Source organism: Ascaphus truei, unplaced genomic scaffold (genome assembly GCF_040206685.1).
Source record: "Ascaphus truei isolate aAscTru1 unplaced genomic scaffold, aAscTru1.hap1 HAP1_SCAFFOLD_1610, whole genome shotgun sequence".
Taxonomy (NCBI): domain Eukaryota; kingdom Metazoa; phylum Chordata; class Amphibia; order Anura; family Ascaphidae; genus Ascaphus; species Ascaphus truei.
In genome coordinates, this window is record NW_027454501.1 from 1 (window position 1) to 72,089 (window position 72,089).

Below are 72,089 nucleotides of genomic sequence, written 5' to 3' on the forward strand. Positions count from 1 at the left end.
GTTGGGGAAATGGTTTCAAGCTGGCAGAGATGTGGAAGTTGCATCCCCTAGACCCAGGATACGCTTGCCCAGATCAACTGGATCTCCAGCTTCCCAAATGGACCCAGCTCATCTTCCCTTCCAGCAAGTGTCCCATGTGTGCAGCTTGACAAGTGTGTCAGATGTACACTTCCTCCCCACAACATCCCCCCCCTCCCCCTTTCTCCTATCACTCCACCAGTCCTCCTGTTATTGTTGTTGTGGGGGGGGGATTGCTGTGTTAATGTGTGGGTTTTATTTTCAGAACTCTGGAGTTCCCCCAGTGGATTCAGTCAGAGATCCCAGAATGGGTCGGATATGGACCAAAACTAAAGAACTGGATTTACTTGTCCCTAAACTCAAGGTATTTCATAGCAGCTGCTACCTTGTATGTGTATTAACCCCTTTAACCGAGCACCTGCTGATCCATAGACATGGGAATACCTTCTGTGATGTATCAACATCCGGATCCCCTGATATTCCCAAGTATTACTAACTTCCCTGTCTCCAAGTGTCCCTGCACCCACATGCTGCATGTATGCTGTCGGCCGGTTACTGCTACTTCAGCTGAGAGTAATACTGTCACGTTATAGTGGGTTTTTTATGAGTTTCTTTTTGTTTCACTAATTAAAACACGTGGTTCCTATTTTTTATTTGCTAAAAGACCGTCTATTAACTACATGTTAAATATACTTTATAATCGAGGTGGATTAAATGCAACATGCAGATTTCCATGGCTAGTTGGTGACCCCCGTTGGAATAAATGGTGTTGTGAAGCTTGCCCCGTTGTGTTTATTCTCAGATCGATGAGTTTTACGTGGGGCCAGTGCCCCCCAAGCAGGTGACTTTCGCCAAACTGAACGATAACATCCGGGAAAACTTCCTGGGCGACATGTGCAAGAAGTACGGGGAGGTGGAGGAGGTGGAGATCCTTTACAACCCCAAAAACAAGAAGCACCTGGGAATTGCCAAAGTCCTTTTTGCGACCGTGAAAGGCGCCAGGGACGCGGTGCACAACCTGCACAGCACTTCCGTGATGGGAAACATCATCCACGTGGAGCTGGACACGAAAGGTTTGTCTGGGGGTCACATGGGAACTCGGTGTCGCAGGCTCGGTCCCCCCTCCCTCCCCAAACTGATCGGATCGTTGTAGAACCCTCTGATCGGTTTGAAAAAAAACCAACCCACAGCCCGTGTGCCTGGCCCCCGCGAGTCACGTGTGGGAAGTGTGTGTTCTGTTGCTAGGAAACTGCTGGCCTGTATTTTGCTAAAACTTTTGCTGTTCTGTCACTTTCTCTTGTGTTTAATTTGATTATTTTTTTTGCATATTCTGGAGACCAACGTTGTTCTTTGTTATTTTGCAGCTTTAGATCAGTTGTTGTGCAAGTATTATTTGTTTGTTTTTGTTTGTTTTTTTTCAATGGTTATTTTTTTGCATGGATCTGTCATGGAGAAAATAATTTGACACTTGCTAAAAATAAGATTTATTGTGTATTTAATGTAATGCAAAATGACAGTTTGCTGAAACATACATAGGGTAGTAAAGTGTGTGTGTGTGTGTGTGTGTGTGTGTGTGTGTGTGTTTGTCAGTTTCTTAAATAGACAGTAGTTTTTCATGCTTTTAAGAAATAAGGGATTAGTGCTGTATTATACTATACTGACAGTGAAAAATGAATATTTTCGGGCTGACAGATTTGTCAGACTTTTAGGGCTTGTTTGTATCAGTTGATCTGTACATTTATTTATTTTATACTACAGCACTATTATGCTATGTACACTGTAGCTTCGTACTTTGCGACACTAACCTCATTGTACACATCTATATTGCTGCTGCTGGTCTTATGCGCTTCCAATTTAATTCGCACTGGTCCATGTATAGTTATGTCATTTTTTAAATTTCCTATTCAGTGACAAATGTATCTTTACGCCTGCTGGGTTTATTCGTCAACTAGGCAAACAACAATACTACAATATTGTGTTTGACATCTACTTTAATAACGTAACACCTCCAAAGGGGCTAACTTTATCCCCACCGTGTACCATAAACAAATGCAAAAATGATACAATTAGTATTGCCATTCCTTGTTTAGATTTATAAATGGCACAAACTTCATAAGGAGAAAGAACCCAACACTGGGGTTCGAACCTGGGTGTTTCCACATCAAAGGCAGTGACATTACCAGTGTACTACTCACGTACTGTGTGTCACATCATGTGATGTTGTGTTATATCTAGTAGTAATGAGCGGAAATAGTTATGGACCCTCATTCCTTAATGTTTTTATTATTGTGTTTTCTGGAGATAGAACTTTCCAACATTTTCAAACCCACGTTACAGAACAAAGTGAGAGAATGTGTGGCAGAGCTGCAGCTTTTTGCTTTATGGAAATGACAGTGGGATTGCACCTTGAAAACAAACCAGTTGCTATAGACTCACTGACAGGGACTCCAAAGTGAAACCAAAACTGAGCATGCAGCGTACATCACTGCAACAGCCTTCTAATTCATTCTGCAATACCCGTAATATACTGCACACATTGCAGATACTGTATACATCTGTTTCATTTAGTCACATTGCAGGGCACAGTCATGATGTGTTTTTTAAGGTTTATAGACAGGTACGGGGGAATAAAGCACCCAAATCTAAATTTCAAGAAAGGATGGACACTAGTCTCTATCAAAAAAGTATTTGTATTTCAGTGTACATACCCAGATAGTGACAATTGCAATAGATTAAATAGACAGGCTGTATACAGAATAGAGAGAACTTACATGGCTGACACACTCTCCTGAAGAGACTCGACATTTCGAGCTATGTCCCTTTGTCAAGAGCCTCTCTGAAGAAAGTTTCCACAAGGGGAGTTGTCACAGTATAGTAACGGGGGGGGGGGGGGGGCTGCAATGACAGAAACCTTCTTTGCTGTCAGTTGGTGTTTCCTTGTTTGCTATCACGCGTTTAGCAGCTTTCCAAACCCACTGACAGAACTTAAAGGTAGTATTTGGAAATAAGACCAGTTCCCATTTTATTAAAATAGGTCATTGCTTGACTACCTCTGTTATTTTATTGAATTGATCATCTACTGGTCTTTATTCAATAATAGTCTGCCTGACGTATGTATGTCTTTATATCGTGCCATTAATGTACATAGCGCTTCACAGCAGTACAGAAGTGCTGTAATGTTAGGGTTGGCTTGGCTGTAAGATTAATGCCTTTTGGCAATCCCAGTGTCTGTTCTTTTTGTGACTTCTGGCAAGTCACTTTATTTCCCTGTGTCCCAGGCATCAAAGATCAGATTGTCAGTTCTTCCGTTGTAGAGACGTCGGCACATTTTCTGTGTGCAGTGGGTACATTGCCAGCTCTTTGCAAAAGCAAATATGACAATAATAATTTTTTAAGTAATAAGGGCCCATATTTACGAAGCGGTGCTATTCCATGAGACTCCGTGCAGATTATTCAGGTGAATGGGCTGTTGTGGGTATTTTGGAATAGAACTGTTTTGGGCCATGTTGTCCAAGTATACAAATCTTTGTGGGTTTGGCAATGTGCCATCAATCCATGGAAACAAATAGAAGGGGCTGGAGTTACCTACGGGGGTAATACTTTTGTACTTGGATTTGTTACCGACATGACAGATTTGGACAGAAACGGGGGAGGGATGTGGGAATAAGATTAACATGCCCAGGTGCCAACTCTCAAAGCGGGTCTTTTCAGTCTCCCATCACTGCACACGCACAGGGGCCTTCTATTATACCCGTGTCAAATGCTTAACTGTGGAAGTTTAATGGTTAAAGTAGACGTTTTTGTGAAATCGCCGCTGCAAAGTCTAATTATACAGAGTATCCGCATAAACGAAATGGACTTCCAATTAAAGTGAGCCAAGTTGTGTGCAATTACCCATGCCCAGCAAGAAGAGAATACTTCTCCACTGAGTATTTATCCCTAGAGTTAGTCTAGTGCAGGGCTCCAGTCCTCAAGGGCCACCAACAGGTCAGGTTTTCAGGATATGCCTGCTTCAGCACAGGTAGCTCATTCTTGGATTTTGACTGAGCCACTTGTGCTGAAGCAGGGATATCCTGAAAACCTGACCCCTTGGTGGCCGTTGAGGTCTGGCTTTGGCCACCCCTGGTCTAGTAAGAGGCAATATGGTATTACTTAGCATTGCTTTATATTCCATCATGTTCATTTTCAGCTTGGCCCCTCAATAAATATCACTGCTTCAATTCTGCATGCATGAACTTGCTGCTCTGCGTTTAATCTCAGAGTAATGGTAATACATCTCCTCCATAGAGGGGGTAAGATTACCCGCATTCAGAAATGGCCAAGATATGTGCATTTTATGCGAACATGCAGGATTCCCATCCATTCGCAAATAAGTCATCTGGCATTTTGGCCTGATATAGATAAATACTCCACCATACTCCGATGAAATAGACACAGCCCTGCAAGGCTGAATATCACAATGTGATCTTTATCATCCAGAAACCAATGTTTCTGTCTCTGCGACCTTCCTCAGGATGGTGTGTGCCTCGGAAAGACCGAAACGTTGGCTTCTGTACTTTGGACGATAAAGATCACAAAGACAGACAGTGCTGCAAGGCTGAATATCAATTTAAAGCAGCAGTTCAAGCTGCCGTTTAAATTTTTATATATATATATTGTATTGTATGTCTTTATTTATATAGCGCCATTAGTGTACATAGCGCTTCACAGTAGTAATACACGTGGTAATCAAATAAATAACAGATAATATAACAGATCATGGGAATAAGTGCTTTAGACATAAAAGTAACATTAAGGAAGAGGAGTCCCTGCCCCGAGGAGCTTACAGTGTAATATTCCCTCCATTCAATATGTGCATCAATACAATCTGCACACTGACACATGATTAGCTAAACTGCAGATCAATCCGTTCTCTTGTAATCGATCACTTGCTCAGAGCTATCTAATTCAGTTCTTGCACAGCATTGTGGGCAATGTAGTCCAGCATTATGTGACCTGGAAGTTACTAGATACAATTGGTGCACTGCTAGAGAGAGGGCGGGGCTCAAGAGCCAGAGCCTGTCAGAAGGGGAAGGGGCTGTCACTTTGGAAATGCTTCCTACAATAGAAACATAAAAAAATGTCGTTTTTTTTTAATGCTACAAGTATTTTCTCATAGTACAGAACTGATTTATTTTTAAAAAAAAAACACGTGTAGGGTATTGCTTGGACTGCTGCTTTAATCGGGATTTGGTGGAGCATTTCTTTATCTTTTGATTTGCTGTTTGCCGCGTGTGTGTTAATAAGTTTTCTTTGTGTGTGTGTGTGTGTGTGTGTGTGTGTGTGTGTGTGTGTGTGTGTGTGTGTGTGTGTGTGTGTGTGTGTGTGTGTGTGTGTGTGTGTGTGTGTGTGTGTGTGTGTGTGTGTGTGTGTGTGTATATGTATATGTGTATATGTATATATATATATATATATATATATATATATATATATATATATATATATATTCCTTCTGTGAGGGTCCCTTAGGGGTGCATGACATTTTCTGTGGGGGGAGGGGACGCGGTGCTTACAGAGGCCCCTCGCTCTTCACCACAACTTTTAAATGAAGTGCCGGGGAAGTGCACGAGGCCTCGGTGTATCCCTTACCTTGTCTCCGGCGGCTTCTGGTGATGCGGAGTCAAATGGCAACGCAACGTCGCATGACGCCGGAGAAAAGGTATGGGGGAGGGGGCGCAAGCAGGGGGGGCGCAGACAAAAAAGTTTGTGCCCCCCTGCCTTAGGGGACTAAAACGTCAGGTTACCTGTGGTGTGTGCATCGTTAAAATCACAATTTTCTTTTTTTAAACTACTCTGGTGCCGGTATTCATTTATTTATATATATATATATATATATATATATATATATATATATATATATATATATATATATATATAAATATCTGTTTATCATCTTCAGGTACAGATGTGTGAACAACAAATGAACTATGGTAGCTTTACATGCAGCATCCAGCCTGCTAGAGACTCGGTTATTGTATTAACCAGCTATCAGATACACACGCTGCACGGTATCATCCACCATTTCTCTCCTCAACTCAAACACGACCTCAAGCCACACGATGGATATCCCCGTTACATCGAATTCACCATTCTACACTTACGTAAACTTAACAAAACAAAGAAATGTTTATACCTTTACAAATAAACGGAGAACTCTTATACTGATTCTGTGCCGGCTCTGTCTGATTTAATAAATAATAAAAACGTGAACCACTCTCCTTGCAGAGGGACTGGCATAGAGCGATATGTTCATCCTCTGGCAGTGACAGGGTTAACGCATTACTACTATTATCCGATTGTGTGCTGGCCAACACATTCTGCTGTGGGAAGCGGGACGATAACATTGTATAACAGAGTGTGTATATATGCGCTGACAAACAGAGATAATAGGCAGGTGCTGCTCCAAGGAGCTCACAGTCTAAAAATGTAGGTGAGGCAGGAGGGGATTGTGCATAGGAAACGTGGGAAGACGTTGCGGTTCTGTGGTGATCATTGCTCCTTTTTATTGGCGGCATAACCTCAGAATTTTTAAAGAATCATAGCACCGTTTGCTCACCACTCCGCCCCTACAGAGGTCGGGCATCGTCACATTCATTGAGAAGTGGCAAGTGATTCAGGAGAAATGGCCTACTCTGACTTTTATCTGCCTGTGGAATATCAAAGGAATAGGGATTTGAAACTGGGTAATTTTATTTAATTTTCTGAAAAATGTAGCACTAAAAAGGCAACGCAGAACAGAAACTGTGGGTTTGTCAGCAGAGCGGGAATGAGCCCGGGATATTTGAATGTCAGTTTTCAGGCATAAACCACAGGAGTTTGGTCACCATTATATATATATATATATATATATATATATATATATATATATATATATATATATATATATATATATATATATATATATATATATATATATATATATATATATATATATATAGTGCCCCTAAAAAAACATGTTTCCAAGTGGCATTACCTGTCGGCTGCATTCCATTAAAAGGTTTAATACATTTAAGAATAAAGGGACAGTTGTTCAATGTCCGGAGTTCTAACGCGTTTCATTTACTCTTCCTCTTGTAGGTGAAACGCGCATGCGGTTCTATGAACTGTTAGTTAATGGTCTCTACACCCCTCAGACTCTTCCGACTGGCGGGGAATTGGATGCCTCGCCCACAGTGAATGAAACTCCACAGGTACGTTCAGAATCCTAAGCAGCTAAAATGGAACTGCCAGTCTCCGTGGTATGTGCGCCGTTTTAGTCTTTTGAAATAGGCGCCGTTCTCCGGCCGTATCCCCCATTCTCCTTGGAGAGTTGTGTGCAGCTACATTCAAATCCCAATGCTGCTTTCATAATTTTAGTGACCAGATGGTGTCAGTGTGGACCTCAGCGATTGTCACAGAGATACCAATATGGAGGAGTTTGTAGAATGGTGCAAAATAAAAGCTTCCACAAAGGATTCAGCCGTGGAAGTGAAAGACTTGGCAGCTCTGCGTTTGCAGGTTTTTAAATTATTCACATTGTCTGGTGTCATTTACCAGACTAACGTAGACATACTCCGCGAGTTGTGGGGCGGCTTCCACGCGCTGGGGAAGAGATTTGGCTCTAATTGAATCAATGGGATTAATTCTTCTCCCACGCTTGGAAGAGGCTTCATAGCAGATTGTAGGGGTGGCCAACTCCAGTCCTCAGGGGCCGCCACCAGGCCAGGTTTTATGCATATGCCTGCTTGAGCACAGGTGACGAAATCAGTAGTTTAGTCATTGACTGAGGCACCCGTGCTGAAGCAGGGGTAACCTTAAATCCTGACCTGTTGGTTGCCCTTGACCACTGGTGTAGGAGAATAAGGGGCTGATTGTTGTCTTGCTGCTGTAAGGTTGTAGTGTTTTTTGTTGATTTTTGTCCTGACATCTCGTCATTGGAAAAATGAGCCAGTGGTTGGGGAAATAATATCTAAGCATATTTGTGATGGGGTTTAACAAAGTTATTGACAATTGTATATATTGACGTGTTCTTTCCCAGTTTGGGACAGCCGTATATCATTGAATGTCCCCTGATGTGTGCACTTGCCATCTTCCCAGTTAGTCTTGTGGATCTTACTTTGCAAAGCTATTGTTACAACTTACAAAACTAAATGAAGTTGTTCAGCCGGCATTGATGTGCACCTGTACAGCTGTTGTGTTTTGTTTTTTTTTGTGTGTGTAAAGGGATTCCTCAAAGCTCAGTCGTCGGCTGTCGTTAAAAAAAAATATATATATAGCAACTGTAAATATTACTGTATGTTCATTTGCATGTCTTAGACAGGTCTGCAACCCTATCTTTCCCCATTATCGCCCAGCACACAGCGCTTCCACAGCAGCAAGGGATTCTGGGAAATGACATGCAAATGAGCACACAGTGCCACCTTTTGTCTCAAGCTCGTATTGCACAAGCAACTCCTCAAGCCAATGCATGCTGTTTTAAACACAGCTTTAAGGCTAAGGCCCCGCTCTCTCCGTCAGCGCTCCCGCACTGCAGACAGGTGGGGCGCTGACAGACACAGACCGCGATATGCGGTCTGTAGGGAGCGGGAGGTGGGTGGGAGTGGGAGGTTTGAGCGGGAGGGGGGGGCGTGGCTTGAGCGGAGGGACCCGCTACTCTCCCCTCCACGGGCTCGGGCTGGCACTCATACACACACGCAGACACACACACACACTCAGGCACACACAGACAGACAGACAGACAGAGGCAGGCACTCACGCACTCAGACACACACATACACACACACGCAGGCACTCTCTCTCACACACACACACGCACGCAGGCAGGCACTCATACACATACACACACACACACACACACACACACAGAGGCAGGCACTCACGCACTCAGGCACACACACACACACAGACAGGCACTCACGCTGCTTTCCCTCCACACTCCTCCCCGCTCCCCGAAGCCTCTCCTCCTCCCGAAGCCTCCCCTCCTCATTGGCTCACAGCCACACCACGTGACGCGTCAACGCTAGGGATCACCATTCTCTTGTATCCCGTAGCGGCTGACGCGTCACAGCGTGTAGTGAGCTGTGCAGCCAGGGGGGACCGGGACTGGCTCAGTAGGATTCCCCTGCTGGTGGGGAACTCGCGTGTGGCCGCCGGGCGCACCGGGTCCCAGGCCTTAGACAGAGGCTTGGATGAGATGCAAAGTCAGTAAACCCACTCACAGACATGTTTCAACCTTGATGGGTATCATCAGTGTGAGGTTGGTTGTAATGGCTAAGCTGTTTTGAGACTAGACTAGGTATTCACCACAATTATTAAGGTTATGGTGGGTAAAAAAAGTGACAAAAAAGCTGTGTGTGCTGTGCACGCGCATAGTAAGTGAAACTTCTTTGACTTTTGTCACAGAAATTGTATTTGTGTTGGTGATGTTTTAATTAAAAATCAAAATACAATTTCAGTGACAAAACGCAAATAAATTTGACTTATAATGCGCGTGCTCGGCACACATCCCCTGTATTAGCTATTTGCACTAAGTGTGAATTCCTTGTGTGTGTGTGTGTGTGTGTGTGTATGTGTATGTCAGTCAGTGTGTGTGTGTATGTGTGTCAGTCAGTGTGTGTGTGTGTGTGTGTGTGTGTGTGTCAGTCAGTCAGTGTGTATGTGTATCTGAGTCAGTGTGTGTGTGTGTGTGTGTGTGTGTCAGTCAGTGTGTGTGTGTGTGTGTGTCAGTCAGTGTGTGTGTGTGTGTATGTGTATTTGTGTCAGTCAGTGTGTGTGTGTGTGTGTATGTGTGTCAGTCAGTCAGTGTGTGTGTGTGTGTGTATGTGTGTCAGTCAGTCAGTGTGTATGTGTATCTGTGTCAGTCAGTGTGTGTGTGTGTGTGTGTGTGTGTGTGTGTGTGTGTGTGTGTGTGTGTGTGTGTGTGTGTGTGTGTGTGTGTGTGTGTGTGTGTGTGTGTATTTGTGTCAGTCAGTGTGTGTGTCAGTCAGTGTGTGGGTGGGTGGGTCAGTCAGTGTGTGGGGAGGTGTGGGTGGGTGGGTCAGTCAGTGTGTGGGGAGGTGTGGGTGGGTGGGTCAGTCAGTGTGTGGGGAGGTGTGGGTGGGTGGGTCAGTCAGTGTGTGGGTGGGTCAGTCAGTGTGTGGGTGGGTCAGTCAGTGTGTGGGTGGGTCAGTCAGTGTGTGGGGAGGTGTGGGTGGGTCAGTCAGTGTGTGGGGAAGTGTGGGGGGGGGGCAGTCAGTGTGTGTGTGTGTCCTGCTGCAGCCAGGGGCGGGGTGTAAAATTGCGCACCACTTCTCCCCCTCCCCTTCTGCGCCCCCCCCTTCACAAATCCTGCGCACCCCACCCCCCCCCCCCCCCCGCCACAAATTGTGCGCACCCTTTTTTTTCCCCCCCTCCCGCGGGGTACATGCGCATGCGTGTGGGGGGAACGACGCCGCTGCCAGCCGCTTCTGCGCATGTGTGGCGTCCGTCAGCGGCGCCATCACAACTGCGCATGCGCGGCATGGCAGCGGCCGTTAGGAGCGGCGGCGATGTCACGGTGTGTGTGGGGCTCGGGGGGGGGCTGGGGGGGGTGCGGCGGCGATATGACAGGGGCATGTGACAGGGGCGGTGTGAGCGGAGTGGCGTCTATTACGTGACGTCACTTCCGTTTCACATTTCGCCCCACATCATCCAGTTTTATCCCATCAGAGGTGCCACTAAAGAAGTTTCACTTCAAAAACCCTCCATAGTAAAGCATAAAGCAACTGTAAATATTACTGTATGTTCATTTGCATGTCTTAGACCGATCTGCAACCCTGTCTTTCCCCATTATCGCCCAGCACACAGCGTTTCCACTGGGCGATAATGGGGAAAGATAGGGTTGCAGACCTGTCTAAGACATGCAAATGAACATACAGTAATATTTACAGTTGCTTTATGCTTTACTATGGAGGGTTTTTGTCACTTTTTTTACCCACCATAACACATATATATATATATATATATATATATATATATATATATATATATATATATATATATATATATATATATATATATATATAATTATTTTTTTTAATTTTTTTCATTCAATATGTGCATCAATACAATATACACACTGACAAGTGATTAGCTAAGTTGCTGATTGATCTGTTCTCCCGTAATCGATCGCTGAAGATTTGTCTTTGGGTTCACTAAATGCATCTTGGGTAATCTTCAAAAGATCATGTGACCAGACAGGCACTAGATTCAATTGGTTCACTTCTAGAGAGGGCAGGGCTCAAAAAGGTGATGCTGTTTCAGAAGGGGAAGGGGATGTGACTTTGTATATGGTTGCTATCGGAATAAAAATGTTTGTTACATTAGAATACATTTAAAAATGTCTTTAAAATTGTGGGGTTTTTTTAAATGCTAAAAGTATTTTCTCATAGTACAGAACTGATTTATTTAAAAAAAAAACACATGTAGGATATTGCTTGAACTGCAGCTTTGTCATTCTTGTATAAACCCAAATGAGTGCTGGATCTGCCACTTCCTTGTGAATAGTAGCAGTGGTGACGCAGGTCTGCGGTGCAAGCCGGAGGAGATTTTCTGCGTTATTGAGCTCGTACCCGATGAAAACGCCATAAAAAGATACAGGGAAATTTTTGTATCATTGCAAGCAGATAAGGTTATAGAAAGATATGTCCATAGAGTTCAGCTTATGTTAAATTTAGTCTCATCCTATATTTGTATTGATCCAGATGAAGGCAAACAACCCCCCTCACCCCCCCCCCCCCCCCCCAGGGAAACATTAGCCAATGATGTCTCATAAGGGGATAACATAAATCCCTTCTGGACTCCAGTAATGGCAATCCAGTTTCTCCCTGGATTAATATCCTTCCCATGTTTACTTATTTGGTATATCCAGGTAAATCTTTCCTTTCTAAAAAAGAGGCCAGACTTTTTTCTTACAATAGATTTATTTATCGGCCATCAGTTCTAAATTGCACATGTTATCTGCCCTTACTATAAGGATTCCTTTCCTTTGCTGCCTGCGGGACGTGGGTGGCTCATGTTATTGTAAGATGAATAGTGGTTATTGAGACCGTTTACAGATGCTGTTAGCATGGGGGAGCTGTACAGGCTGATATGTGCGTGCCTTGCCATGGCACTTGTTTGAATGAAATAAGAGGATCTGTAACACTGCATTAACGGCTTCAACTGAGCCTTCTGATTTTGGTATATCTCAATCCAGACCCTGATCTGATCTTGTTTGCTGAAAATGATATTTTGGAGCCTGGCTTTTCATTCGTTTCACAGCGGCCTAAAGGAACCATTCTGTGTTTACCTTTTACTGTTCTTGCATTTCCGTGCTTCTCCCCGAGCACAAAACTGTTCCTGTAAAGCTTAGTTGCTGTCACTTATCTGATAGCAGTTGCTTTTGGTTTAGAACTGAACCCTTTAGAGCTGGGGCGCTCAACTCCAGGCCTAAAGCCTCCTCCCCCCCCTCCCTCCCCCGTGCCCCCTCCCCCGTGCCCCCTCCCCCGTGCCCCCTCCCCCCCTTACAGGTCAGATTTTCAGACTATCCCAGCTTCAGCACAGATGGCTCGATTAGTGATTCAGTCAAAGATTGAGCCTCCTGGGCCACCTGTGCTGAAGCAGGGACTGATTTGAGCCACCCGTGGGGGGGCTCGAGGACTGCAGTCGTGCACCTCTGCCTTGGAAAGAAACATTAAACGTAACTTGGATGTATGATGTTATCAGCTTTTTGGCTTTCAGAACTGGAATAACACGTTATGATTTGGAACAGCTTTAATTCAATCAAATAAAACAATTGATGCTGTTTGGGCCCTTTTGACCTCATGGTGGATTTTTGGCTGAAAACGGCCTGAACTGCCACTCCTATGGATATAGAATTACCCCCTCAGTGTGCACTTCTTCCCCCCCTTTTTTTAATTTTTTTTAATACCGTAGTTGCCTCTAAACAATGAAGCAGAAATAGTTTTATTATCAAAACCTTTTTTTTTTTTTTTTTCAATAACGATCCTGTTTTGAAAATCTGTTTTTTGTTTTTTTTCTTTATCAATCACTGCTTTTTGTATTTTTGTTGTTCTTTTAAAAGTGGATTAAAACAGTATTCCTTTGCAAAACACAAGGAAAAGATGGATTGTGGGCGCAGTAATATGCACATGCTGATGTATATGAGGTCTCTCTTGAGTTTGCTGTGAAGGAACTTCCCCTGCTGGAGAGGATTTTAGTTTGAATAATTTCAATTGAGCTGGCCTCCTCCAGCACAGAGCACACTACTGTACAGTTTATTGAATAGGGACCAAAGAGTAGAGAGATTTGCAATCAACTTAGTATTGCATGACGGTGTCAGGAATCCATGTCAAGATTCAAGTTGTGATTGTGTGTTTAGCACACAAACTCCTGCTACAGTATGTTAGCGTAGTACAATTCAGTTATTTTGTATTTTGGTTAAATATATGAATACAAAGGTAAAGGAAATTAATTGTACATGTACAGTAATGTGCGTAAACAATTGAATATTGATTGAGATTACGTGACCGTAACACAGGGCTGAAAAAAGACAAATATGATTGCCCATGCACGGGGGTGTTTAATCGTAGGACAAATTAAGATTCCAGACTGTTAAATATTGTTGGCCATATCAAGAATATGCCATAACATTTATATATGGTGAACCAAGCTAATTTTTTTTCTTCTTCTTTTTTTCACTTTAACCAGGTAAATGAAACCGTGAAACGGACAAAAGAGACTAATGTGGGAGCATCAGTCACCCCAAATAGCAGTACGCCGTTTTCTCACGATACAGCCTATTCAAGCTGTCGACAGGACACCCCAAACTCTTACCAGTATACCCCCCAATCGCAAGGCACCCCGCACACCCCCCGCCTGGGGACTCCTTACTCACAAGACTCCAACTATTCCAGTCGGCAGGGGACACCAGCTTACCATTATGGACAGGAGCCTGGGTTCAAACCGAGGAGACAAGAAACTAAATTTACAGACGCGTACAACCGAAGACCAGGGCACCACTACGTCCACAACTCCGGCGGGTATCGGGGTAATGAGCACGGCTTCAACACGCCCAAATCCCAGGAGTCAGCGCAGTTTTCACAAACACCACCCCTGAGCCATTCTGGTTTGAACTACAAATCGGCTTTTTCTCCCTACCAAGCATACCCGCAGTCTGATGAGAATCCGTTCCCTCCGGCGTCACGAGAAGCGGAGTACAGGAGGCCAGCGCCTCCACCTTCAGAGCCCTTTGTAGATGGCGGCTGCAGTTCTGCCACTATCGACTTTATACCAGTGAAAGAGAAGCCAGAGGAGCCACCTCCAGAGCCTGAATGTCCAGTGGAGCAAAAAGAGCCCTCTCTCGCTCGGACGCCGGAAAGGTGCGAGACGCCCGGAACGCCAACCCTGGAGTCGGAAATGCAGCACAACAGTCTAGACTCCAGGATCGAGATGATATTAAAAGAGCAGAGAACCAGCCTACCTTTCCTTAACGAACATAACTCGGACAATGAGGTCAGGATGGAGGGAAGCCCCATCTCATCCTCCTCCTCCCAGCTCTCACCCATCCCCCCTTACATTTCTAACGCCCAGTACCGAAGTGTCTCCCCCTCCTCGCGGCCCTCCAGCACTGGGTTGGAGGATATCAGCCCGACCCCGTTACCAGACTCCGACGATGACGAGTCAATCCCTGGCACGGCTTCTCTCTGCCAGAACTCGAGGTCATCGTCTCCCACTGACCAGTCAAGTCAGCCAGGGCGGACGTTGAAAGCCGAGAGCTCGGACATGAAAGAGCTGGCAGCTGGAGATGAGACGCCAACATCTGAGAAAATGGACGAGGTGAGTGACGATGTGTATAAGAAAGAAGGGTAGTTCGGTTTTTGGGTTTGGTGGCCACCTGACTAGTTGCACACCTGTTGGCCCTTTTAACCAGTTTAACATTTAGGAGACTACGGGGAAATTCGATGTGAGCCGAGACAGCCGTTCAATGGGGATTTGTCGTCTTCCGCATCGGCATATGTAGAATTACCTGTGGACTCAGCTGTCCCTAGGTTATGTGCCGCTTTTTGGCAAGAATTAAGGCCACCCCGTAGTCCAGCTTTTTTGTTTAACAGGATTTAAGCAGGGGCTCCTGAGTTGAACTGCGTTCGTTTCAGTTTCGGGGACCCCTGCTTTCAGAGATACTTCCGTCTGGGGTGTCGTTATCTCTGCAGGCAGCAGCTCTGACGGGGCTGTCAAAATGGGCGAGTTTAAATTCGGGAGACTGATACATACGGGGTAATTAGGCTCGTCCCCAGGAAGCAAGCAGGGAAGACTAGGCCTGAGGGAGGCATGTCTCAGGGGGCAGCAAAAGCAGCAGAAGTTCTCACCTCCGCCCCCCCACACACACACCTCAAGGTGTGTAACTCTGGAAGCGGGGGCCCTCAGAGCTGTAACTAAGGGGTTCAGCTCTGAGGACCAGCTCCCCACCTAGGGGATATTAGTTTTTTGGGGTGGAGTGGAAACATCTGCTGCTTTTGCTGTCCCCTGAGACATCCTGCCCTCAGGCCTTGTATTCCCTGCTTACTACCTGGGGACGAGCCGGATTACCCCGTATGTATCAGTCTCCCAAATGCAGCGCTGAAGCAGGAAGCATTGTATTCTTTTACTATGGCAAATCTGGTGTTTTCCGGCCCCAGGTTTGCAGGCGACAGGCTTGGATACAAAGCACCCTTAGTTTTTGGAGTTTGAATATTTTGGTCCATATTTACCAAATGGTGCACCTCTGGCGCTGGGAGACACCTTGGGGCCCATTCAAGTCTTGTGCAATAGCACCACTTGGTAAACATGGGCCTTTATCTTTTCTGTAGATGTGTGCAGGGAACTATTCTGTGACGCCCAGATTTACTAGCTGCTCGAAAACTATAGCACACGTTGGAGGCCAACTCTGTGTTACAGGTACTACATACATACATACATACATACATACCAACACTGTGTTACAGGTACTACATACATACATACATACCAACACTGTGTTACAGGTACTACATACATACATACATACATACCAACACACCAACACTGTTACAGGTACTGCATGCATACCAACACTGTGTTACAGGTACTACATACATACATACATACATACATATATACATACCAACACTGTGTTACAGGTACTACATACATACATACCAACACACCAACACTGTTACAGGTACTGCATGCATACCAACACTGTGTTACAGGTACTACATACATACATACATATATACATACCAATACTGTGTTACAGGTACTACATACATACATACCAACACTGTGTTACAGGTACTACATACATACATACATACATACCAACACTGTGTTACAGGTACTACATACATACATACATACATACATACATACATACATACCAACACACCAACACTGTTACAGGTACTGCATGCATACCAACACTGTGTTACAGGTACTACATACATACATACATACATACATATATACATACCAACACTGTGTTACAGGTACTACATACATACATACCAACACTGTGTTACAGGTACTACATACATACATACATACATACCAACACTGTGTTACAGGTACTACATACATACATACATACATACATACATACCAACACACCAACACTGTTACAGGTACTGCATGCATACCAACACTGTGTTACAGGTACTACATACATACATACATATATACATACCAACACTGTGTTACAGGTACTACATACATACATACCAACACACCAACACTGTTACAGGTACTGCATGCATACCAACACTGTGTTACAGGTACTACATACATACTTACATACATACCAACACTGTGTTACAGGTACTACATACATACATACCAACACTGTGTTACAGGTACTACATGCATACATACATGCATACATACATACATACATACCAACACTGTGTTACAGGTACTACATGGATACATACATACATACCAACACTGTGTTACAGGTACGGCATGCATGCATACATACATACATACATACATACCAACACTGTTACAGGTACTGCATGCATACCAACACGGTGTTACAGGTACTACATACATACATACATACATACATACCACCACTGTGTTACAGGTACTGCATGCATACATACGTACCAACAGTCTGGTACAGGTACTACATACATACATACATACATACATACATACCAACAGTGTGTTACAGGTACTACATACATACATGCATACATACATACATACATACCAACACTGTGTTACAGGTACGGCATGCATTCATACATTCATACATACATACCAACACTGTGTTACAGGTACTACATGCATACATACCAACACTGTGTTACAGGTACTGCATGCGTACATACATACCAACACTGTGTTACAGGTACTACATGCATACATACCAACACTGTGTTACAGGTACTGCATGCGTACATACATACCAACACTGTGTTACAGGTACTACATACTTACATACATACCAACACTGTGTTACGGGTACTGCATGCGTACATGCATACATACATACATACATACCAACACTGTGTTACGGGTACTGCATGCGTACATGCATACATACATACATACATACCAACTCTGTGTTACGGGTACTGCATGCGTACATACATACATACATACATACATACATACATACCAACACTGTGTTACGGGTACTGCATGCGTACATGCATACTGTACATCTTATCAATGTCACTGGCTTTCTTTCGTAAAATCCATTCTCTAGCTGGTTTTCTGCATAAAATGATCATATTTCTGTCCTGATCTCGACTGTAATCGTTTTCATTGAAGTCTGGCCTAACGACGGCCGTTAAATTAGTTTACACAAAGCAACAAAAGAAAAAACTGTTCTTAATTTGCCTGTATATGCCGCTATTACAAATGGTCTTATTACAAAAGCAATTAGGTAAGGATCGTAAAAACGCTCCAAAGATGGAAAACAAAACATTCATTTTTACTCAGGGATGGAATCGTTACAAACATAATGCCCTTTCTCTGTGAGGGGGATTTGGAAGTTTCTGAGGGTGCTGGGTACACGGAGGTTACGCCCTGGCTGCTGTTTGAAGCTGCCCGATTACTAATGTGCTTAATGGCCACAGGTTCTCAGCTCCTGTCCTCAAGAGCCCCCCCCAACAGGTTTTCAGGATATCCCTGCTTCAGCACAGGTGGCTCAGTCTTTGTGTGCTGAAGCAGGGATATCCTGAAGACCCCCCCTATCACCAACATGTCAGTTTTCAGGATATCCCTGCTTCAGCACAGGTGGTGCAGTCAAAGACTGTGCCACCTGTGCTGAAGCAGGGATATCCTGAAAACCTTTTGGGGGCTCTTGAGGACTGGAGCTGAGAACCCCTGCTTTTTAACCCCTTTAGTGCTGAAGGGGCCGGCGGACCTATGAAGGGTAACATTGAAATGGGCGCACAGATGATACCCCGGTGTCCTCAGTGTGTCTGCACTTGAATAATAAAACTGTCTGCCCGTTTGCGTATATTGTCGGCTTGCTGCCTTTTTAATGGAGCGTTTTCTAACGATTGGACATAATGGTCTGGCTGCCGGCCAATAGCGAGTAACGGAGATTGCGCTGCAGTTGTGTTTTATCTTCCTTTGCTGGGATGGAGCACACGCTTTCCTTTTGCCAGCACACATCAGCCGATGCAGACATGTTTTGGGGGGGTTTAAAGCCCCAATCCTGCCTGGGAATTATTTCACATTTTTATGACTCCACATAATTGGAACCAGGAGTTTTCTGTAACGGAACTTTTCTATTGTGTGTGCCGGAGATAATTACCAGTGCACTCATCAGTACCACCGGCTTGCCGTGCGCCCCCAGGAGGGACCCAATATAGCAGCCACACTTCCAGTAGGAAGCCGCCGCGTCCCTAGTTGCAGCTTCCTGGTGGTCGGTGCCGGCAGCCGTGTTGGATTTCCCATGAGGAGCTTCGGTGCCTTCAGTGGTAATCATCTTGGGAGCGTGGGGGGTCCCCTGGGAGCGTGGGGGGCGCGGTCCCTGGTGATCGGTGGCTCACTCGGCGGGGGGTGTTTGGCGTGTGTGTGTGTGTGTGTGTGTGTGTGTGTGTGTGTGTGTGTGTGTGTGTGTGTGGTTGTGTGGTTGTGGTTGTGTGTGTGGTTGTGTGTGTGGTTGTGTGTGTTATTTTTAAGAAAAAGTTGCCAGAATCCTATGAAAAGAAAAATCAATATATCTATAGGGCAGCTTTTAAAAAGGTTTATTTTTTCATTAAAATAGTAAAGTTTCTACAATCCCAATGTCTTTAGGACTCCTAAAGATGACTGGCCACGCACAAGCCTTGGGATATACTTTGTGGCCCTTTTATGAGTGCTTCTTGTGTTCCACTCTTCTATTCAGTGTGTATAGTATTGTGCATGGATGTGAGGTTTCTATATTTCTAATCTCTAGCCATTAAAGCAGAAGCTTGGGGAATATGCTGCAGTAATTACAGTTAAGTGTGCCATTCTGTATGTATGTGGAAGGGATAGACTTGTTAATTAAAATCCACAAGGGTGGGGGTGGGGGAAAGACAGGGCTATCTTGCGTCCCATAAGAGAGCGGTCATTAAGTTTCCCTTGCTAAATGTAATGGGAAGCATCATTATCACAGATTCTTGCTCCTGATATATACAATTCTTAGTACCCTTTTCTGGGATGAACATGTTTGTATAGGGGTAAAAGGGATGTTTCCTAAAGAGGTATTACCTTGAGCAGTGCAGGGCGAGTGGTGGACGTGTAACCAGCCTTGTGTTATAATGACACAAGCCAGTGTATTGGGAGCCTGGCTTACAGCTGCAGTTCAGGCAATATCCTGCATGTGTGGGTTTTTTTTTAATAAATCTGTTCTGTAGCAAGAAAAAATACTTTTAGCATTTTCTGTTTTTAAAAATACAACTTTGAAAGACCAATTTTCTTGTATTCTATTTTAACAAGCATGCTTGTTCCTATAGCAACGATTTACATTCCCCATATTTAAAGATGTCGCCAAACTTTGCCGATCAATAGACGGAGAACGAATTGACCGGCAGCTATGCAGATTTTTAGGTAATTAGAGATTGCCCACATGAAACTATTAAAGTAAAAAAAAAAATTAAAAGACTGAACTGCAGCTTTAAGAACCTGTTCTTTCTACATCTTGACTTTCTGCAAGTCACTTCATCATCCTGTTCCTCCGCAACTTAAGTGTCCCTTTTAGGCGTGAGTTTATTGTGCCTGTTGTTTTACTATACATACCGTGCAGGATTCACTCTATAAACAGAAAGGACTTCCAAAGCAGTCTGTGACCCCCAAAATCAGAAATAAAGTCTCCCCCGGCACTCCTTTACATTATCTAAAATCTTTACGTTTGCCGGTGCTCCAACACAAAAAAGTGTTCCTTCCTCTTCATCTTCATCTTACCCCCAAATCCAGACCAATTCTTTTTCATAACAGACAAATATCTCATTGATGTACTAGGTACGGTACGTCCACATGGTCTCGCACATTTATTCGTTGTCTTGTGGAAGCAGGGGTCCAGATGACAGGGACCCACTGACCTTCACATTACAAAGGTCACCTCTTTGTCTAGTGCTGCAGGGGTAGCAGCATTGCTCTCGCAGGGTCCGCTGCACCCGATGTAACCCGGTGGTAAAGACATTGGAATCCCAGACTGGGCCAGTGGCCTTGCTTCCTGGTGTCATCCAAAGTAAGTTCTGGCAGACCAGGGACACGTTGAAGCTGTAAATTAAGTGCACGGGCTGTATTCCTTCTCCAGCTTATCCATTCCCAAACAATTGATCACCCCCTGTAATTTAGCATGGCAGGTGGCTTTGGTGTTTGTTGAGACCGCCTCCTGGTTTTTTCATGGCTGTGACGGTGTAATAAGAAATTAAAGGCGAGACTAGAGCACTGGCAATTAAAGGGAAAAACCCGCACTGGAATTCCCTTACTCGGTTAGTAATCTGGGAGGATAATAGTAGCCCCCGTAGTTACTAACTTTGCAAATCCCTTTTGTTTTCTTGCACGTCAATTCTACAAAGCCCCACAATGTTATTGAGATGTGCCGCGGCCACTTAACCATGTGGGGAGGGAGTTTTACTCCTAGAGCCGGCAGTATAAGTTCAATGGCACCGACGATAAAAGTAAACAAACTAATCATTCTTATCCATGCACCTTGCAACAGGCCCAGCATACGCTATAGAGACCGATCAAACTTGCAATGGTTCTGGTCCGTTTCAGGCAGGGACCCTTACTGCGGCGTAGTACGATTTGAATCTCCAGACTAGATCTGCTCTTTGCGAGGTGGTAGAAATCCTATTCTTGTGCGTGTTTCCGATTACACATTGATTAGAGATGCACAGTGTCTGTATAGTGCTACAAATCTAATGATGCCTTTTAGTCCTTATCTTACTTTGTCCACCTTTAAGTAATGCAATGCACCCGTCACCCCAGCCTGCTCATGTCCCACACTTACTTGGTATCAGAATGTAGAAGTAAAGTAGAAACATTAAAACCCTGCTCTACCATCTGGTATTTAGCCACCTGCAGGCTCGTGTGTTCCCTTGCAGGCTCGTGTGTTCCCTTGCAGGCTCGTGTGTTCCCTTGCAGGCTCGTGTGCTCACTTGCAGGCTCGTGTGTTCCCCTGCAGGCTCGTGTGTTCCCCTGCAGGCTCGTGTGTTCCCCTGCAGGCTCGTGTGTTCACTTGCAGGCTCGTGTGTTCACTTGCAGGCTCGTGTGTTCACTTGCAGGCTCGTGTGTTCACTTGCAGACTCGTGTGTTCCCTTGCAGGCTCGTGTGTTCCCTTGCAGCCTCGTGTGTTCCCTTGCAGGTTCGTGTGTTCCCTTGCAGCCTCGTGTGTTCCCTTGCGGGCTCGTGTGTTCCCTTGCGGGCTCGTGTGTTCCCTTGCGGGCTCGTGTGTTCCCTTGCGGGCTCGTGTGTTCCCTTGCGGGCTCGTGTGTTCCCTTGCGGGCTCGTGTGTTCCCTTGCGGGCTCGTGTGTTCCCTTGCGGGCTCGTGTGTTCACTTGCGGGCTCGTGTGTTCACTTGCGGGCTCGTGTGTTCCCCTGCAGGCTCGTGTGTTCCCCTGCAGGCTCGTGTGTTCACTTGCAGGCTCGTGTGTTCACTTGCAGGCTCGTGTGTTCACTTGCGGGCTCGTGTGTTCACTTGCGGGCTCGTGTGTTCACTTGCAGGCTCGTGTGTTCACTTACGGGCTCGTGTGTTCCCTTGCGGGCTCGTGTGTTCACTTACGGGCTCGTGTGTTCCCTTGCGGGCTCGTGTGTTCCCTTGCGGGCTCGTGTGTTCCCTTGCGGGCTCGTGTGTTCCCTTGCGGGCTCGTGTGTTCCCTTGCGGGCTCGTGTGTTCCCTTGCGGGGGCTCGTGTGTTCCCTTGCGGGCTCGTGTGTTCCCTTGCGGGCTCGTGTGTTCCCTTGCGGGCTCGTGTGTTCCCTTGCAGGCGCCTGTGTTCCCTTGCGGGCTCGTGTGTTCCCTTGCAGGCGCCTGTGTTCCCTTGCGGGCTCGTGTGTTCCCTTGCAGGCGCCTGTGTTCCCTTGCGGGCTCGTGTGTTCCTTTGCGGGCTCGTGTGTTCCCTTGCGGGCTCGTGTGTTCCCTTGCAGCCTCGTGTGTTCCCTTGCAGGCTCGTGTGTTCCCTTGCAGCCTCGTGTGTTCCCTTGCAGGCTCGTGTGTTCCCCTGCAGGCTCGTGTGTTCCCCTGCAGCATTTGCGATGTACCCTTCAGCACCTCCGTGTATGTCTGTCTCTTGGGGTACCAAGCTGTATTTGGGCACTGCTTACATTGATCTATTCTGCACTCTCATGCAGGCAAATGTAATTGTGCTCTTGCTGCTGAAGTATTCTTTGCAGTGTGTTTGCAATTTAAAGGCACGAGGGCCCATGTTTACTAAACGATGCTAAGCTTTAGCTCACATCATGATCTGGCTGTACATGAATGCCTACTTGATTCAATGGTTCTATCCTTTAATGGTTAGAAACATTCGTTGGATAACCTTAGGGCCCTGCAGTGTGACCTTAGGGCCCGGCAGTGTGACCTTAGGGCCCTGCAGTGTGATTCAAAGCCATGTGTTGGAGGCTCAGTAGAAGGACTGGAAAGTACACTGCACATCCGCAGGTTGTAACCCTGTCCCCTTTGTTGTGTGATTTCTAACTGGAACACCGTGGTATTGTCAGACCTTTTGACTGAGCAAAAGAGCAGTTGGTTTCTGGTAACCGCAGAAGGTTTTGGTGCAGCATTCTGTCTCCCAAGACTAAATGACAGGTGATGTAATTAGCCGTCATTTGGTAATGCTGGGGTTGTAACTGCTATTTAAAGTGATTGTTTTTTTTTTTTAATATAAAGGTGAGGGAAGTACAAAGGTATGAATATTTGTGTCGTTTGTTAACCTCAACTGATGCTGGCACATGTGATGCAAAGCTGTCCTTCACTTGTTCAGGGGTATTGCAGCTCAATTGAAATATGTGGAGCTATACTCTTCTCCAGCACTGGGAAGGTGGCTTCACAGCTTATCGAACGGACCATAGAGCGAGAATCCTACCTATCCAGAGAGGCCAAAAGAGCCAGCGGAGATGTCATGGGGACGGGGACACACGGCTAATAACCATCCTCAATATGTCCGGCATTGGTACCAGTAACCCTTCTTGCTATATTGTGTATGTAGGGTTATTCTTCAGACTAAGGTGTTTAATGCAGGGAGTGAAATCGCAGTCTCCTATCTGCCTACGCCAGGCCTGTTACGGACACTCGCTGGCTAAGATGGCCTGGCGGAAGTTTCCCCGATAATGTTAGATTCCGCAGCAGCACCTATCTCCCTCCAGTCTCTGGCACCTTCTCAGAAAGTGCCTCTCCAACTCTTACACGGGCAAATTTGAAGGTGGGGGAGGCGGGGGACTCGGGCAAACTGATGGTGGGCAAATGGGGAGGGGCTAGATGGGACAGTCTAATTGTTTAATTGACGCAAATGTAAAAAATAAAGCAGTGTGTGGCACCAGTATTTGTGAAGGTGTCTGATCACTGCATTATGGAGCATTCGGATGGGTTAGGCCACAACCTTTTCTTTATGATGGTTGTATGGCCTCCACTTCGGGTGTAAACACGAGTGCTTAACCCCTTGCGAGTCCGAGTGGACAGCAAGACATTGCACTCAAGGGGATGAAATGCACACAAGCCTGTTGGTTTTAAAACTGCAGCCCTGACTCGTCTAACTGACTTCTCTCTTTCCACAGGGCCATCCTTCATCAGGAGAAGACATGGAGATCTCTGACGACGAAATGAGCACATCCCCCATCACCAGCACAGAATGTGACCAATCCATTGTGGTGAATTCCGCAGTAACCAGTTCCACAGTCATGGCCTCCGTCATACCGATCCCACCCCCGGGATTCCCCCCTCTCCCGCCCCCTCCTCCGCAGCCGGGGTTCCCCATGCCCCCTCCTCTCCCGCCACCACCCCCTCCCACCCACCCTTCAGTCACAGTACCACCTCCTCCGCTACCTGCCCCGCCTGGGGTACCCCCGCCGCACATAATGCCCCCTCCGTTACCATACCACCAAGGCATGTTCCCCATGATGCAAGGGGAAATGATGAGCGTACTAGGAAATCAGTGGGACGGAATGCCCATGTCCTTCCAAATGCAGACTCAGATGCTGAGCCGAATGATGCAGGGGCAGAGTTCCTACCCGTACCACCACCACTTTGTGGGTAGCTCAATGCCGTTCAGTAACCAGCAGTCCTACCGCCCGTTTGCCGTGTCGGCACATCTCTCCCGCGGCCAGCCCTGGCCGCCCCTCCCCAAGTTCGACCCGTCCGTGCCCCCACCAGGCTACGAGCCCAAAAAGGAGGACCCACACAAGGCCACCGTGGACGGGGTCCTTCAGGTCATTGTCAAAGAACTGAAAGCCATAATGAAAAGGGATTTGAACCGGAAGATGGTGGAAGTTGTGGCTTTCAGGGCGTTTGATGAATGGTGGGACAAGAAAGAGTGTTTGTCCAAGGTAAGGCACGGGTCCCTGACATTACCGCTCATCTTTTCTAACAGAGTCTTTGTTTTGGTGCATTTGCAAAAAGCAAGAAAAGGGATATAGTGACCATCAACAAATGCACCGTGAAATCATATCAAATATAATATCCTACACACCATTTTTTTTTAAAGAGAATAATGATGCAATATTAAGTACAAAGTACTTAAGACCAAAATATATTGTCTCATCATTGCATCTACTTCTGAACCACCCATCGCACCTCGACACCAATGCTCCTCCTGTCCCCCTCGCCCCCCAACATGCAATCTAGAATTAACAGCAGGTTGTGGGCAGAGTCCGGAAGCGCTCCGACTAGCTCCCTCGCTGCTACCTGCCCTTAATACACACAGACTCTTGTTTCCTTCCACATCTTGGTCCAATAACACTCATCGTACCACCTCCCTCCTTTGGAGTTAAAAACCCCGGAGTTAGTCCATTGGCTGTCAGAGGTACCAGCGACCCATTGCAAAGCAAACCAAGGGGTTAATAGACATTTCAGTCTTTACCACTAGGAAATACTTTGGCCCATATTCCCTAAACAGTGCTAAGCTTTAGCACATGCCATTCATTTGAATAGGAGTTGGGGTGTGCTGAAGTGTAGGACCTTTCAGTGAATATGGGCCTTTTTTTATTTTTATATATATATATATATATATATATATATATATATATATATATATATATATATATATATACACGCACACGCACACATAATGCATTTGTTTAACATTATTGTATATAAAAACGGTATTTAAAATAAAATATACATAGAGTGCACGGTACTTTGAAAAGGTTTTAATGCCATATTAATTTTGAGCAGTAAACCCTCAGACCAGTAATAATTTGCAACATAAGTATATGGCCCCGGTTTCACTCTCCTCGTCTTCCCATCAGCAGTCCCTGACTCCAGTGAAATCCGGAGAGACCAAAGATGAGGAGAAACCGAAGCCAAGGGACCAAATAACGTCAAGTCTGCTGGAAAGCTGGAACAAGGGGGAGGGTCTGGGCTACGAAGGCATCGGGCTGGGGATCGGACTGCGGGGAGCAATCAGGCTACCATCATTTAAGGTATGGGTTTATCTGCGGCAGCGCAATGTGCGCAGCAGGCGTCATAGTTATCTCTGGTTCCATCATAACCTAATGCAGGGGCGGCCAACTGCAGTCCTCAAGGGCCGCCAACAGGCCAGGTTTTCTGGATATCCCAGCTTGAGCACAGGTGGTGCTGTGTGCTGAAGCGGGGATATCCTGAAAACCTGACCTGTTGGCGGCCCTTGAGGACTGCCGTTGGCCGCCCCTGCATTAGAGTGTGCACACTTTGCAGCGGGTACCTTTGGGTCTGTGCCCACCTCCTTTCTCTTGTACAAATAAAATAGATTTTGTGGTCAGTCGTGTAAGCGGGCTCTTGAACGCCACCGGCAGTATCTGACCTCTTGCACTGCCAAAGGGTCCAGCAGCACATTGCTCCGCAGTGGATTACTGTCTCCTTTAGCAGTTGAAGGGTTAAATATCATTGTGTATAATTACTGAGTTTTGCACACGGTTACAGCCCGAATTGTCTTTTCACGATTCATTCTTTTTTCTCCTTTTTTTTTTTTGCCAAAACAATCTTGTGTTGCTGATTTCTAGCTTTATTTACGCCCTGATGATGTGTTAAGACCACAAGATGATGCTGTCCACCCTCTGATTTCCACGTTGCTTTGTGTAACAGGATTTTCTCCGTCTGGTTTCACACAGGTGAAGAGAAAAGAACCTCCGGAAGCCGGCCTGGCTGGAGACCAGAAGAGGATTCGCCCGTTGCCTTCTGTAGCTGATGACGAAGGTTTGAGTTTTATTTGGTCTACGCCTTGATTTAGTCTTAGCAAAGACCCGTTGCTAGAGAATAAGGTTCTTGACACGGGAATGCTTACGTCCTTTTTATGCTATTTCATGCCACTAATTCTATATTGTTCGGCGGAACAGAGTCTGAAAGAGACAGAGATGTCTCGGAAACCACGTCCGACTTGTCTAAGAAGGACGCGGACTCGGCGAACCTCCGGAGGAGGCCAGCGAGACCCTTGGACAGTGAGGGGGAGGAGGAGGTGGACAGCGAAGGAGAAGAGGATGAGCCTTCAGAAAAGGAGGAAGAGACGTCGTCTGAGAAGGAGGAAGAACGAGAGGATGGTTCTGCTGGAGCATTGTCCCATAAGGTACGTCCATCCTGTGTCAACCAACATGCGCATGTACCGGGCTTTATGTATGTCTTTATGTATGTCTTTATATAGCGCAATTAATGTATACAGTGCTTCACAGCAGTAATACATGTGACAATCATATACAGTGGTTGACAAATCACCAAAAAATCTACTCGCCACCTAGTACCAAACGTGTGCTGCTTGGGCCAATATTTACTCGCCCGGGGGTTAAATCCACTCGCCCGGGGCGAGCAAATGTATAGATTTGTCGAACACTGATCATATAGATAAGAAATAATATAACACAAAGGGGAGAAGCGCTTCAGACATAAAAGTAACATTTAGAAAAAGGGGTCCCTGCTACAAAGAGCTTTCAATCTAATTTATTTTGTGTTGAGTGCAGTGCGATAATGGCAACGTTTGGAATATTAATCCAAAACTCACCGACACATAATGGATCAGATCATCAGATCTGTATTTTTTTTTTTAAATGTTGCTATTCATTGCACATGAAATGTAGAAATTTGCCAAACAATGTCTTCCTGTAAGAAACCACCAATATGTCCTTGTATGCTACTGAAAAATAATGTCATAAAACCCCTTTTTTTAAAGGATATACATACCTAGGAAGTCTTTGTTCTGTTACCTTTTATTCATCAAATCCAATAGTCTAGAGCAGGAGTGGCCAACTCCAGTCCTCAAGAGCCACTAAAAGGTCAGGTTTTAAGAATGTCCCTGCTTCAGCACAGGTGGCTCAGTCAACTACTAATCTCCTGTGATGAAGCAAGGATATCCTGAAAACCTGACCTCTTGGTGGCTCCTGAGGCCTGGAGTTGATCACCTCTGGTCTAGAGAATAGTACTTCTGTAAGTAAAGCCTATACGGCCGCACTACCCACTAGTGCAGCCAGGGGTCGTGCTGGGTAACCTGGTAATCCATAAAACGCTGTAGGATGGCACCTAGGTGCTCAGAATACCAGCACTGAACAGGCAAGCAGGGTGGTACCTTGTGTTTTATGGGTTAGGTACACACACATATCACTACCTCTGGGGTCCGTGCTGGTATTTTGAACACCTCGGAGTCTGTCTATATATCTATATGTATGTATAGAACACACAGCAAAAAATATCAGCGCTAAATATATTTTGTGATGTCACTGTGCTGAGAAATAATCCCGAAGTAGGGAAGTCTTTCAGGCCCAAGTCTAGTCAGGATGGGCAATTGGTAAATATCAAAATAGATATAATATGGGGATCAGAAGTCTTGAGGTGGAGACATAGCAGCTTCTATTTGGACTACCAAATCCAAAAAACGGATGCTGTCAAACAAAAATGGAGACGCGCATGTTCCAGAATATAAAATGTGTATATAAAATGAAATCTATTATATACATATTTTTTATTAAAATTGCATTATATTCTGGAGGACGCTCTTCCATTTGTATACACACACACACAAACACACACCTACACACACACACACCTTAAATTGCAGTACAACCAACCTCACACTGACGAGACCCAAAAGGTGGAAACAGTCTGTCTGTCTGAGTGGGTTCACTGGCTTTGCATCTCATCCCAGGCTATGTTTAAAAGCTGTTTAAAACAGCGAGTATTGGCTTAATCGCTCCATGTAATAATGGATGTAAGACAAAAGGTGGCACTGTGTGCACATTTGCATGTCATTTCCCAGAATCCCTTGCTGCAGTGGAAGTGCTGTGTGCTGGGTGATAATGGTGAAAGGCGGGGTTGCAGACCTGCCTAAGACATGCAAATGAGCATACAGTAATATTTCCATTTGAGATATATATATATATATATATATATATATATATATATATATATATATACTCACACACACACACACTCACACATATATATATATATACATACATACATACATACACACACACACATATACATACACACACACACACATACACACACACACATACACACACACATACACACACACATACACACACACATACACACACACACACACACACACACACACACACACATACACACACACACACATATACACAGTATCCCACGTAAAGCACTCTGGTGTAAACAAGTATAACAAATTTATTAAAGACACATCACATAACATACAAACATAATAAAATCACTCTCCCACGCCTCAAAAAGTATGGAAAAACAGACACATGCAACCTGTAATAATAGTGGGAACCAAAGCTAAAGCCAGAAATTTATAAGCAAAATAATAATCAAATGTCACATAATATCAGAATGGTTAAAGCCTCCCTTCTTTAGACCGGCCGGTCAACAAGGAAAAGGCTGCTCAATTGAGAATGCTGATACCAAGACCTAGCTAAGGCAAAGACCCATGACAACAAATCCTGCTACAGCATGAATATGCACACACAAGCTGTTGCTATACAGTTGAAAAGGACACACTATGTCTAGATCGTGCTGTAATAATAACTAACAGGCAATGCAGAATAGCTAAAAAATATACAGGCATACCCCGCATTAACGTACGCAATGGGACCGGAGCATGTATGTAAAGTGATAATGTACTTAAAGTGAAGCATTACCCGTTTCCCACTTTTAATGCATGTACTGTACTGCAATTGTCATATACGTGCATAACTGATGTAAATAACACATGTGTAACAGGCTCTATAGTCTCCCCGCTTGCGCACAGCTTCGGTACAGGTAGGGAGCTGGTATTGCTGTTCAGGACGTGCTGACAGGCGCATGCGTGAGCTGCCGTTTGGCTATTGAGCGAAATGTACTTACTTGCGAGTGTACTTAAAGTGAGTGTCCTTAAACCGGGGTATGCCTGTATGCTGTAAAATAGAAAAACAGTGTAATGTGCGTATGATATTGAGGGCTGAAAAGGGATGATGGTAAGCTGCAGCAGTGTAATAATCAGTGTCCTGTCTGAACTTCACATTGAAATGGGATGCAGTCAGTGCAAAGGATACTTTGCTCCCACGGAAAATCTCCTTAATAGTACAGAGACTGGTGACTAGGACGCCGAGTAGGAACAACCTGGAGACCCTTGCCTTTGTCATCACCGTCTGAAGACGCGAATAACGTGGAAGCGTGAAGGCAAAGAACAGGACACGCTGCTGAATAACCAAAATGTATTGAGCCAAAGCAGGAGCATGCAGGAGATGAAGTGTTCAGAGGAGAGAGGACAGGAAACGCAAGCCTCACATAGTAATATAGTTCAACCTTTTTGCTAATATCGGTGTGTGCCATTCACTCTCTGGTCACATTCTCTTCCAATTATAGATGAAGAATATTGGCACAGGGCAATAAGTTGATGTTCTCAGTAACCCTTTTGCTGCTGGCGTGGGGGGCCAGCATCGCACGCCCCTCTGGCAGTGAAACGGTTACATTTGCTTTCCTCACTAGGTTTCACGTGTTTGTGCTATTTTATTTTGTTCTAGCTGCTTTACTAGAATTAGAGCATTTATAGGATACCCTGGGACATAAAGGGCCCTTCTGGCTTTCGGATTGCTTCTCATGACCTATAAAAAAAATAATATACCGGTATATATATTTATCTACAGGAACCACCATATATTGATGTTGAAGAGGGTGGCGATGAGGATGAGGAAGAGGACGATGACTTGGAAACTAGCGAGCGAGAAGGTGAACAAGACTCAGACGAAGGTAATGGCAGGAACACGAGTTAGCGTTAGGAAAAAGGAGAAAGCAATAGAACACAGTGTGTGTGTGTGTGTGTGTGTGTGTGTGTGTGTGTGTGTGTGTGTGTGTGTGTGTGTGTGTGTGTGTGTGTGTGTGTGTGTGTGTGTGTGTGTGTGTGTGTGTTTTTTTCCAGATACACTGATATCTTCCGGCGGTGTTACAATGGATAAAACGAAGAAATGTACTTTTATACAGCACAGCGAGACATTACATTCCTAGCTGTCCTGTTTCAATGTACATTTCTTGGCTATAGGAATATTACATATTGACTCTTATATGAAGATACTTTCACTGTGTGTCTATGTACAGAGCGATTTTCCTTAGTGACATAGCAATAACATTTATGCTGTGACATAGCTACTTATGTTTACAACTATATATTATGTGGTAATATACCCATTACTGAATACCTGTTCCAGCGTAGATTTCCTGGGGTCTATCATACAATTTGTTTATTCATAATGATAATTGATAGATTATCCTTACCCCCGACCTCCATCTACTATACACTCCACTATGGAAAATTTTACATATTTTTGCATTGTGTAGTTATATTTTTTGATGTAATAAAAGTTGTATTATTTTTGGTTCTAAGATATTCTGATCCTATTGGTCACTAGACTGACAGGGAAACTATCTGCTGGACACCGTTGTCCAATATTCTTCCTAGCATTGAGTGCAGTTAAGTGGGGAGACCTTTGGTCCTACTTGGACTTTATCTAAGATGAGCAATCTGATCCATCTGTTTTCTGCTCAATACAATTGATTAAGCCAAGGAATGTAATCTCTAGCTGTGCTGTTTGAAAATACATTTCTTGGCTTAATCAATTGTAATATCTCCCGAAGAACAGATCACTGTATCTCGAAAGCTCGCTACTTGGGGGGTTGGAGCAAGTCCGAATAAACCAGAATAGTTGCTAAAACAGGAGTGGCCAACTCCAGTCCTCAAGGGCCACCAACAGGTCCGGTTTTAAGGATATCCCTGCTGCAGCACAGGTGACTAATTCAGAATGACTGCACCACCTGTGCTGAAGCAGGGATATCCCTAATACCTGGCCTACAGTTGCCCACCCCTGAGGCCTGCAGTTGCCCACCCCTGAGGCCTGCAGTTGCCCACCCCTGCTCTAAAATACAAATAAATAAAACCACAAAGGCATCATATTGAGCTCAATTTCCAGCCTTTGGAGGGCATTGCATCTTATTCGTTGACTTATTAACGTAATAATGCTCGTTTTAGATTAAAAATACATATTCGCCATACAGATAACCGTCTGGCCACCGCGTTTTCCCCGCTGCCGCGATCTGTTTTCACTTGCATTCCCACGGCCACAGGGAATGTTAAGGTGGATATATAGAGATATAGATAGATTTATATAGATAGATTTATATTATATTTATATAGATATATCATTGACTGATTTGTGATATATGTACTAATGAGTAAGTTGGTCTCTACCATACTACAAATTACCAGCACCATCAGTGGTTCCTGTCCATTTGTACACATTTATCTACATTTGTATGTCTTTGTTTCTGCAGAGGATGGCATCAGTGTTACCTCCTCCAAAGCTGAAGTAGACTCATCCGATGAAAGCGACGAATCCTCCGAGTATGAATCCAGCTCAGAATCTGACGAGGATGATGATGACGACGATGAAGATGAAGATGAGGTGGACTACGACGAGGACCAAGACTTGGACGATTATGTCGATGTAGAACGGGAAGATGACACTGAGATCAAGAGAGGAGAATTTGCGTTTAGAGACGTGTCGGAAGCCAGCAGCCCAGCCAAAGCGGAGGTTGGGGAAGTAGAGGAGAAACAAGGAGATGAATTGGAGGCAGAGGAACATTTTGCACAGGCGACAAGGCAGGAAGTATCTAAACTTAAACAGGACGGGTCAGAATCGCCAATCCAGAGGCCTAAAGATGAGCTGGAGGAGGACTCCGCGACAGTAGTGGTGCACCCATTGGAACTACCCGGGGAACCTGCTGCTGCGGAGTTGGAGAAAGCCCCATCGCCATCAAACAAAGGTACTGAACTCTATGCCAGTATAACATAAACAGGCATAACAGAGAGGGGGGTACAGGGGAACTTTCAAATACATCAAGCACATTTTAGAGAAATACTAGAACGGGGCTGGAATGCGGGATGCGCAGGGGTTATGTTATGATGTATTTCTTCAAAGAAGAGGTGGTGGGTTCATGGAGCAGGCTCCCAGCGTAGGTGGTGGGGTTAATACAGGAACAAACACAAAGGTACAGATGTAGCAGGCTTTATTGTTCCCTCTGGCTGGATAGGTTGGGATCTTGTATACCTGGAGCAGCCAACTCCAGTGCTCACGGGCCAACGTCAGGTCAGGTTTTAAGGATATCCCTGCTTCAACACAGGTGGTTCAATCAGTGGCTTAGTCAAAGACTGAGCCACCTGTGCTGAAGCAGCGAAATCCTTAAAACCTGACCTGTTGATGGCACGTGTGGACTGGTGAAGGCCACCTCTGGTCTATGCCGTCAGTGCCATTTAAATCCTTTGGCAACTGGTATAACGTTTGTTGCATTGTCTGTGGCATGCCGCCACGTCTGTATCATCGAGATGGGCAAAGGATCAAGCTGGGTCTGCGGCATGCCGCCACGTCTATCATCGAGATGGGCAAAGGATCAGGCTGTGTCTGTGGCATGCCGCCACGTCTGTATCATAAAGATGGGCAAAGGATCAGGCTGTGTCTGTGGCATGCCACCACGTCTGTATCATAAAGATGGGCAAAGGATCAGGCTGTGTCTGTGGCATGCCACCACGTCTGTATCATAAAGATGGGCAAAGGATCAGGCTGGGTCTGTGGCATGCCGCCACGTCTGTATCATAAAGATGGGCAAAGGATCAGGCTGTGTCTGTGGCATGCCGCCACGTCTGTATCATAAAGATGGGCAAAGGATCAGGCTGTGTCTGTGGCATGCCGCCACGTCTGTATCATCGAGATGGGCAAAGGATCAGGCTGTGTCTGTGGCATGCCGCCACGTCTGTATCATAAAGATGGGCAAAGGATCAGGCTGTGTCTGTGGCATGCCACCACGTCTGTATCATAAAGATGGGCAAAGGATCAGGCTGTGTCTGTGGCATGCCACCACGTCTGTATCATAAAGATGGGCAAAGGATCAGGCTGGGTCTGTGGCATGCCGCCACGTCTGTATCATAAAGATGGGCAAAGGATCAGGCTGTGTCTGTGGCATGCCGCCACGTCTGTATCATAAAGATGGGCAAAGGATCAGGCTGTGTCTGTGGCATGCCGCCACGTCTGTATCATAAAGATGGGCAAAGGATCAGGCTGTGTCTGTGGCATGCCGCCACGTCTGTATCATAAAGATGGGCAAAGGATCAGGCTGTGTCTGTGGCATGCCGCCACGTCTGTATCATAAAGATGGGCAAAGGATCAGGCTGTGTCTGTGGCATGCCGCCACGTCTGTAGCATCGAGATGGGCAAAGGATCAGGCTGGGTCTGCGGCATGCCGCCACGTCTGTATCATCGAGATGGGCAAAGGATCAGGCTGTGTCTGTGGCATGCCGCCACGTCTGTATCATCGAGATGGGCAAAGGATCAGGCTGTGTCTGTGGCATGCCGCCACGTCTGTATCATCGAGATGGGCAAAGGATCAGGCTGGGTGTGCGGCATGCCGCCACGTCTGTATCATCGAGATGGGCAAAGGATCAGGCTGTGTCTGTGGCATGCCGCCACGTCTGTATCATAAAGATGGGCAAAGGATCAGGCTGTGTCTGTGGCATGCCGCCACGTCTGTATCATCGAGATGGGCAAAGGATCAGGCTGGGTGTGCGGCATGCCGCCACGTCTGTATCATAAAGATGGGCAAAGGATCAGGCTGGGTGTGCGGCATGCCGCCACGTCTGTATCATCGAGATGGGCAAAGGATCAGGCTGTGTCTGTGGCATGCCGTCACGTCTGTATCATCGAGATGGGCAAAGGATCAGGCTGGGTCTGCGGCATGCCGCCACGTCTGTATCATAAAGATGGGCAAAGGATCAGGCTGTGTGCGGCATGCCGCCACGTCTGTATCATAAAGATGGGCAAAGGATCAGGCTGGGTGTGCGGCATGCCGCCACGTCTATCATCGAGATGGGCAAAGGATCAGGCTGTGCCTGTGGCATGCCGCCACGTCTGTATCATAAAGATAGGCAAAGGATCAGGCTGGGTCTGCGGCATGCCGCCACGTCTGTATCATCGAGATGGGCAAAGAATCAGGCTGGGTCTGTGGCATGCCGCCACGTCTGTATCATCGAGATGGGCAAAGGATCAGGCTGGGTCTGTGGCATGCCGCCACGTCTGTATCATCGAGATGGGCAAAGGATCAGGCTGGGTGTGCGGCATACCGCCACGTCTGTATCATAGAGATGGGCAAAGGATCAGGCTGGGTGTGCGGCATGCCGCCACGTCTGTATCATCGAGATGGGCAAAGGATCAGGCTGGGTGTGCGGCATGCCGCCACGTCTATCATAAACATGGGCAAAGGATCAGGCTGGGTCTGTGGCATGCCGCCACGTCTGTATCATAAAGATGGGCAAAGGATCAGGCTGGGTCTGTGGCATGCCGCCACGTCTGTATCATAAAGATGGGCAAAGGATCAGGCTGGGTGTGTGGCATGCCACCACGTCTGTATCATCGAGATGGGCAAAGGATCAGGCTGGGTCTGTGGCATGCCGCCACGTCTGTATCATAAACATGGGCAAAGGATCAGGCTGGGTCTGAGGTTTCAGAACTATTAGGAGAGACAAGTGGGACTAGGCGAGGCGAGGGATTTGTATTTGCCACTCATTTCTGTGTCTGTATAAAGCCGCGCTTATATTCCCAGCGACGTCACGTCACGTCAAAACAAATGTATTGAATCCGTCGCGTGCGCTTATAGTAGGAGCGACGCGACAGATTGGACGCGATCGCTGCAAATCGATTCAATTTGATTTTTTCAGCGACCGCAGCGTGACGTCGCCGTAGCAAGGACAATAAGCGCGGCTTTAGTCTCCCATCAACAGGGCCGGCTACTCATTCTGTTTAACTCCGGAGAAGGGTAATTGATGATGGGCTATCTATCTATCAATCAAATAATCATGTTTGATAAACAGCCCTGGGCTGTTTTAGTGTTTATTACATACATTGGAAAAATAATTTCCAAAACATTGATCTGAAATTCTGTATAAAGATGATGGCTTACAAATATCGAAAATATCAGTATATCCGTAAATATCATTTTTTTTTTAAACATAAATGCTAATTGGTTATAAATCCAATTTCTCCAGTGTAAATGCTAGATACCCTGAGTAATGTGCAGAGATGTCTGCATCATGGAATGCCATTTATAGGGGAGTGAAGCTCTGATTTTGTGCTGTTCCCCTCTTTGCAGAGGACTTGTCTGAGGAGTATGTGGAGCTGCATTTGGAACCTGTGCCCTTGGTGCTAGGGAGCCCAAATAGTGAGCCCCAAGAGGTGGTAATCCTTCGTCCCTCAACACCAACTGGAGCTTTTGGAGAATCCAGCATCCTGCTCAAACCCGAAGAGATCACCCCGGACGCCCGATTGCAGGCAAAGTTAACACCCTTCGTTGCAGAAGACGAGGAACTTTGCCCCCGGACACCGGGGCGAGACGCTGCTGCTCATTCGGATTCCGAGAACCTCTTCCTGGCTGTTCCCAAAGTGACCCCATCCACGCTCGCTCTTCTGCAAAGCCACAACAAGGAAGATGAGTCGCCGCTCCCCCACGAAAAGATCTCTGGGCACTTAGCGGTGACCAAGATGCTGTCAGAAGAGGACCTTCCCAGGACCCCTGGGAGGGACATCTTGGGTAAGTCCTCCCAGCTCGGGAAGTCTCAGAGCACGGAGACGGTTCCAGCCACACCTGGAAGCGATGCACCTCTCACCGGCAACAGCTTGACGCTAAGTTCTCCCCACATTCCCGGGAGCCCATTCTCTTACCTCTCGCCGTCACCAGGAATTATGAACAGCGGTATTCCGCGGACTCCAGGAAGAGATTTTAACTTCACCCCAACTTTCCCCGAATCCAACGCGACCTTCCCCTGCCTCCCATCCAGCAAGAAACCATCCATAGACGAGCTGGATGAAAAGTCATTTAAAGAACCAGCCAGTGCTTCCTTAACTATAAACGCCAACAGTGTTCCCTCACCTGTCCCGTTTGCCAGTCCTCCAGTAGGGGATCTCCAGAAGGATAGCAGGTTAGCAGTCGTCCACCTGGAATCGTCTGGGACCTCAAAGTACTTTGCCGACGATAAAATAACAAGCGAGGAGAGCGAGGCTGAGCTCGCTAAAGGGGAGCTTCCCTCCACTGAGGAATCTGCACCATCCCCTCCTCCCCATCCCGCAGGTAGGAGGAAACCAGGAAGGCCCAAGAGACCCCCTCTTTCAGCCCTTGATTTAGATCCCTATGAAGGGAAGAACTCTGAAACTCCTGATACAGTTGCCTTGGCAGAAAGCGCTTTAGACAGAGAGTTGTTGGGGCAGCCCGACGCATTATGTGGAATAAAGGATCCTGCAACCGTACCGCTAGACTTCAGGAACGACGGACACCCTGAGAACATAAGCCATGAAGCCATAAACCAGAAAGTCCCATTAAAAGAGTTGGAAAATCAGTGGAACGAGACATTTAAGGAGGAGGAGGATTTCACCAAACATAAGAAACCTTGGAACAGGATGTCCAAGAAGAGATACAAGGAGATTTCAACCATTCCTTCACCCGAATATTCCCCACCCCGGTCTCTCTTCAAACCTCGTTCCGAGTTTGAGGAGATGACCATTCTGTATGATATTTGGAACGGAGGAATAGATGAAGAAGACCTGAAGTTTATGTGCATTACATACGACCGACTGTTACAGCAAGATAACGGCATGGATTGGCTTAACGACACGCTATGGGTCTACCATCCTCATATCCTTTTATAAACGGTGCGACATGCTGCAGGGGAACCGTATCGGTGTATGTCAGGAGTGGCCAACTCCAGTCCTCAAGGGCCACCAGCAGGTCTGCTTTTAAGGATATCCCTGCTTCAGCGCAAGTGCCTGTCATTGATCGAGCCCCTGATTGAGCCACCTGTGCTGAAGCAGGGATATCCTTGAAGCCTGACCTGTTGTTGGCCCTTGAGGACTGGAGTTGGCCGCCCCTGGTGTAGATATGTTCTGCAGACTCTCCAATGCTCTGCGCCTTCTGTAGATTTGTTTCAGTGGCTTTCTAAATATATATTTCTGTCTCACAGAATGTATTTGATTACATTGTATTGTGTGCTCGTGTATGTGTGTGTGTGTGTGTATGTATATCATTATTTATATAGTGCCATTAATGTACGTAGCTCTTTCAGCAGTAAACACATGACAAAATCATAAATGACAAATAACACATAAAGGGGAGACGTGCTTCAGACATAAAAGTAACATTTAGGAAAAGGAGTCCCTGCCCCGAAGAGCTTACAATCTAATTGTAATTATATGCAGGACCTAATGCTTTTCACTAGCACAATGTAAATGTTTTATATTGATGATGTAATTGAGCTTTTGTGATCACAGGGCTCTAGGAAGTTGGGGAAAAAATCGGGCACCTGTTTGAAGTGCACTTTCCTCGTACAAGGAAGTGTCCGGTGAAAGCCCCTTACTTTGCGGTTTAGCAAAAGGAGGTCATATTTATTGGGTCACCAGCTAATGCTCACCCAATATATTAATCTCTACCTCATCCCCATCACTGATCTTCAGGGACAGACGGAAATACAGGGTTTTATTTATTTGAGAAGGTAATTTATTTAAAAACCCGTCATTTAATAGATGTTAAAAATAAAAGCAATTCAGTAAGGTATTTGGTTTTGACATTCATTGCAATATTCACATCAGAGCAGTTGATAATTACCCCCACCACCACCCTCATCCACTATTGAACATATATTTATCATGATAAATATCAACATCCTATTTATTTACGAATAAGCGTAATTTTCTGCGGTCGCTTTTCCCTTAACCGTTCTCCCACCAACCAGTGTTTATTCCCCGAAGATGAAGAAGCGGGAAGATGGGTTACGGGAACATGTCACAGGCTGTGCCCGTAGCGAAGGGTATTATAAAATAGATAAGAAGGATAAAATGAAATACCTCAACAACAGCCGCGCTTTCGCCGACGAGATTCCCATTGATACGCAGGTAGGAGTTCTGTATACGTGTAACCAAAGCGTTGGCATGAGAAACCCTAAAGGGGAAGTTCCTTCTAGGACCAAAGTCTGCTGATCGCAGTCTGCTGGAAGGTTAAATCTGGGTGATTTTATTTATTCTATTTTTTTTAAAGCTAGTTTACACTTCTAAGTATTTTTTTAAATTGGTTTGTAAATCCCCACCACCCTGCCCCACTGACCCACCCTCCCTCTCCCCCCCACCCCCCGCCACACCCTCTCCCCCCCATCTCACTCACACCGACATACCCTCCCTCTCCCCCCGCTACGACACTCCCACCGACACACCCTCCCTCTCTCCTCCCCCCCCCCCCCCCCCACTGGCACACTCTCCCCCCACGACACACCCTCCCTCTCTCCTCCCCCTCCCCCCCCCCCCCCCACTGGCACACTCTCCCCCCACCGACACACCCTCCTTCTCCCCCCCCCCCACTGACATACCCTCCCCCCCCCCACCAACACGCCCTTCAACTCGCCTCCCCACTCCCACCGACACACTCCCCCCACCCCACTCCCAGTGACACTCTCCCTCCAACTCTCCCACAGGCACACTCTCCCGACACCACTCCCACGACGCACTCTCCCTCTCCCCCCCCCCCCACCAACACTCTCCCCACACCACTCCCACGACGCACTCTCCCTCCCCCCACACCACTCTCAGTGACACACTCTCCCTCCACCCCCCACAGACACACTCTCGCCCCTCACCGACACACTCTCCCACTCCCCACAGACACTCTTCCTTTTCATTATTTCTATTGGCTCTGATGAGGATAGGGTGGAGGAGCGAAGGAAACAATTTGTCCATATAGTACAAGTGGGAGGGGATTGGCAAAATGTTTCTCCAAAACAACTAATCAGATTTTTCAAGAAACTTGATATAAATATTTAAAACAAACTCCCATATCTCCACGCAACGGCCACATTTCTCCCAGGAGGCCCATCAAGATTACACCTCTCATATCATCATGGGGTCTAGATACATAGACGATATCTTGATATTCTGGACAGGTACAAAACAATTGTTTGAGACATTTATCACGGAACTCAACAATAACATCTTTACGTTTAACCTATGAGATCAGTCGAGTCTCTATCACGTTTCTAGATCTGACTATATTGCCCATACTGGCAGAATTGAAACAACTATGAATAGGAAAGACACGGCCACTATCATGCAGGCAGCCACCCTCCTAACCATCAAATTGCTGCTATTCCGATAGGCCAATTCTTGAGAACTAAGAGAAATTGCTCGTCTGATGAGGAATTAGAAGTGCAAGCCAGTGCCATGAGGCAAAGGTTCATAGAAAGGGGCTATAGCAAGAGGTCTATTCACAAAGCCTATAAAAGGGGCAACATATACCAATCGCACTGATCTCCTTGCAGTTAGGACCAAAGAACCTGAAGAACATCTGGTAAGATTCGTGGGAACCTTTAATAATCAGTTGCCTCAGATTTCGAATATACCAAGTAGGCACTGGCACATCCTATTAGAGGATGAGGACTTGAGCAAAGTACTTCGGAATAAACCAACCTTCGTGAGCAGAAGGGCCACTAATATAAAGGACAGACTGGTACATAGCCATTTTGTCCGCCCTTCTCATAATACCTGGCTTTCTAACCGGGCAATAGGGAACTTCAAATGTCAGGGCTGTAAAGCCTGTCAATACGCTACCATCTAAAACGTTCATGAACTGGAATGGTAGTCGTGAATTTTAAAATGAAGCAATTTATAAATTGCAGAACCATTCTGCGTAGTGTATCTAGTGATCTGTGCTTGTCAAAAAAAGGTATGTGGGTAAGACCACGAGACAGTTACGCCAGAGAATACTCGAACATCTGGGTGATATTCGTAACCAAAGGGGCACACCATTGGCCAATCATGTACATCGGGCACACCAAGGAGATTACCCAAATTCTAATCCTATAGCTAGGGATTCCCGTTTTAGGTTTTATCCGAAAAACACTGTAAAATCGCCACTGACTCACCTTGCACTTCCAGTTAAAACCGATAAAAACAGGAAATGAAGCATAATTTCCAATGTAATTAGATCTCTTGTAACAACCTAGCCGCATGTAGGAGACTGCAGAACCCAAAGGGAGTATGACAACTATAAGAATAAAGGTGCACAGGTAAACACCGAATTTTAAGTGTCTATTTTATTTTCCCGTTATCCCTAAAAAAAATTTTTTAAATAAAATGAAAACACAGAAAAAATAAATAGTGAAAACTGGATTCCCTACATCTAGCACAGAGGAGGCTGATATAATGCAGCCGTGGCACCAGCTCCTAACATTATTGCAAGTTCTTCAGAACAGAAGTACAATCCAGCGCTTAGTCCATACATTGCAGGAAGACAAGGACTTGCTCTGGGTTGTAAAGGTTTGTTAGTGAGACCTCGATCGAATAGTGATAAGTAATACTTTTTGGCGTTGCACTTGATTCCTTGGATCATATAATATCGCCCATATGACGGAATCCTTACCTGTGTAAAGATGTGTTTTAGGTCTACGTAATGTTTTGAGAGACTGACCTTTTGCAAGCTAAGACCTTTTCCCATCCCTAATAACCAATGTGTGGCTCTTGTCCGTGTTACTGATGTTGGTGTGTTCCGCTCTTTCGTGGTCTAGGGAATGAGTATTCCGGCTCAGCCTCACGCCTCCACCCGAGCAGGCTCGGAGCGAAGGTCAGAGCAGCGCCGGCTGCTTTCCTCCTTCACGGGGAGCTGCGACAGCGACCTGCTCAAATTTAATCAGTTAAAGGTAAGAGCACCGTAGCCACTCCGAATTATACTGAGTTTGCATGTTAACAACATCACTATTGCAGAGGCTGGCCACCGATTTAACCTTGAATACTATGATTTACCAGGTCAATTGAGCACAGCCTGTTGCTATATTTATAAACCCTTGGTTTCTCAGCTTGCCTAGTCACTGACATTACATTGTCATGATGTAAATGATGATATTGACATGTCAGATGTCACAGCTACTTGCTCATGAGACTGGTGTTCAGAGGAATGCTCTTTCATTAGTTTTGGCGTCTTGTTGACCAAGATTGGTACAAACCCACAAATTATTTCCCTTTTATACACATGATCAGAGTTCGATGTACTGGCGCTACACACAATCCTTTAAAATTGGGTTCTATAATATTCGTGTTGCCTCTACACTTGTCTCACATAAACCTGACACATAGCCCTAAAGAAATCGGACACCGGAAATGTAATGGGAGAACTCCCGAATATATGGGTGTAGTATGGCATAGATGTATCTATTTTGACGTACTTGTAGAAAGGTGGGAAGTTGGGGTTTATCTTGGGAGTCGGGTTGGTAACCGATGTGCTAGGCGAGCCACAAATTGCCGTTACTGTTTTCAGTTCCGCAAGAAAAAGATCCGTTTCTGCAAGAGCCATATACACGACTGGGGCCTTTTCGCCATGGAGCCGATCGCGGCAGACGAGATGGTTATCGAGTATGTGGGTCAGAACATCCGACAGGTAACGCTTTTTCTGTTCATTTACCATTCAAACTCTGCACTCTCGGTGACCGGACTGTTTCAGAGAAAAGCAGCAACCGACCTTTTCGCACACAGTCCTATACCTAGTAAAAGGGTTTATTGGTGGATACACTAATACACTATCCATTTTATCTGTATAAGTGACTTAAAGCTGCAGACCAAGCAATATCCTACATGTGGATTATTTATTAATAAATTAGTTCTGGACTATGAGAAAAAATACTTATAGCTCCCCTTTTTTTTTTTTTTTTTTTTTTTTTTACAACTCTGACTTTTTAAATGTAATAATGTAACAAGCATTTTTTTGGCTTCTATAGCAACCATTTACAAAGTCACATCCCCTTCCGCTTCTGAAACAGGCTCTAGCACACCCCTTTTTGAGCCCCGCCCTCTCTAGCAGTGCACCAATTGTATCTAGTGACTGCCTGGTCACATGATCTTCCCCACAGAACTTTGCATCTTCGGTCCTTTTCTGCTGCACCGACAGGAGAAGTGATCAATTGGCAACTTAGCTAATTTCTTTTTGTGTGGATTGTATAGATGCGCATATTAAAGAAGTGGGTGGGAAACAGCACCTTGCACTGCTGCTTTGATGCAGCAGGCAAAAGCTTTAGGGATTCATGTAATAAAATGCATGCTTCACGGTAGCTTGATCATCGTATGACATGACAACGAGGTGAACGAAGTCGGGTTGGGGACCTGTAGAAGCACTCGTGGGTTATTTTGATTTTAAACCGTACACTATGGAAGTTATTTTTATCGCATCACCTTAAATAAGTACTTAGGAGGGAGTTGAGGTCCTGACGAGGAGGTTCACACTTGTACATCGGGACCCCGCGCCCACCAGCTTTGTAGAATAACCAATGAATTGTGAAACTGCACGTGTTTCTTCTTCTGCATCAGGTCATCGCAGATATGCGGGAGAAGCGATACGAGGACGAGGGGATCGGGAGCAGTTACATGTTTAGGGTGGACCACGACACTATCATAGATGCCACCAAATGTGGGAACTTTGCTCGGTTCATTAACCACAGCTGCAATGTAAGTCGTGCTCCAGAGGCCCTCCCATTCAGGTTACATTTATTGGAAATGTCAGGTTATTACTGGCAGAAAGCCTTCCCAGAAGAATTTACGCTCTGCTCAAGATCACACAGAGCTTAGATTATCGGTCCCCCATTTCAGAGGCCAGCACTTTATCCACAAAAAATCAGGAATAGGGCGTATAATGTACTACATTTTACTTCCAATCTGCTGCCTCCTGGTGGTCTGGTCATGGAACAGCCTTCCAACTCGGTGGTCAAGGATAAATACAGTAACGCCGCAGTTCTCAACACCCCCCAACAGATCAGGTTTTAGGGTTGGGGGGGGGAGAGATACAGGATACAAAAATGTTACAAGGCTATCCTTAATTTGAAAGCGAGCCAGAGATGTATTGAGGCCAGAGGTTTAATAGGGGATAGGAAAATGTGCAGGATGGGTGGGTGGAGTCAATTCCTGTATTTCAGATTATCGAATGATACTCCAATCCAAATTTCAGCCCCTGCCAAAAGGAGGGCTCTCTAATGTGCTCGTCTCATAGAATACAACCTTTGGTTGTTTAAATAATGGCCACAGCTGAGTGAAATGCATATGTTGTCTCCCCAGTCAGATTCATGTTGGGCTATTTAATTTTATAACTAAAACGGCTACCAAGTATAACACAGGGCAGCAGGGCAAGTTCAATCCCAGTATTGGGGAAGATTTAACACAGCTGCTGTTCTACATGACCACATTAGCTGCAACCATAATGCTCGTGCAAAGACTATAACTAGTGGGGTCCACTGAAGGTAGAGAGGGGGTGTCATTACACTAACCCCGCCAACACAACAGACTCGACACTGAGTGCAATGTACACTTCATATGGCTCAATTGGTCTTATATATATTTAGGTGAGGCCATTCTGGTACTACTGTTTGGGGTGTATACTGAACACATCAATATTACAATTTGCCTAAGCTACTTTGTGATTAGCAGTATCAGAGGAGCTTTAGTCACACTATTTTAGCTACAATGTTTAGCACCGTATAGAAGATTATATATGGGATACTGGCTTCACTTCTATTGATTTTTATTCATCTAGTAACCCATTATATACTATAAACAAAGACGTGTAGAAGATTAGTTTAATCACACAGTTCCCAAAAGCACGCATGCCTTTCTTCAGTTTTAATTTTATTATCATTATTCATTCTCGTCGTTACAACTATTAGACCCACAGGTATATTTTATATATATTAAATATATATTTACAAATGCATGTATTTTACACTGGTTCTGGTGTACTCTTGTGCAGCAACAACGGAATTCTTTCCTTCCCCAGTAAATGCGCTATTTAATCCGCCAAGAGGCTAATTGGGGTTTAAAATATAATATATTCATACTGTCTATGCCAACTCTTACATCATTTTGAATGATTTGGGCATTGTGAATTTGTTTAGCATGCGCCCCCATGAAATTCCTGATGTACCCAGCATTCTGAGATTTGTGGGGGGGCGGGGGGGGAACGCTGATCAGTCTGCATTTCTAAAAAGAGTAACTCCTCAAGGGCCATGTAACATAGTAGCTACGTCCTAATCTAACTGCTCGTTTTTGTAAAGGAAACGGAGGAGCGCAGAACGCACTTTTACAGAAAGAGGGCTGCTCCGTCCGTCTTCAGTGACGGAGCGATCACCTGGTTGCTTTGGAGAAGAGGCACAGCTCCTCTGGCACTTTTAAAGGGTTACAAATATATATGTATATTACAGTGATTTGTAATTGCTAGTAATCCGACCTTTGATGGGTTCTTGGAGAATCGTAGGTTTTTCTTAGGTTGTGATACTGGAAGAATGAAGGACAAGAGCGCCCCCTGTTGACTCTGTGCACTATAATATAATCCATGGAAGATTCTTGTTGATCCATTAAAACAGGGTGGCCAGCTCCAGTGCTCAACAGCCGCCAACAGTTATTGGGGATATCCCTGCTTTAGCTCAGGTCTGCGCCACTGATTGAGCCACCTGTGCTGAAGCAGGGACAGCCTTAAAACCTAACCCTGTTGGTGGCCCTTGAGGACTGGAGTTGGCCATCACAACCAGCTCTTCGCAGCCAGCCCTCTGCGTGCAGCCTCTAGTGAGAGGACTATTGCACCTCAGAACTAAATTGCACTCTGTTGTCTGTTTTGCAGCCTAATTGCTACGCAAAGGTGATCACTGTGGAGTCTCAGAAGAAGATAGTCATCTACTCCAAACAGTATATCAATGTGAACGAGGAGATCACGTACGATTATAAGTTCCCCATAGAGGACGTGAAGATCCCATGTCTGTGCGGAGCGGAGAACTGCCGAGGGACCCTGAATTAATGGCTCCTCTTATCCTTGCACCTTTCAGCCATGTTGGACTGCGATATACAGGTGTAAGCTGCACTTTGCCAAAAAAAAAAAAAACAGAAGAAAAAAAAAATAAGGAAACCAGTTTCGCACTTCTTTTCTCGGGCTTGCGAGCAAACCGCGCACATGTACATTAGGACCGTGCTTCTGATTTTAAGGATCCAGGTGCTCTTCCTTCTCCAACCCCAAAACGAAAGGTGATTACCACTTAGTGGCACAGAATATATATATATGTGTGTAAAAGAAACACTATCCTTCAGTTTGATTCCCACATCGTTCCTTGATGGGGGGGAAACGGTACCACCCTTTCGCCATAAATGCTGCTAGCTTTCTTGTCAAGACGGTCACCCTAAATGTGAAGAGGAAATGCCGTCATGGTATCCATTTGGGAGCGGATGTTGCACTGGCTTTTACCAGGGACTCTGTGTTTTTTTTCTTAGCAGGGGACGCATCTCCTACTAAGTTTTCATTTATTTTCCTTCTGCAAAGTTTATGGATTGTCCAGGCTGGAGATTTGGTGCTCGGGGATGCGGTGTGAGACCGTTACCAGTGACGCGGTCCTCCTTTCACGGTCACTATGTGGTAGCCTGAGTCTTCCCCGTTCTAATTTCAGTTACTGCCCCACGCCCCCTCTCCCCCCCCCACCCCCATATTTTAAAAAGGCCTCTACTGCGAAGAAAAACGCTCATAATGCATTGCAAGCCCCTCCAAGGACAAAGGCTAATTGAATCCATGTTGAATGCCACCTTTTCATCAGGAGAAATTAACTTTAAAGGTCGCCGCTATATGAAATGACACAGCGCTGATTGATTATTTTTTTGTTGTTTTTTTCGGTATATGTTACTTCACTTACATCAGATTTATCCATTTTGCAATGGTTAGAAAGCACAGCGAATTAGGACAGGAATTCTCCTGGTTCTTTGTAGACATCATCTTCCACCAACCATTATTTGTACAACAAACTTCTGCCTGAAACGGATTAATAAGAAAGAGGTGCCATAGGAAACGCCTAATTTATTGGAAGCGCCCTGTTGAGCAGCTAAATTAGACATCAGAACAAGCTTTTATCTGTGTTGTGGGAAGTGCGTTCTCCTGTTCAGTATTACTCCCATGTAGAAGCTTGTTCATTTTTGGGGGACAAGGAGTCCGGAGCGTGATGTAGACAATCTCGGTCTTTCGTGGCAGTGTCCATCAGGAAGTGCAGGGGCCCTGACTGGTCTTAAGCATCAGTCGGCCAACAAAGTTCTAATCGCCCACTCTTTGCCTGTTAGTTTCTGTAAGTAACCTACTCTGTGTACTAAGATTAATATTCCCCCGCAGATGATCTGCATATAGGAAGTGGTGCTTAATGAGAGTAAAAAAACAATGTTACAGAATTAATTTCTTTTGGATATAGAGTTTGACTCAAATCCCGCAAAGTATGAGGTCTATTATATGCATAGGAGTCCGGACTGTGTGTGTGTGTGTGTGTGTGTGTGTGTGTGTGTGTGTGTATATGTATATATATGTGTGTGTGTGTGTGTGTGTGTGTGTGTGTGTGTGTGTGTGTGTGTGTGTGTGTGTGTGTGTGTGTGTGTGTGTGTGTGTGTGTGTGTGTGTGTGTGTGTGTGTGTGTATATATATATATGTATGTATGTGTGTGCGCGTATATATATATATATATATGTATGTGTGCGTATATATATATGTGTGTGTGTGTGTGTGTATATATATATGTATATATATATGTATATATATATATGTATATATATATGTATATATATATATATAGTGGTTAAATGCTGCTTCCATTGATGCTACTTTGTGTGTGACATCCTGTAGAATAGGGCTCACTCCGGTCTTGCTCCTTTTTAGACAGCAGCCGGTAAAGAGTTGGTAGAAACGGCAGAACTCCGCTATTCTACGTACATTACGTCCGTGTTCCACTGATCATCTCCTCTGCTCCTCTCAAATTGTACATCGAGGATGTCAAATTTAGCAGCTCCAAAACAAAAGACTTCTGCATTCATGTGTCCTGTTCCCCATTGCAATGCATTATGTCGCGTTTTCTCACTGGCCAGCAGGAGGCTTCACACCCTGTAAATGGATGTGTAATATTGGCGAGCACTCGATCCGTGCTACAGGGCTCCGATTTTAACATACAATCAGCACCGCGGTTGAGCTTGTTACATACTAGTTGAAAGTACCTGTAGCACAATTTGCTTGATCACCTTCAGTCCCAAAGTTGTTGCAATGTGTAGCAGATTGCCCATGGCACTGAAGGGATTAATGTACCCTCCATTTTACAATGCTTCCAAAGACCGCTGACCCGTTGTCTGCCAGGGGGGGGGGGGGGTCAACTCCAGTCCTCAAGGTCCACAAACTGCTCAGGTTTTCAGGATATCCCTGCTTCAGCACAGTTGGCTCAATCAGTCCCTGCTTCAGGGATATCCTGCAAACTTGACCAGCTGGTGGCACTTGAGGACTGGAGGTGGCTACCCCCTGGTGTAAGTGAATGGGCCAAAGGGATTATTTGGTGCAATTCTGGCCTCTTCAGCTCCGAAAAGGTTGCTACCAATTGTACAAATATTTCCGGAAGTGATTGAAACTTCAGTGCGTTTGCCATATTATAAATTGCCCTGCTCTACCTTTGCATGAACTCTTCTCGCGGCACAGTGCAGCATCCTTGAAAACACACACTAAAAATAACTTAAATAATGTCACCTTCTCGCTAGGCCCCCATTCAATATGCCGAGTCTCCCACTGTGCTCAGGAAGCTGTGAGGCCCTTTCAAATGAATGGGATTTCAATCTTCCAGAGCGTGGAGAAGAGGGCTTCACAGCATGTTGAATAGAGGGGTCGTTTGAGCTGATGAATGAAAACCCCCCCGCGCTATCCGCTTTTCTGAGTACCACGGTGATTCTGTCAGTATTTCTAAGCCAGGGCGTGTATGAATGCCATTGGTGTACATGTTAAAGTTACTTGTAGCTGGGAGAGAAAATCCCCCCCGGTCATTACAAAGTGATGCGTGCAATCATCCACGACCTATACCTGCATGTGTTAAGTAGTGTGTATGACCTGTATACACGTCGCTGTCCCATGCCTCTGTGTGAGATCTTGAACCCTGTGCAGCCAGGCTACCCTGAGGTGCATTACCAGCTGGTCTGGCCGCACAGAGCGTCCTTCTTCCAACACTCCATAGAGGAGCAGCTGAATGTTGATGAGATACAGAACTAACGAGATACAGAACTAACACGTGTACTAGCTGCACTCGTTAGATATTGGGTGGCCCCTGCACTTAATATAGCAGGAGGCGACATCTTTCTTTATACTGAGCACTATTTAAGTAGGTCTTCTGCTGCAACAATGATTTGCATCTTAATATCGTCACCTTAAATGACGTTCGATATAAATGTATTGGGAGAAAATATTCTATATATCCGTTTGATTCAAGCGTCTTTTTTTTTTTTAACTACTAGGTGGGGTCACCTAAAAATCCTTCCTTTCTTTTTTTTCTCTCAACCCTTCAGCACCGAAGGTTAAATGTGAACTCCCCAAAAATGTACCATATTGAATTGTAAATTCAAAACATACGTGTTTCTAAAGTGTAAATAAGCTAGCTTTTTTTTTTTTTTTTTTTTGAATGCACTAGAACAGGAGCGGCTAACTCCAGCCCTCAAGGGTCACCAACAAGTCAGGTTTTAAGGATATCCCTGCTTCAGCACAGCTGGCTCAATCAGTCCATGCTTGAACACAGATGGCTCAATCAGTGGCCCAGTCTTTGACTGAGCCACTGATTGAGCCACCTGTGCTGAAGCGGGGATATCCTGAAAACCTGACCTGTTGGTGGCCCTTGCGGGCTGCAGTTGGCCACACCTGCACTAGAAATTGGCCTGTGTTTTAGATGCACTAAGCCTTATCCCTGTGTGTGACATGGTTAGCATCAAACATTTCAAGGATGAGTTTTTGTTGGGGGGTTTTTTCACCCGTAGAAACATTTTAAATGTCCACCTTAGGTCAGCTGGCGGGTGGCAGTATAAAAGAAAATGCCCTTCTCACAGCCATTCATTTCTAGAAGGATTTTAAAGGAAAAAATTTCAATCGGCAAATTTCAGTTTGACATTTGTTGTGACATTTTTCAGGGATTGTTACAGTGCATTTGTGTAAAAAAAAGAAAGTGTGCGTGTGTGTGCGTGTGTGTGCGTGTGTTCAAAGTAACTAGAAACTGCATCTTCTGTACAAAAGCTCACATAAACCTTTAAACATTTGTTTCTTGTAGAAACAAGTTTGAATAATTTTTTTTTTCCAGATTTTCTTTGTATTTGAAAAGCGTGTAAATAATTTATTAAAGTGAATATTGTAATTTGGAACTTTTTTTTTTTTTTTTTTTAAGTTACAGCTCAGACGCAAAGGTTCCTATTCAGTATGCCACGAAGTCCTCTCCTTGCTAGGGAAGCTTAAACCCTCATTCCAATGAATGGGGGTTTAATACTTCCCTGCTAAAAAAAAACAAAAAAACGCTTTGTACGATATGAAATAGGGGTCAGCGTGAGAAGGCATTGCTTATCGGAGGGAGCGAGGAGCAGATTTTAGCTTGTGTCAAGCTTTATACCATGTAAATTCTGTATAAAAATCAATTTTTCTGTTTTTCAAACTAGATGAAATTAGAAGCATTAAGAAATTGAAGGGAGGATGGGCACATGGAGACCTTTCTCCCCCACCCCCCACCCCACCCAGTCTGTGCAAAATGTATTTATTACAAGTGAAGAAAATGAGACCTCTTCAATGTAGACACCCCAAAACGTATTCGTCCCCCTTTCTCGGCCAGCGGGGAACCTCACTGGCCGGGAGAGGGGATTCCGCCACCTCTCCTGCAGGTGAGACCTGCAGAGACATTGGCCTTGTTGGCAGTGGAGGGTTAACCTTTTCACTGCCAGAGGCACCTGAAACCTGTTGCCATGCGTTGCGGATCTCTGGCAGTGAATAAGCTTGGCAAACCACAACTGGATTTCCATTCTGTATATTTTTGTTCGTTGCCACTTGTAGGATTTGTTTAAAACACTATATAAGCGATACGTCAAATAAAAGGGTGGTTTAGAGAGGGGGGAAAATCACATGAAAAATGGGCCCGCAGCCTGAAGTTTCATGGGTGTTATGAGGCTGTTTTTAATTCGCAAAAGTTAAAATCTTCAACCAGACGCCAAGTGACAAGTTTGCAATAAAAGAGACTTATTTTTTCATTAGCTCCATTAGCTTTTGTTTGAAATCTCTGCTTGAGAGATGTGGGGGTTTCTATATAATTATTCTTTTTTAAAAGACTCATAAATTTAGGGAATGTTTTTTTTGTGCATATAGAAACTGCCTTCAATATGTTTCTTGTTTTGAAGAAAGTGTTTTTGTTGTGGGTGTGTCTTGCCTGTATATATTTGTTCATATTTTTTGTGAATTCAATACTCTGTACCATTGTATTATAGTAACTTTTATAAAGCAAACCATAAATATACTGACTTTTCTTACAGATAAACTGTTTCATTGTGCTTCATTTAGTGTGTGTGTGTGTGTGTGTGTGTGTGTCTGCGCGCGCGCACACACAGCGTGATGTGCCAAAAAAAGGCATTTGTGGCGCACGGTAAAGGGAGTGGCATATAAAACAAAGAACAATCGCCAAAGTGACACAATATAGCAGCACAACACGGCGATTGAACAAAGTGATTTAATGGTCCATAATGCAGACAAACACCCTGATGTGTCGGTCCCCAGGGGGACCCTTGAGAAACTGGGGACCGATACATCGGACTTTTTGTCTGCATAATGGACCATTAAAAAAAAAAAAACAGTTGCTGTGTTGTGCTGGTATATTGGATCACCTCGGTTATATACATACATACTGTATACAACAGGGAACCATGTTGAATGGTTTTGAAGCAAAAAGTGGCACTGTGTGCTCATTTGCATGTCATTTCCCAGAATCCCTTGCGGCAGTGGAAGCGCTGTGCGCTGGGTGATAATGGTGAAAGGCGGGGTTGCAGACCTGCCTAAGACATGCAGATGAGCATACAGTAATATATCCATTTACTAGATATATACACACCGGGTAGATGGATATTTCACTCTCACACTTGCATTAACATAGTACTATTGAAATCTGTTAACACGTGTTATTTAGGGCGCTGTTTTGTGTCGTTAACTCTGGTAATAACATCTGATATATTTATGTTACATTTTCTTGACTTGGTCATTTCTTCCCCACCAACAGAAAAATGCTCAGATCCTGCACTAGTGTTCTGTTTAGGAGTAATATTTAGTGTGAAAACATGGATATGAGAAGGGACTTTAAAAAAACGGCCACCTTTTTGGGGGATTTTTCTAAAATGAAATACTTTATAATCGAGCTTGGAATCCCTGCAGGATTATGTAAGCCGTGAAACCATTACAATTCCAGAAAAAAAACTATACAGATGAGAACGGCAGCGAGAGATTTTATTGTGGAAACGTACAACGTCAGCGGGCGCTAATGACGGGTATTGCTAGTTACAGAACCCAAGTAGTATAGAGGAACTATAAGACATAGTGGCACAAAGAATTGATCTATAATTAAACGTGAGCAGGCTTCTCCGGTATTTATGGGGACTCCCACACTTTTGGACTTCGTTACTTCTACATCAAGGAATCCTGAGGTTTTGCTTAGCGCACGTGTGCGCCAACTGGGGAGGGGTGAGATTTTCTGGGTGGGCACACCAGTAACAGAGGCCGCTCGCTTCCCAGAAGGCATTTAAATTGAAAGCCGGGGGATCTTGCGAGGCCTGTGTAACTTCACTTACCTTGGCTTCCAGCAACGCATCGCCATGGCAACCCGGCGTCAAATGACGCCGCGGGTTCACGTGACGTTGTGTTGCCATGGCGAGGTGAAGTCACGTGACCCCGCAACGTCATTTGACCCCGGAGCCGAGCAGCCAGGCGGCCGCAGGGAGAAAGGTTTGTGCCCTCCTGGCTGGGATGTAGGAAAAAACAAAAACTGCTTGGATTTTATACTGGAACATTAAAGCAAATCGGAGAAAAACTGCTAATCAGAACAGATAAATGTCCCTGATAAGGTGCCTGCCCTTCACTGTGTCACCACACAAAGATGCAATAGGAAGAATGGCAGCACTCAATATGGATACCTCACTGTCTTCGATATTCCTTACAAGGATGACTATGTCTGCCATAGTCTCCATTCTTTGTATACGGCAGCTTTAAGAATATTACTACAACCTCCAATGGTTCTCCAACCTCTTCTCCGCGCCCCGAGCCACACTTAGTTTGTGAAGCAACCGGCCCAAAATGTTATGCATGTGTAAATCGGGTGCACCCCCTGGAAATACCAACGCATTGGCAATTCCTTAAACCGTCTCTTCTCGGTGGTCTCGGAGGTTTGAGCGTGGGCCGCAAAGTGTGTAGTTAACATTTGAATGGACACGGTTAACACAATCTTTTATTAAATCGTACTGATGTAGGAACAGATTCTGCGGGTTTTATGGAACACAATGGACTTTATTTAAGGTCTAGAGCGAGCGGGTGGTTCTAAACTCACATAGCTTGCCCGTTTATCATCCGATCACTTTGAGACTATTATGTATTAAACAATGAACATTATAAGTGCATCTATGATTTTGTTCACCAACACCCTCCTTTGCTCACACTTGTGTGTATATAGATATATAGCCCTAATAATTATATCATGTATCTATATCATACCATATAATAACAAAAAACAACAACTTCTTTACAATAAGCCACCCGATGCACTTTTTGGTGAAGCTGGTCCAATCTCTTCCTACAGAAATTCCAAGTCTCCGTTCGATGTCAGAGCGGTGAGATTTCCCCTGGAGTCTTGGTCCTCTTCAATGGCTTGAAACAGGGACTTGAAGTTCCCAGCACCAAAGCCCTGAAATGTGAGATCCGAGAAATGTAATTATCCTCAATGATCCACATACCCACTCCGGACATAGAGGCGTCTCCAAAGCGCTATAAGGCACGGCCGGGTGGCAATAAGGGTTAGGGAAACCGTGGCAACTACTCGGCCCAAGCTAACGTTCATTTCTAAGGCTGCGTCCCCGCTAGCGCTGAGCGGGCGGTGCTGGGTGAGGTGACTTGCGTATATATATGCAAGTCCCTGCTCACGCGATGCGCGGGCACACGCGCTCACCGGCGCTTGGGTAAGCAAATTTGTTCAACTTTCTTGCGCACTCAGCTTCCCCTGCAGCGTCCCCCCTGTTTCTCCCACCCCCGCGCTTGCGAAAATGTAAAGGACACCCGGCGCTCATGCTTGGAGTCTCCAAGCATGAGCGCGCTTAGCGCCAGCGTGGCCAAAGCCTAAACCAGGAAGAGACTGAAGAGTTTAAAAATGAAATGTGACCAGGATGTAAAGCAGAATGGGATTTGTTAAATAAAAAGTACAAAGTACAGTTTTCCTATTTGTTATATATTAAACTGTATTATATCATTTATAAATCCATTCTAATTGTGGCAAAAATATATATTTGAATGAGGACTCATAGTATGTATGTATCTCTTTATTTATATCGCGCCATCAATGTACATAGCGCGTCACAGCAGTAATACACGTGACAATCATATAAATAACGAATAATGGGGAGAAGCGCTTCAGACATAAAAGTGACATTTAGGAAAAGGAGTCCCTGCTCCGAAGAGCTTGCAATCTAATTATAGTGGTGAGTGATGCAGAATACAGTGACCCATGAGTTATTAAATATTCGGAATAAAGGAATATTAAACACACCCCCTCTTTCCACCCCCCCCCCCCCCCCCTGTATATAGCATACCTGGTGATTGTGACGCTGGATGACCTCCAGGAAGAGCGTCGGCCTGTCCTGAACCGGTTTCGTGAAAATCTGCAGCAAATAACCTTTCTCGTCGTAGTCCACCAAAATCTTCAGTTCCTAAAGTTAGAACAGGGACAACGTGCGGTTACAGAGGCGCCCAGTGCATGGGACCGGTGGGAAAAGGGGTCGAATCCTGCAAAATGGCAGCCATGTTGCATAGCGGTATTACCATTAGTATAACGCTTAAACTGACCTCCAGCTTGTCTATATTTTCGGATACTTGGATATTAGCGGATGCCAGGTTCTCTCGCAGAGCCTGGTAATAGGTGGATGGAATAGACATGAATTCCAAACCTCGTTCTTTTAAGTTGGAAACCTGTTAAAACAATATATATATGTTTTTATTACATATATGCTCTCAGTGTTTGATGGCAGGTGGTGTCCATGTCTGAGGCACTAATATCCTCAGAACGAGTTCCTTACCGCGGTAATAATATCGGAAGTATTCAGGGCTATGTGCTGAACTCCAGCGCCGCCGTAATAATCAACATATTCCTACAAAGAAACCATATTATTATTATTTTTAAATAGCTTCTTGTCTGCGGCCGCGCTCATGGTGGGGGCGCTGCTGCGCGCGCGCTTGCAGGCTCTTACCTGATTTCCTATTGCGGTTCCTCACGTGCCCGCCGCGCGTCGGCGCTGCTGCATTTTGGGCAGACACGTCAATTTGTGATTTCGGGCGGCAGTCGCGTGACGTCAGCGTCATGTGAGCTGGTTCAGCCAATGAGGGCGAACCAGCTCCGTGACGCGTCTGCCACGCCCCCGATCGCCTCCCCAATCTCCCGCAGCCTAGCGCGCACATCGCTGGGGCTGCAGGAGTACGCACGATGGCGCTAGCCCGCGCCGGCACCATGAGCGCGGCCTAAGGATGTAGGGTTACGTTGCACAGTAACCCAAGAAAGCGAACTGAAAGGCCCCATCCCCAGAGTAGTCCCATGAGGGCCAAAATGTGGATGCTGTACCCCAACTCTGCTCCCGTGTTTCAGCGCAGGGATTCCCAATGGGTTTTGGGAACCCCTAGGGGTTCGTGAGGCAACCCAACAAGGTGGTCACTAAGAAGAATGTGTAACGGCGTCTCCCAGGCAGAATAGCGGGTTCCTGAAACTGCGTGCGGACTGCGCTTTTAGTAAGCTCACAAATGACACCTTGGCGTGGGGGGGGGGGGGGGGGAGGAATATCTGTCAACTACAGCAGAAGATACCAAAGTCGCTCCCCACAATGCTTTGCATCCACTGCAGCAAGGCATTGTGGGATGTGACTTTGGAAGCTCCCATAGTGACTGACAGCTTCCCACCTCCCTCCATGCTGCCAGCACACACTGAGGGGCAGTTTGGGGCCTTATTAAGCGTGCTCCCCCCCCCCCACGTGATCAGAATCCTACACTGCCTGGGATCGGGCGCACAGGTTTGTTAGCGATGGGCTGATGGGTCGACTATAAGATTTATTAATTAGGGGTTTCGAAGAGCAAACATTTTCTGGCGTTAGCAGGTGGGGAGCCAGGAATATTCAGGAGTCGTCGTAAATTTCAGGGGCTGTTCTCTGTGCATTAAAATACCTCTGTATAGCAAGCATCCCCCCCTCTCCCACCTGGATCTGGGACTTCTTCTTCCCCGTGGCGGGCTCGTTAATCGGCATTTTAATGGTCTCCTCATAATTGGCGACCACGATGGAGCGCAGGGCGCTGAATTCCGTGTGCAGCTGCTGGTCATCGACGGACCAGAACCGGTGGAAGAGGAGCGCGTTCTGGTACCTGAGGAAGGGCCAGCGAGAATCCCGTCACAATGGCGAACAGCCGATCACGTCAATGGCGATCAACACGAATGTTAATGACCACCGTGCTTTACTAAATCTACTGTGCCCCAGTCCAGTGGCGCGCATCTGGGGGGCGGCGGCTACAGAGGCCCTCGCGCTCTTCCCCAGGGCATTTAAATGAAATGCCGGGAGACCGCCGAGGCCTCTGCAACTTCCCGTGCTGTGATTCAGTCGGCTTGGACAACGCGGTGTCAAATGATGCCGCGGGGGGATGTCGCATGATGCTTCGGACTAGGTAAGGGGGGGGGGGAGCGCGAGCAGTGGGGGAGGGCAGGCAGGGGGGCGCAAGGCAAAACGTTTGCGCACCCTGCCCTGGTCAATGCAAAGCAACTTCATACATTAGCACGGGGGGCCCAACTGCAGTATACACGCCCCCCTCAACCCCACCCCCACAGGTCAGGTTTTTAGGATATCCCTGCTTCAGCACAAGTGGCTCAATCAGTCCCTGCTTCAGCACAGGTGGCTCAATCAGAGGCTCCATCTTTGAATCGATCAGTCTTCAATGAGCCTCTGATTGAGCCACCTGTGCTGAAGCAGGGATGTCTTGAAAACCTGACCTGTTGGAGGGGCTTGAGGACTGGAGTTGAGCCCCCCTACATTAGCAGATGCAACCTGACATTATGGCCAATATGTGCTAGGCCAGGGCTGGTCAACGCCAGTCTTCAAGGGCCACAGGCGGTGCAGTCATTATGACTGAGCCACTGATTGAGCCACCTGTGCTGAAGCTGGGATAGCCTTAAAACCTGACCTGTTGGTGGCCCTTACAGACTGGCGTTGGCCACCCCTGTACGCGACAATGTTTTGCCATAATCCACCTTATGATTCATTCTCTTGAATGGGCTGTAAGGTGATTTCTGACACCTGAAGGTATCCTAAAGCGTAGCACCATTTAGTAAATACAGCCCTCTCTTAGCATCAATCGAACAACACACCAGGTTCACACGACCACCAATCTGCGCTGTGCTTATGGCAATGCCGATGTGTGTGCTTGGGAAGTGCCTTTTACCAGCATCGCTGGCCTCATCGCAGGGCCGAAAGCACTCACCATTCAACAACTGGGAGCATTTCCTCGTCTGGCTGATTTCCCACCACATGATCGATGAAATTCAATTTGCAACTGGGCCTGCAACCGGAACAGGACAGGCAGACGTCTTATAACAACCAAGAGAGGTTTCCAGTTTTAAAGAAGCAATCAAAACAGCTTAAAAATATATATTAGTATATGCAGCCTTTGGTTACCTTTATTGATAACTAATTAGCTAAGCTGCTGATTGATTCGTTCTTCCGTGATCGATCAGCAAAGATCCTGTTTGCCAGGGTTCACTAAATGGCCGCCTTTCAGTTTCAATCAATCCTTCAGTCAGTGTAACTCAGCTACTACAATGTCTCCTTATTTCACTAAGGTAACATTATCTATTGTTACAGTTTGCAGCTCAAACTGCTGGGAATACTAACAACAAATTATCACACACAGGAAAGTGTTGCAAAGATCTTGCACCGCTGGGGATGTGGGATAAAGCCTTATATAAGAATAAAATATCTAATGTCTGTTATCCCTGAAGAAGGGTAGGACCTATAGCACAGAAAAAACAAAAGGTAACGGGGGAAAGGTACAGTACAGAGGGAAACGGTGCAATGCGGAGAGCACCGACTCATCGATTTAACATTTCATTTTTTGTTTGTCATTGTCTAAAGCAGGGGGGCGCAAACTTTTTTCCCTGCGCCCCCCTGCCGGCTGTCCCCTCACTCCCGCGCCCCCCTCCCAACCCCAACTTACCCGCGCTCCGGCGTAATGACGTCACGTTGCCATAGCAACGTGACGTCACATGACCTCGCAGCGTCATTTTGACGCCGCGTTGCCATGGCGACACAGGGAGGAAGCCGCCGGAGCCACGGTAAGTTAGGTTTACAGAGGCCCTGCAGCTCCCCCGGCACTTAATTGAAGTGCCTTCGGGAAGCGCGCGGGGCCTCTGTAAACCCCGCGCCCCCCGTCGGCAGTGTCACGCCCCCCCTGGGGGTCGCGCCCCACAGTTTGCGCACCGCTGGTCTAAAGTATATGTGATTTTAATATATTATTTACTGGTTTAGCGCACTGCTACAGGTAAAGGAATATTGTAATCGCTGTAATCTGCTACGCTGTGCTCTTGCTGAAACGTCATATATTTTTTTATGGAAAACACAATAAAAATTTCAACGATAAAGAAAAATGGCATTAAGATTTTAATTTTAAAATAAAAAAGGTAAGTAAGTATTATCTAATACTACAGAACAGATTTATTCAAAAACACACGCGTAGGAGATTGCTGGGATTGCACCTCTCACATGAGAAAACAGGAGTGTGGAAGGTGCTGAGACTGACATATCAGGCTGACCGGCAATGGCCCTGCCTGGGTGTGACTTTGTTCTTGGGCACTGCTGGATACATTGGATGGTTCACGTTAAGTGATGCAAAGGGCTGAGCATGTTACCCAATGTGTTAGTGACCCTTCTGGCAGGATAGGGGTTAATGATCTCCCACCAGCAGTGGTCAAAGTGCCTATACAATATTAAAAAAGCAGTGGTACTGTGTCTGATTTCAAGAAATGTGAAGCCCGTTAGATATTAGGGAGAAGCTGTTTGGATCTCGTTTTATACAATATTTATCCTCCAAAACAGAACAGAAAATAGACTTTATTTTATAGAAAACAATTTGCTTTCTTTTGAAGTGGGAGTGTAGATGTGTGTGTGTATATATATATATATATATATATATATATAGCAACTGTAAATATTACTGTATGTTCATTTGCATGTCTTAGACAGGTCTGCAACCCTGTCTTTCCCCATTGTCACCCAGCATACAGCGCTTCCACTGCAGCAAGGGATTCTGGGAAATGACATGCAAATGAGCACTCAGTGCCACCTTTTGTCTCAAGCTCGTATTACACAAGCCAATCCTCAAGCCAATGCATGCTGTTTTAAACACAGCTTTTAAACAGAGGCTGGGATGAGATGCATATATAGCAGGTAATAAAGAACCATAGGCACTCCGTCTGAATAGAAAAAATGGGTGCAAATCATGTACAAATAAATAGGCAATACGATACCGCACGTGGACGAATATCAGAGGCAGCACTCCAAATGAATATCAAAAATCCTGTATTATTCAACAAAACATCATATCCAACGTTTCGGTCCTCAAACGGGACCTTTGTCAAGGTGATATGATGTTTTGTTGAATAATACAGGATTTTTGATATTCATTTGTAGTGCTGCCTCTGATATTCGTCCACGTGCGGTATCGTATTGCCTATATACATATATATATATATATATATATATATATATATATATATATATATATATATATATATATATATATATATATATATATATATATATATATATATATACACACATATATATATATATATATATATATATATATATATATATATATATATATATATATATATATATATATATATATATATATATATATATATATATATATATATATATATATACAGTGTTCGACAAACCTATACATTTGCTCGCCCCGGGCGAGTGGATTTAACCCCCGGGCGAGTAAATATTGGCCCAAGCAGCACACGTTTGGTACTAGGTGGCGAGTAGATTTTTTTGTGTGGCGACTAGATTTTTTGGTGATTTGTCAACCACTGTGTGTGTATGTATATATATGTGTTGGGGGTGCCCCCCAGTACCCCGAATACCATCACGCTTTCATCACGTCCCACCAGGCAGCAGCGGATTAGAAGATCCGCCGCCCCTTTGCACTTACATGTGGCGTCCGCATCCTCGCTGCCGCACTCCTTCTCCTTACGAATCGCAGCGTCAAATGACGCCGCGGTGTGCCCGACATGATGTCACATTACCATGGTAACGCGACGTCATGGCGGCACGGAAGGAGAAAGAGGTGCCTTCCCACCGGCCCCGATAGGCCTGAGATCGCGGCATCTGTATATGGGGACGGACATTTTTGACGCCCCCCAATTTTTGCCGCACTAGGCCCGGCCCTAATGGGAAATCCAGCGCTGCCACAAGGATTTAACCCTTCCACTCCCCACAGAGGTAGCGTGCCAGCGTATATATAATTACAGTTTGGGCAGCAGGGGGTCTCTAAACAGAGGAGCTTCAAACCCGGGTAAGAAAACGCCTTTGTAATCCATCTTCTCCACCAGAGTGTGCGTCGTGTCTCCGTACTGAGGAATAAAGGAGAAAAACGTGTCGTTCCCACAGGCCGGCGGCGTTACTGCTCATTTGTGGTTAATATAGGAACAACGTGTTGAGTAAAGGCCACAGACTCGCACAGTTAGTAGAGACGCACACACAAATACGCTCACTCTCTGTAACACACGCACTCACACTGCCACACTCTCATTCCCTCTAACACTCACTCACACACTGCCACACTCTCATTCTCTCTAACACACACTCACTCACACACTGCCACACTCTCATTCTCTCTAACACACACTCACTCACACACTGCCACACTCTCATTCTCTCTAACACACACTCACTCACACACTGCCACACTCTCACTCTCTCTAGCACACACTCACTCACACTGCCACACTCATTATCTCTAAAGCACACTCACTCACACTATCACTCTCTCATTCTCTCTAACACACACTCACATTGTCACTCTATCTAACACATTCACACTTACTCTCTCACACACACTCACACTATCTCACTCTCACACACACTCGCTCACTCATACACACTCACTCACTAACACATTCACACACATCACACTCACTTTCTCTAACACACACACACACACACATTCACTCTCACAGTCACTCTCACATTCTCACTCACACACACACACACTCACAGTCCCTCTCTCACACTCACTCTCTTTCCCCCTCTCTCTCCCTTCTCTCCCAGCCTAATCGTTAATGGGAAAAGTCAGAAGTCAATTAGATTATTTTTTCCCTTCGTATTTCGCTACCGTTTGAATGACGGCGAATTTCACTTTTCCGTGTTTGTCTTCTTCAATCCACGGCGATTTCACTATCTCTGCTCCCCTCTCTCTGGCTTTCTGTCCGCACATAACAGAACAGCGTATAAAAAACAAGACAAAGAAAAAACAACTTGCTTAGCGTGCTTTATATTCCAACGCGGTTCATATGAAGGCCGCCACGAAATACATTGTATTTACTTAGCAAATATCTCACATGGGGGGAAACAATGGCACTGAGAATTACCTCTCGTTTCCAAGTATGTCCTGGGAACCAAATGATACGATTACAGCTAAGAAACACGTGTAAAGTAGGAGGCAGCCAAAGTGTTCCCAGAACTCAACCCGGAGGCGGTTATAAGAGACTCGGGTAAATTGTTCCAGAATTGGGGTGTTGGGTGAGAGAGAAGGAAGAGCGATTTCTGGGGGCGGATCTTGGTGATAAGTGCTGTGTACAGTGGGGGTGAGACGCCGACTCAGGGGTAACAAAGTATCTCAAGGTCAGACAGGAAAATGGACATTGGGACTATACTCAGTGGATGTCCATCCTAGATCAACCAACATACTGCGAAGGTGAGTGTTGTACAGATAAGACGGAGTGGTAAATTGAGTTATATAGAGTACTAGCTGATATACCCGGCGTTGCCCAGGCGTGGAAGGGCAGGGGGCATGGAGTGGAAGGGCGGGGGGGCCAAGGGGAGTGGAAGGGCGGGGGAGGGGGCAAGGGGAGTGGAAGGGCGGGGGGGGGGGGCCAAGGGGAGTGGAAGGGCGGGGGGGGGGGCCAAGGGGCATGGAAGGGCGGGGGGGGGGGCCAAGGGGCATGGAAGGGCAGGGAGGGCAAAGGGCAGGGGGGCAAAGGGCACGGAGGGGCGGGAGGGCAAAGGGCACGGAGGGGCGGGGGGGCAAAGGGCACGGAGGGGCGGGGGGGCAAAGGGCAGGGAGGGGCGGGGGTGGCAAAGGGCAGGGAGGGGCGGGGGGGCCAAAGGGCAGGGAGGGGCGGGAGGGCCAAAGGGCAGGGAGGGGCGGGGGGGCCAAAGGGCAGGGAGGGCCAAAGGGCAGGGAGGGGCGGGGGGACAAAGGGCAGGGAGGGGCCAAAGGGCAGGGAGGGGCGGGGGGGCCAAAGGGCAGGGAGGGGCGGGGGGGCCAAAGGGCAGGGAGGGGCAGGGCGGCCAAAGGGCAGGGAGGGGCGTGGGGGCCAAAGGGCAGGGAGGGGCGGGGGGCCAAAGGGCAGGGAGGGCCAAAGGGCAGGGAGGGCCAAAGGGCAGGGAGGGGCGGGGGGGCCAAAGGGCAGGGAGGGGCCAAAGGGCGGGGGGGGCAAAGGGCAGGGAGGGGTGCGGGGGGCCAAAGGGCAGGGAGGGGCGGGGGGGGGCCAAAGGGCAGGGAGGGGCAGGGAGGGGCGGGGGGGGGCCAAAGGGCAGGAAGGGGCGGGGGAGCCAAAGGGCAGGGAGGGCCAAAGGGCAGGGAGGGGCGGGGGGGCCAAAGGGTGCGGGGGGGCCAAAGGGCAGGGAGGGGCCAAAGGGCAGGGAGGGGTGGGGGGGGTCCAAAGGGCAGGGAGGGGTGGGGGGGTCCAAAGGGCAGGGAGGGGTGGGGGAGGCCAAAGGGCAGGGAGGGGTGGGGAGGGCCAAAGGGCAGGAAGGGGCACGGGAAAGCGGGAGACCCGGGGAGAGGAGGAGGTGCGCGCGGGTCCCGATGAGCGCGTGTTTTGTGTGTGTGTGTGTGTGGTGTGTGACACTGTGTGTGTGTGTGACACTGTGTGTGTGTGTGGTGTGTGTGTGTGTGTGTGACACTGTGTGTGTGTGTGTGTGTGTGTGTGTGTATGTGTGTGTTTGTGTGTGTGTGTGCCCGTCACTCCACCTCAGGCCAATGAGAGGTGTGTGTGTGTGTGTGTGTGTGTGTGTGTGTGTGTGTGTGTGTGTGTGTGTGTGTGTGTGTGTGTGTGTGACACTGTGTGTGTGTGTGTGTGACACTGTGTGTGTGTGTGTGTGTGTGTGTGTGTGTGTGTGTGTGTGTGTGTGTGTGTGTGTGTGTGTGTGTGCCCGTCACTCCGCCTCAGGCCAATGAGAGGTGTGCGGGTCGGGCGTCCCAAGGGAGCAATCTCATTGGCCTGGCCCAAGGTCCAATGAGATTGCCGCTAGGGACACAGGGAGACACATACAGACACGGACACATAGGACACTTTCACAAATATATAGTAGATTAAGTTTGCTGAGGGGAATTTGGGAGCTGTATCCCACACTATATCCCCCACATTAAGCAGAACATCCAACATTTTGCATATAAAGGTATCGCTGTAATTTCTCCTCTCGTAGTGGCTAGAGACGTATAAACAAATCTTGTGAAAGTCCCCCTAACCCAAGGGTGTTCAACTCCAGTCCTCAAACTTCCCCCTTCCCCCCCCCCCACCCCCAACAGGTCAGGTTTTCAGGATATCCCTGCTTCAGCACAAGTGGCTCAATCAGTCACAGCTTCAGCACAGGTGGCTCAATCAGTCCCTTCTTCAGCAAAGGTGGCTCAATCAGTCCCTTCTTCAGCACAGGTGGTGCAGTCTTTGGCTGAGCCTCTGATTGAGCCACCTGTGCTGAAGCAGGGATATCCTGAACACCTGACCTGTTGGGGGGGCTTGAGGGCTGGAGTCGAGCACCCCTGCCCTAACCTATGCAGCTTACCACATACACACTGTTTAATAGGCACCACTGGATTTACAGGACCCCAAAACAAATAGTGAACCCGCTGAACAGGTCCTGTTGGAAGGGTATATTCACACCTGCTGTGCAGAGAGCTTGGTAGCCTCGGTGCTCAGCCGGTCCTACTTGTATGGAACCAGCCCGGGCCCGTCACCTTTCGTACGTTACCTGCACGAGATCATCGCAGTCTTCCACCTCGAAGGCGACGTCTTTCACGCCATCGCCGTGTTTCAGCAGGTGGGCTCCGATTTCTAGGAACGCAATGAAGAAAGGGCGAGTAAATATCGCACCGCCCCCGGGGGGCAGAATTCCAGCAGAAAGGCAAAAGTGTCGTCCTCGACGTACGAAAGAAACTAAATCCTACAGATTTCAATAGGAGGTTTTTTGTTCTATATATGGGGAGTGGGTTTTTTTGCCCCAAAATTGCGCCACTTTTGCCTTCATACATAAATCCTCTGGCAATTTATTTTATCTGACCCATCAGAAATGGCCCCACAGATGGTGTTGTACAGTGAGATATCCCATGTTACCCACACAGGACATGTATTTAGGGCAGAGGGAGGGGTATGGAGTGGGATACGGGGAACTCACACAGTGCCAAACGTCTGTGTCACCTAACTCATCCCTGCTGCCACGGGAGGCCACGCTCTGACGCTGGAGGCTGGCAGACTTGGGGGAGATGTGAGCAAGTGCTTCTTCACAGAAAGGGGGGTGGATCCCTGGAATAGTCTCCCAGCAGAGGTGGTAGGGGGCAAATACAATAAGGGAATGCCCCCCTGCTTGGGATAGACACCAGGCTCCTGATTAAGGAAGAAAGCCACGACTCAGACAGGGTGTGGGGTTTCCCAGCAGGGAGGAAAACGGGCCCGTGGTTCTGATCCGCAACCACGTTGTATTATTGCCAGCGGCGGATTTCAAGGTCCGCCGCCCCTTGGCGCTTACATGCCGCCGCCCTCCTTCCGAATCGCAGCGTCGCCAACGTGACTTCACACGGCGCCGTGTTGCCACGGTAACGCGACGTCATTTGACGTCGCTGCCAATGTATATGAGGGCGGACATTTTTGCCCCCCCCCCCCCCACATTTTGCCCCCATAGGCCCCGGGGTAATAGGAAATCCGCTGATTATCGCTGAAACCCCGGCTCGGAATAATATAACGCCTGACACACGCAGGGTACACGGTATCGCTGCTTTTACCTTGATTGCCCGGAGTCAGCGCCGACACAAAGAGAAATATTATCTGCATGAGAAATTCAAGGAGTCGTGTTACCATATTGCACCTTCACCTGGAGAAACAGAACAGGCGCAGCCGGGCGCTAATACGGGGCCATTTTTTAGCGTTGACATGGGGCGCTTTACTGATTCACTTGTACCTTGTCCTGCTTCACTACGTGAGTTACGAGATCCCTGCTGCCGGTCTCCAGGCCCTTGTATGCCAGCGGCTCGAACCCCAACTTGTTGCAGTAAAATGAGGCGACCTGCAGGGGTGCGTACAGGTGAGAAGGAAAAGTGAGGCGACCCCCCCCCCCCCCCCAGAAACAAATGCATGGTGATCGCATGTTTTACATCTCTGGCTTCTGACGGGGTTAAAGGGAAGTGATGTAGGGGGCAATCTATCGAGGCAAACGTGGGGCAATAAACGTGACCTGTAATCAGTGCGGCATTAAATAGAAATAAGGAGCGATACTGTCCGTCACAAAGGAACTAGTGCCCCCCTTAAAAAAAGCAGACCCCAATTCATTCGTTTGTTTGATGTATTATTGTTATTATTAATTATTATTATCCCCATTATTATATTATTATCATTATTATATTATTATTATTATTCTGTGTGCCCTAATTATTGCCATCGCTGAAAGCTTTCTAGATGATGCTGGAGTAGCTAGGTGAGTTTGGGGGAACCTGGTGCAAACCCCCGCGTCAGCGCCTCGGGAGTCACGTTGTCTCCCCGTATCTAACAACCAAAATTAGATTGCGAGCTTATTGGTGCAGAGAAAAATCTATGTACTACACCCTCTGGCTATATTGTAATTGTGAAGTTCCATTGGAGGGGGGGGCGAGGGGGAGCGCTATATAAATAAAGTTATTATTATAACCCTTATTACTGCATTTTTCTAATTGCTTCAGGATGCTTTCTCTGTATGCACACGTACACACCTCACCCAAGTACGATCTATTCTCTAATTGTGAGTCTGTTGTGCGGAGCTATTAAAACTATTCAAATATATTTATCTATTATGCAACAAATGTTAAGAATGGCAGAAAAGGCGTCGTATTGCAAAGTACTTTTGCTCGCAACTCTTATAGTCGTTCTTAAGCAGAACTGCATCTTTAAAGTTGCAGACCAAGCAATATCCTACATGTGTTTTTAAATAAATCAGATCTGTACCATGAGAAAATACTTGTAGCATTATTTCTTTTAAACAACTCTGAATGACATTTTTAATGTATTATAATGTAACAAGCCTTTTTTTGTTTCTATAGCAACCATTTACAAAGTCACATCCCCTTCCTCTTCTGAAACAGGCTGTGGCACACCCCCTTTTTGAGCCCTGCCCTTTCTCTAGCAGTGCACCAGTTGTATCTTCCCCAAAGAACGTTGCATCTTTGGTCCTCTTCTGCTGCACCGACAGCCGTTTAGTGATCCCCTCCCCCCCCCCCCCCCCCCGAACCGAATCTTCGTCGATCGATCACAGAGAACAGATTGAACGGAAACTTAGCTAATTACTCATCAATGTGTGGATTGTATTGATGCGCATATTAAAGGGAAAAAAAATAGGTATTTAAAAGAGAAAAAAATGGCAGCTTTCATTCGCATTTCAACAGATGTGAATAACCACAAAACCCGCAGTTTCCTTTTTCAGAACGGACCTGGGATGCTGGGTAAGCGAATAATTCCCTGTCGCAGGCGACCTCGCTGGTCCCGGCGACACGTCCCGGCGTCTCCCAGAGACGGCAGCGGAGAGCATTCCACGGAGGAGGGGCGCCAGATGTGCGTTTAACATAACAGTAAGTGGCAACAGATTCCCGGGACGTTACCCATCGGACCCTCCCCTTTGCTGACCAATCGCCATCTCTGCATAGGAACGGGCGGGCTCCCACTGTGCCAGCCGCAAAATAGCCCTTCCCGACGCCCGGTTAACCCTTTCAGCGCCCGAGACGCGGAGGTCAACCTACCTGCTTGGCATTGCTCACCCACAGCGTTATCGAATGGAAGCTGAGAAATTTGCCTCGTTCGTGCTAAATTCACCCCCCCCCCCAAAAAAAGGGAAAAGTTAGAAGTAGAAATGTACATTTTTAACAACACCATCAAATTTGAAGTATTGATAACGTTTTTTACCAAAGAGGGAATTATAATGCAATAATAAGTGCAGCGAATAACATCGCACACGGTGCAAATGGAAATGTCATGCTGGTTACACAAGGTTAATACACAGGCGTGTCACAGAGAGAGGCGGAAATAGTGGGAGAGCTTTTGCCACAAGGCTCACACTCTAAGGGCGCTACAGAAAGACACGGATACGGTATGTAGCAGATGTTGTTGCACCCATAAACCCAGGGGTGGGCCAGACCACAAGACTTCTCAACAGGTTAGGTTTCAGGATATCCCTGCTTCAGCACAGGTGGCTCAATCAGTGGCTCAGTCAGAGTCAAAGACTGAGCCACTGATTGAGCCACCTGTGCTGAAGCAGGGACTGATTGGGCCACCTGCGCTGAAGCAGGGATATCCTGAAAACCTGGCCTGTTGGTGGCCCTTGAGGACTGGAGTGCGTTACGCACAGCGTCAGGATAACGCTGGAGCCTTATTTAACAACAGTGCTATTGAATGGAAATACTTGAGGTGATGACACGCGTGTAAATGGACACGTTACTTGGCGTGTTAAGTAGGGGCGGGGGTTAATAAAGTCTGCTCCATCTGTACAATGTGAGGGAAAGGTGTGTTAATAAAATGGATGTTCTCTGATCTCTTAAATAAAACCCCTCACGCGAGCGGGCCGTCAAAAGATATTCACTGAAATCATTAACCTCCGACTAATCTATTCCGCTGAAGGCTCCGATTTTCTGCCGATTGAGTTTATTTATTTATAACGTGTGTGTCCAGGAGTAACACAGTGAGAGTTACCGCTCGTTTTCACGTATGTCCTGGGCACAGAGTTATGATAACAAATACATAGTTACATTAGGTGAGCCGGGTATACATTATATACAGGACATTGCCGGCACAACGCTGTCAAACAGCAGAACACTGAATATTCCGTGCTTACGGTGAAGAAAAAAATATTCGAAACTGCAATAAACTCACATACCAAAGAGAAGTCCTGTGACATGCGTGGAAACACTGTAAGGAATTGTGTAACTATATATATATATATGTGTGTTCGTGTGTGTTTGTGTGTGTGAATATATATATATATATATATATATAGTATATATATATATATATATATATTATATATATATATATATATATATGACATGGGGTTTTCTCACACCCTACCAAAATTGTCTGTAATTATCCTGCTTGCCTCTATTCTTATCCACACTTTCTCCCCCCCCCCCCCCCCAGCATCCCTTCCCCTCCCCACTTTTCTTTGACACTGTCCCTTGGCTTCAAACACTTAACACCCGACCTTATCTACAGTAAATATCTGTTTTTTTTCTCTCTCTATACACTGTTTTAGCATTGATTCCTGTGTAAATCAGTATTGCTTGACCTGAAGAAGAGAGGAGAACTCTCGAAAGCTTGTCCTTATGACATAAATTTGTTAGTCCAATAAAAAAGGTATCACCTAATACTGAAGAACTCATTTATTCTGCATTATATATATATATATATGTGTGTGTGTATATATATATATATCGGAATAATCTATACAGTGTATTGAATATAAATGGCTGATCCTTATATTTGTCTGATTTTTCTTAAAAAGGTGTCATTTAACACATTTAACACATTGAAACCCTTTTGCTACCAAAGGGAGTTGAGAGAAAGCGTTATTAAACACATCCCCCTCACAAGAATTCATTGCAAAGTAATCGTATCGCACACAGTTATAATAATGTTACCTTTTCTCCTTTGTCTGTATACGTGGTCTAGAAGGGAAAAAATAAAAGTCGAACAGTTCACAGCTGACCAAGAATTATTTGCCTCTATAAAAATGAGAAAGTGCAAAAAAAAAAAAAGCAAAAAAAAAAAACACCTGGAATAGTTGAAATCATTATTTTGGGCGTTTCGTCATCTTTGGGGTTTGACAAAAGTTCAATGCATGGATTTTGCTACATTCAATTCCACTTAGAAACACCCCCATACACGCGACATATATCGAGGCGCTTAGCGGGTGATCATTGAAATGTTTCATGTAGCAATGGAAATCCTAAAAAAAAAATAACTTACCATGTTTAGAGGGGATAATTATCAGTGACAGCGCGGCACTTATGCAAGATTGTGGTGTGAGGGATGCTACATATAGCTTTGGGATAGGGTACACCCCTCCCAAGCCCCACCTTATCCTTTGTAATATGAGTTATCTCAGCAGCTTTCCCTCTTTCTTTCTTGTGCTGTTTTTTTTTTACTTTGTTTCGGGTTTCCTCGGACGGGTTTGCAGAATTCCTAAGAGAACTATTTGGTCATTGTGAACATTTTCCCATTTAAGACAAAATTATTATTTTTTGACATTTTTCATTTTCGAATTCAAAATGATGATTATTACGGAATGGAACAATTCACCGCGGCTGTTTCTCCACCGTCAGTTATCCGCGGCCGTTTAGCCGCTGTGTGACAATTCACTGTGTCCGTTTATCTGCCACCATTTTGTCACCGCCTGCATTACCCCCGGATTCCCAGATCCCCCTAATACCCTGCATTACCCCCGGATTCCCAGATCCCCCTGATACCCGGCATTACCACAAGATCCCCAGATCCCCCTGATACCCTGCATTACCCCCGGATCCCCAGATCCCCCTGATACCCTGCATTACCACCGGATCCCCTGATCCCCCTGATACCCTGCATTACCCCCAGATCCCCAGATCCCCCTGATACCCTGCATTACCACCGGATCCCCTGATACCCTGCATTACCCCCGGATCCCAGATCCCCCTGATACCCGGCATTACCACCGGATCCCCTGACACCCTGCATTACCCCCAGATCCCCCTGATACCCTGCATTACCAACCGGATCCCCTGACACCCTGCATTACCCCCAGATCCCCCTGATACCCTGCATTACCACCCGGATCCCCTGACACCCTGCATTACCCCCAGATCCCCCTGATACCCTGCATTACCACCGGATCCCCCTGACACCCCTGCATTACCCCAGAATCCCCCTGATACCCGGCATTACCACCGGATCCCCTGATACCCTGCATTACCCCCGGATCCCCCAATACCCCTGCATTACCCCCGGATCCCCCGATACCCCTGCATTACCCCCGGATCCCCCGATACCCCTGCATTACCCCCGGATCCCTTTACATTGCCTTAATATTAGGGTTCGGGTGGCGGTGAGATGCGGTAACCGGATATTGGCAGCGGCTAAATCTCCCGGAGAACTGTGCAGGCTCCAAAGTGTCCAGCAACGACATGGCCGCCACGAGCCAGCGGCGGCAAAACAGCTGCGGCGAAATGCTAGATTATATATAATATAGAAATCTCTGACATGTAGCATCTAAGCTATAACATAGTAACCGTATTTTGCTTAAGTGCGTGTGGTACGTGATCTGGGGGTGCTGCGAAGTCACGAACGTTTTTACGGGGTCCCTCAGTTTGAAGCACCCCTGCCCCCCCATGTCAGATTAGCCCGCAATGCGCCTCCAGCACTGAAGGTGTTAACGGTGCAGCCATGATAAAGTGATACGGTTTTATCGGGTAAAACAGGTTCTTAATGATGCATTTTCTAGTAATAATTTTGCAAAACTGGGAAAGTCATTAACCTCCACCCCCCCCCCCCGCTCTGTCCCCCCCCCCTGCTCTGACCCCCCCCCCCCCGCTCTGTCCCTCCCCCCTGCTCTGTCCCCCCCAAAAAAAATCAACAATTTTCTTGCCTGGGAATATTCCCATTATTACTGTCTCCCCAACAAAATTTCCGGAACATTCCGTACTCTCTTTGCGGGAAATTATAAATAAAGAATATAAAATGATCATTTCAAGGTTTTTTTTTTCTAATTCAAATTAATGATATATTAAACTGCGATAGTGCCAATCGGGGCGCTGTCGCATGGAAACAAGTCCACGGTTTAAACCCTGAAGATGGCCCCAGTACCGTTGTCTCTGACCAGATGACGGGAGCTATTTAGTACCTTAAAACGTGTCGCTGTAACACCATGAATAAGGTGCCACGTGGTGACGGATGTGTTCATGCCACGGAAATGTAAATCCTAACCTTTTCCCCCCGCCACGTGAGCCAGATCCACAAAAGGGTGCGACTACCATGCTCCCACTACAGCCGGGGATTCTGGGTAATGACGACATGACAAATGACAACTCGCCGATGATCGGCCCCTCAGAGTTACAGAGGATACAGACATAGACTAATCAAACTCAAAGGTCTTAAACGCCTTGGTTAACCACTATCTCTCCTCTCTCCCCCCTATTCTCTCTCCCCCTTTCTCTGTCCCCCCCCCTTTCTCTCTCTCACACACACTCCCCCTTCTCTCCCCACTTTCTCTCTCTTCCCTCCCCCTATCCTTTCTTCCCTCTCTTCCCCCTTATT

The 72,089-nt window shown here is 46.2% G+C and overlaps 2 protein-coding genes across 3 annotated transcripts; one reads left to right on the forward strand and one right to left on the reverse strand.

Moving 5' to 3' along the window:
* Positions 1–289: 289 nt before the first annotated feature.
* LOC142476443 (histone-lysine N-methyltransferase SETD1B-like) lies at positions 290–51,534 on the forward strand. 2 transcript variants are annotated; one of them, XM_075581816.1, is made up of 16 exons: positions 290–382; positions 821–1,091; positions 7,135–7,247; positions 13,744–14,871; positions 24,253–25,020; positions 25,942–26,115; positions 26,782–26,866; positions 27,007–27,233; positions 30,769–30,871; positions 32,447–32,938; positions 36,311–37,845; positions 38,932–39,099; positions 41,757–41,888; positions 42,503–42,622; positions 43,546–43,683; positions 45,842–51,534. In XM_075581816.1, exons 1-16 carry the CDS (start codon positions 326–328, stop codon positions 46,013–46,015), a joined length of 5,685 nt encoding a protein of 1,894 aa, XP_075437931.1. In that variant the 5' UTR covers positions 290–325; the 3' UTR covers positions 46,016–51,534. The 2 variants fall into 2 exon arrangements, with proteins under 2 accessions (XP_075437931.1, XP_075437932.1); XM_075581817.1 differs by having other exon boundaries at positions 25,945–26,115.
* Positions 51,535–52,498: 964 nt separating this feature from the next.
* LOC142476445 (4-hydroxyphenylpyruvate dioxygenase-like) lies at positions 52,499–69,800 on the reverse strand. Its single transcript, XM_075581819.1, has 14 exons — positions 69,768–69,800; positions 69,440–69,466; positions 67,550–67,612; positions 65,746–65,850; positions 65,570–65,612; positions 64,543–64,625; positions 61,682–61,771; positions 60,817–60,920; positions 57,764–57,841; positions 56,494–56,656; positions 55,330–55,401; positions 55,100–55,222; positions 54,847–54,963; positions 52,499–53,948 (listed from the first exon to the last, which is right to left on the reverse strand). Exons 1-14 carry the CDS (start codon positions 69,768–69,770, stop codon positions 53,838–53,840), a joined length of 1,182 nt encoding a protein of 393 aa, XP_075437934.1. The 5' UTR covers positions 69,771–69,800; the 3' UTR covers positions 52,499–53,837.
* Between the last annotated feature and the right edge of the window lie 2,289 nt (positions 69,801–72,089).

Bases quoted from the DNA above. Each gene is read 5' to 3' on its own strand.
- LOC142476443 (XM_075581816.1), top strand. From the start codon at position 326: ATGGGTCGGATATGGACCAAAACTAAAGAACTGGATTTACTTGTCCCT. The intron at 30,872-32,446 runs GTAATGGCAGGA...TTGTTTCTGCAG, and splicing joins TGAACAAGACTCAGACGAAG to AGGATGGCATCAGTGTTACC. The intron at 41,889-42,502 runs GTAAGAGCACCG...TACTGTTTTCAG, and splicing joins TCAAATTTAATCAGTTAAAG to TTCCGCAAGAAAAAGATCCG.
- LOC142476445 (XM_075581819.1), bottom strand. The intron at 54,964-55,099 runs GTCAGTTTAAGC...TTCTAACTTTAG, and splicing joins AAAATATAGACAAGCTGGAG to GAACTGAAGATTTTGGTGGA. The intron at 53,949-54,846 runs GTATGCTATATA...CTCACATTTCAG, and splicing joins TCCAGCGTCACAATCACCAG to GGCTTTGGTGCTGGGAACTT.